The 72089-nt window shown below is 36.5% G+C and overlaps 1 long non-coding RNA gene across 1 annotated transcript; it reads right to left on the bottom strand.

The window, feature by feature from the left end:
• Positions 1-37744: 37744 nt before the first annotated feature.
• Positions 37745-53824, bottom strand: LOC113622995 (uncharacterized). Its single transcript, XR_003433731.1, has 3 exons — positions 53734-53824; positions 40537-40546; positions 37745-37755 (listed from the first exon to the last, which is right to left on the bottom strand). It is a non-coding gene; the product is annotated as an uncharacterized LOC113622995 (long non-coding RNA).
• Positions 53825-72089: the final 18265 nt, after the last annotated feature.

Here is a 72089-nt window from a genome sequence, read left to right as displayed (position 1 = left end):
CTAGGGAAAATGCCACAGTCTTTCTACTCAGAATGGGACACAACTGGCTAGACTGTGGTCATACTGCCTGGATTCAAAATCCAACTCTGCCACCTTAGGTGTGACCATAAGCACAAGCAAATTAAACAAACTTCTGTGCGTCTTTTTCTTCAACGAGACTGATCTATAGGTTTGTTGTGAGGATGGAAAAACAGTGCATAGTAAGAACCCATAAAACTAGTGCCATTGTCCTCCTCCTCTAGCTGTCTTCTTCCTTCAGCTCCCCTTTCTCTACTTTCTGCTCCGCCTCCTTCTCCTTTATCCTCATCTTTCTTCTACTTCACTCTAAGTATTAATTCCTTCAACATATGTTCACTGAATATTCACTCTGTGTCAGATACTATGGCCTGGAATTACACTGATGAACAAAATACTGGCATACCTCATTTTATTTTACTTCAATTTGTTGTGCTTTGCAGCTAATGCATTTTTCACAAATCGAAGGTCTGTGGCAACCCTGCATCAAGCAAGTCTACTGGCACCATTTTTCCAACAGCATTTGTATACTTCACGTCTCTGTGTCACATTTTGGTAACTGCTGCAATATTTCAAACTTTTTCATTATTATTATATTCGCTATGGTGATCTATGATCAGTGACCTTTGATGTTAATATTGCAAAAAGATTAGGACTTGCTGAAGGCTCAAGTTATGGTTAGCAGTTTTTAGCAATAAAGTATTTTTTAATTAAGGTATGTACATTGCTTTGTTAGACATAATGCTACTGCACACTTAGACTACAATACAGGGTAAACATAACTTTTATATGCACTGAGAAACCAAAATATTCATGTGACTTGCTTTACTGGGATATTCACTTTACTGAAGTGGTTTAGAAACAGACCACCGCGATATCTCCAAGATATGCCTGTATACATGATTCCTGATCTCTCTGAGTATACTAAAGCACCAAGTTTTGCACAGCTCAAAAGCTCAAAGCTCTAGTTTAGAAGGAAAATGTTGAATAAAAAATATAAATATCTGACAACAAATTGTGAAAATTTTATTGAAAGAAAATAACACGGGGCAATAAAATAGAATGATGTGAATAATTATTCCAGTGTGGCGGTAGGCAAAGGACTCTCTGAAGAACCAACATATAAGCGGAGTTATAAAAATCCCAAAATTTTGAAAGCACAAATATTATTTAATTTTCCAAAAATTGTCATCCAAAACATATTTATTCCCAATCAATTCAAACATTACTATTTTAAGTGCTTACAAATTATATACTTATCAGGATTTCTGTGCTGAAAACAGAAAAATCTTTGCTTGGAGTCTAAGATTGTTTCTATGGAAAAAAAAGTTAATCAAATAAAGAGTAGTAAATTCCAATTTAAAAAGTCAACAAAATTGAAAAATGGGCAGAAGACCTAAACAGACATTTCTCCAAAGAAGACCTACAGATGGCAAATAGTCACATGAAAATATGCTCATCACCGCTAATTATTAGAGAAACACAAAACTAAAATGAGGTATCACTTCACACTGGTCAGAATGGTCATCATTAAAAAGTCTACAAATAATAAGTGTTGGAGAGGGTGTGGAGAAAATGGAACCCTCTTACACTGTTGGTGGAAATGTAAATTGGTGCAGCCATTATGGAAAACAGTATGTAGGTTCCTCAAAACACTAAAAATAGAGTTAACATATGACCCAGCAATCCCACTCCTGGGCATATATCCAGAAAAAAACTATAATTCAAAAAGATACATGCACCCCTATGTTCACAGCAGCACTATTCACAATAGTCAAGACATGGAAACAACCTAAATGTCCATCAACAGATGAATGGATAAAGAAGATGTAGTGTTTATATATACAACGGAATATTACTCAGCCATAAAAAAGAATGAGATAATGCCATTTGCAGCAACATGGACTGATCTAGAGCTTATCATACTAAGTGAAGTAAGTCAGAAAGAGAAAGACAAGTATCATATGATATCACTTATATGTGGAATCTAAAATAAGACACAAATGAATATATCTACACAACAGAAACAAACAGTCATAGAGAACAGATTTGTGGTTGCCAAGGGGATGAGGGGGTGGGAGGGAAGGATTGGGAGCTTGGGATTAGCAGAAGCAAACTAGTAAATATAGGATGGCTAAACAACAAGGTTCAACTGTACAGCGCAGGGAACTATATTCAATATCCTGTGATAAACCAGAATGGAAAAGAATACAGAAAAGAATATATATATATTGTGTAATTGAGTCACTTTGCTCTACAGCAGAAATTAGCACAACACTATAAATTAACTACACTTCAATAATTTTTTAAAGTCAACCAAAAATTAAAACAGACCTTTAAATGAGTATTACATATTTTAACCAAATTTGAACTAGTCTGTGAAGAAAATACAACCTAAAGCTAAATTAACCAAATCCTTAACCTTAAGGAAAAAAGATATGAGAATCAAAAGGACAACTAATTATAGTTAATCTGTATTACATCTGTCGCATAGATAATGTTGTCTGAAATGTCAGGAAAAGGTTCTTAGCAATTCCTGCTGATATAATATGGGGAGGTTAATTATAATTAGTCTATAAGACCTATAGAAACATCATTGTTAAAACATTCAAAGAGAAGAGTTGGAAGACTATGGTGGTTTGAGAACGAGAGGTGAAACAGAAACCAGTAAAAGAAAACAAGTTTGGACAAAACTAGTGGTCAAAATCAATAAAATAAAAAGCAGAGATGTGAGTCTGATAGTTAAGTCAAGAGGACTGATTTCCTTTTACTTAATCAGATTGTCAAAATGTAGGAGTTGGGAGAAGTAAAGCAATAAGCCATGGTTCAGACTCACAGCTTAGACTAGGAAAAGAAGAGATACTTTAGGACCTAACTCTACTTGGTGGATGTCTCCACTGCCATGTGACTTGAAATATGCAAGTAAATGCCAACGTCATTGGCCTCACCTCACTTGACATTCATGATTACTGGTATATCAAGTTTATGAGATCTCATAAGAGTTAATCTGCTTTTATAAACCTTTTACTTTGATTTTCTAGCAGCTAACAGCATTTCATAGAAAAAAGTGAAATAGTAAAATTTTGATGGGTATGTTACAGCTAACAATGGAACTGAGGCCACTATCCACAGCAAAGAAAAATATAATTAGGTAATTAATGACTGAGGTCACTTATGATTATGTCATTTATGTATTATCATGTGTAGTTTAAACAAGACACATATTAGCTGTAAAAAGAATATATAAAAATATGCAAGATACTTTTTTCCCTACTATAAAAAGAAAAATATATGCAGTTTAGGTATTCTTGGGGAAACAGATATAAAGACAAGAACCAGTTGCTCTAATCAAAGTAGATATTAGCTTCAAAGTAAAAATGGTTAGCTAAGCAACAAATGTGTGAGGTAGATGTACTGAAAATCTCCTTTTCATAAGCTTTTAACATTAGCTTGAATTCAATATTCACATGTGATATGCATTTTTCTACAATACAACTATTATCAGTTTATGATTGCCATACGAAAGAAGTAATTTTGGAGTTTTTTTACCTGTACTTACCACCCCTCTTTGCAGGTACTGATTTTTAAATCATGACATCATTTCTTTGGAAAATTTTTAATTACAATTCATAGCTTTAAACAATTTCTATGCACTCCATGAATATTTCACTATGAAAAATTAAGTTGGTGAGAGTTCACTTTGGATGCTGCCATTTTAAACAATTTATAGGGGATATTTTTTGCTTTTACTAAATGGTATGAGAAACAAAAATTGTAAAATATTTAACAGATCTAAACTTTTTACTTTGGGACCTTATACAAACCATATCAAGTTAGTAGAAGGTAAGATTCTCAGGAAAGAAACAATAAATTCAAGATTATAACATTTCTATGTTGAAATTTAGTCTACAGTGATACTACACACATACTGACTTCTCATGGAGATGAATATCAATAAACTGATTGGCCTGGGAGATAAATATTGATTTTTATCAAGCCCAAGGTCTACACTCATATCAGACAATTATTCTTGATATTTCCTAGGATGCAAAATCAATAAATGAATTGAGCTTTTTATATTCTGAATAGTTTCCCAAGTCTGCAGGAAAGTTAGCTTTTCATGCTGTTATGGAGAAGTGCTGACCAATTTACATCTATATTCTGTGAGTAATTCCTAAAAATATCCAAATGAAATATCTCTCATATTGTTGCTCTAACATTTGACTCATTTTAATAACACTGAATATTATTCCAATTCAGTGCTATTTCTCATATTCATTATCTTTTCCATTTTCTAGATTTCTTTTTATATGTCACTACTATATTCAGGCTTCTTTGACAGGAGTCCAGTACATATAGCCTCTGAAGTTAGACCAACAAAAAGTAAAATTACTTACTGGAGGATGAAATTTTCTGTGCTGATTGTTTGGCAGTAATTAAAATAAGCATAGAGATGTTTGCATGATTTGTTTTTAACTTAAGTGAATAAAGGTCCTGGAATTCTATACATAAGCATGAGATTCCTTTCTGCATTAGTGATATTGCGTCGTCCTCCACATCACCTAAGTTTTACGGCTTTGGTCTAGTCCAAAGGGACTGACAGCAGCACTAGGAATATGCCTACGTTTTAAAGAGGCATCAAGGCATCTGCTTAAAAGTAAATTCAGAGCCCCGATGATGATAGCCTGAATTTCTAAACCAGGAATTTGTTACTATCAACAGCAAGTCAGCATAGATAGTTAACCTAATATGTGTTTTGAACAGTGCTCCAAAATATTATCCTTTTGTTTCCACCCTAAGTCTTGATTCCAAGGAAGGCAATATACTATATAGTATATATAATATATAGTTCTTTCTATCTCAACCTCCTGGAAGAATGTGGTGGTGTAACTGAAGATATATGAAGCGACTACAAATATAGCATATCTTTCTGGAATATCATTTTACCAGATGGTAGATATATTATATATCTATATATACTTGCTAGGGCTGCCATAACAAAATACCACACACTGGATGACTTAACAGAAATTTATTTCCTCATAATTCTGTAAGCTAGAAGTCTGAGATCAAGCTACCAACAGAGGTAGTTCCTTCTAAGCACCCCTCTCCTTGGCTTGGAGATGACCACTATATTCTTCCAATATTTTCACATGATCATCCCTCTGTGTATCTGCCTATGTCCTAATCTCCTCTTCTTATAAGGACATCAAACTCTATCAAATTAAAGTCCACATCAATGACCTCATTTAACCTTAATTACCTCTTTAAAGAACATATCTCCAAATACAGTCACATTCTGAGGAGATTAGAACTTCAACATATGAATTTTGAGAGGGCACAATTCAGCCCATACTAGTAGGTAAGGAAAATAATTTTTTTGTTTAAAATTAATATGTAAATACTATGAATACAAAATTTGCATGATTTAAAGATATACAAGTACTACACTTCTTCAGACCATGCTCCTAGATCTTCAGGGAATAGTATTCTCTGCTCTGGGGGTGTTTCAATGGAAATATTAAAGGAGTACTGGTAGTGATAAAATAATGAGATTTAAAATTAATTCTTTGTTCAAATACTGACTTCACCACTTGCCCATCTCATATTGTGGCAAATTATCTGTGATATCTAAGCCTCAGTTTTTCCTCTTATAAATATGAATAATGATAACAACACCTACTTCATAGAGGTGGTATGATTAAGGGAGATAATATTATAAAAAATAATGAGCACAGTTAGGTAGTTATATAAACATTAAATTTCCGTTCAAAAGTACTTCTATGTCTTTATTCAAAAATAAAATCTTAACATATAATCTTGACCTAAAAGACATTAAGAGGGAAGCTGTATTTGATAACATAGTAAAAACTGTAAGCATATAAGAACATTTAAAGATGCTTGCTTTAAATCTACATCTATCACAGAACTGCACCTCTGGAAGAAACAATACAGATGAGTGATGACTTATACTATTTTCCTAGCTCCCAATCCAATATGCTTTCCAGGAGAGCAAGGTGCTTAGTGAACTGAAATAACTAATTGTACAGATCAAATGTGTTTTTGATGGCTCTCGAATTTCTGAAAAATTATTTGCAAAGATGCTTAATTACTATTTGTGAAACCTATATGCTGTTCTGAGTTCTGAACTCTACCATTTTTCAAGTTTTGTTCCTCTCTTTTTTTTTCTGTTTACTTATACTGCCTGCTTTACTTCAGTATGCACAAATATTCCTGAATCTCAAATTAAAGATTATATAACAGATTCCCTGAACCTTTCTTGGAAAGACATTAATTAAAAATAGGATGTCAGTTTAATATAATTTGTCACTATCCACCCCAAATCCTCCTTGGTGGATTCCAATAAGGAATCTTTCATGCACATTTACACATTTTTTTGTCTGGTCTGCTCACCTAACCTTTAGAGAACTTAATTAAGTACTTTTAAAAGTAACAGCATATACTTCACAGAAGTAGAATTTTCCATTAAGAGTTACCAAAACAAATGGTTAAGAACTTGCATAGTTGTAAAGAAAGACAAAGTAAAGATGTCAGCTAAACGGAGATAAAAGATGAAAAGAAAATTACTGTGTCATCAAAAAGATAATGATGTTTAAAAGAAATTTTAAAAGATGAGACATTTTGTAGGACGTATAAAACAGTTTGACTAGAGCCAATAAAAAACTTTGGTGAAGGAAATGTCACTAATTAGATATTGTTAAAGCTGAAATGAACATTTTATGCTTTTATAGGCTAACAAATAAAAAAAGGGTACTTAAACAAGCAATATCAGATTTTTCCACAGATCAGGGTACAGATTGTATAACATTAACTCTACAGGAATACAACCTAATCATGTGGCGCTATGACACCACGAGGCGATGTGAAAACACATTTTGGAAAAGACCTTGAACTTGTGTGCCACATACAGAAGGAAGCAAATGCATTTTTGAATCCCTGGAAAGGATGAAAAGGAAACTGCTAGGATATATGCCTTTGAAAGTAATCTACAAAGAAACAAAAAAAACAATTCTGTCCCAGCACTCTAACCCAAGATGAGTCTCATTATCGGCTAAAGTTAAAATAATAATTGTCATAAGTATATCACCTTATATTTTCAAAACATAATCTTATACTTCAAACAAGTGTAATAACAAGTAATGGTGAGATACCACTGTCATAATCAGAGTGACAAAGGTGAAAATATTACCAATATCTAGAGTAGCTAAGGGTGTGGAGAATAGATACGGTAAGGCAGAGTTGGTGATAGTGCAAAATATGAACATCTTTGTGACAACATGAGTGAAATGTTAAATGTAAATTTACTTTGACCCAACAGCCTTATTCTGAGGAGTTCATTCTAAGTAGAAATTATATTAAGGATAAAGATATATTTACAGCAGTGTTGTGTCATGTTTCCTGTCTGGGGCCTAGTTTCCAAGCTGTATCTCAGGCAGGGTTTCTTACCCTTGACACTGTTTACATTTTGAGCCAGATAATTCCGTGTTATGGGGCTGTTCCATGAATTGTAGAATGTTTAGAAGCATCCCTGGTCTCTACCCACCAGAAAAGTAGCACTCTTCCAGTTATGACAATGAAAAATGTCTCCAAACATCGCCAAATGTCCTGTAGAGAACAAAATCTGCCCCAGCTGAGAACCACTGTCCTGCTACTTGTAAATATTTTCTCTCATTAATTTCTCTCAACTTATTTAACTCATTTGTAAAATGAGAATGGTAATATCTACCTCAAAGTGCTCATGAGGGAATTCATGTATATGAAGTACCAAGAACAGCATCGTGCTCATTGCACACAATTTTGTAAGCGTACCTCTGTTAATTATTATAGCCCTAATCCCACACCTGGGACATTGAGCTGGTTCTTTGTTGATATACAGAGGACTCTTTTGATTTGCTTCACCAGGTTAACTACATATCAAATCTGAGTATACATATATAATATGAATAGCTATCCTTTGGAGGAAATTGTGGCTGTTTTAAGCACCATGAGAACAGGAACCAGTTGTATGCATTCATTCTCTAGATCTTCAAGACCCCAGCAGGAGACCTGGCATATAGCAGGCACTCAAGAAACAGGTGCTGATGTTTAGATCAACTAATGGAGGAATGATGTGGCACATTGGTAATTTCAAGTGTACTGCCTGAGATTCCAAAAAAGCCTAAAATGGGCTCTAGGTCCATCTATCTTGCTGCAAATGGGAAAGACTTATTATATATCTAATACTATCTAATACTTTTATGACAAAAGATACAGAAATTATATATTAAAAATCATATCCATGCTTGAGAGTTTTACAAGCAAGTGTCTCTGATATCAGTAGTTATGAAAACAACTCCTTAGCCATATTTCTTGCATCACTGAGGAATAAATAAAAATAAAAAATTAATTTGTCTGCTTCTTCAGCCTGCATCCAACTCTCCACTGTTGACATTAGATGCTTAAACTCCAGTGGAGCTACTCAAATATTCCCTCTCTCTCTTTCTCGCTCTCTCTATCCGTGTGTTGTGTATGTGTTGTGTATCCTTACCAAACAGCTCAACAAAGGAAAATGGAAAAGCTGAGAGAAGAAACTTGTGAAATATAATTCTCCCAGCAATAAGGATTTTTATTGTCAATCTAAAAACAGCTGACACTCCCTGAAAGTAGGACCATAAAAATAAAATACAGCACACATCCTCCATTTGCCTACACTTGAAGGAAATGAGAAGTTCTCACAATTGTTATGGCAACTAATGTTACCACATTTGGTAGTTTTCAACAAAGGTAAAAGGGGGAAAAAAGATCTCCTGAGCCTTAGGATACTGCCTTGCTTTTCAAATTGAAACAGTCTGAGAAGCTGTACACTGAAAATACATCTTCATGATGAAAATGCAGTTCATATTCTTCACAGTTCTTATTTGACAATCATTTTCTGCTAATTATAGGACCAGAAAACCAATTCCTTCACTAAAATTGTTGGAGTCATTTTCTTTTCTACTTTCAAAACTCAAATTCTTCAGAGCCAAAACTTTTGATTCCCTCTCCTATTGGTCTCCCCAAACATTCCAAACCTTTACCACTCTTCTCAAGACTTCTACTCCTACCTCTGGAGAAACCTTTCTTCCTACTTCCCTGAAAAATACAGTCAACCAGGCATTAAGTGTCTCAATGTTCCTCTTAAAATGTATCTGTATTAAAGATCTTCCCATATTAGCTATATCTGGTCTCATCCCTTTCTTAGGGACAGTGATTCATCAAGTCTTTTTCCTACCCAAACATACATTCTCTCCTTTCTCAATGGACTCTTTTCTTCAGAATACAAATCTGCTCAAATTTTTCTAATCATAAAAAACGTGTACCCTACAGTACCTCTGGCTCCTGTGGCTACTGTTCTATTTGTGCATCCCTCTGTAGTTACTATATTAAAAGAATAACCTGTGCTCTTTTTCACTGTTTCAGCTCCAACATGGCTCTACCCATTCTAACGTAGCCTTTGATCCTATTCACTAAATCTATTCTTGGGAAGATCAGCAACAAATCCCACATTTCCACAATCTATATTCCTCATGTGAAAAATCCAAAACAATTAATTTGTAATTAGTTTTAGGCTTTCTTCCTCCCCAAGCAAAGCTTTCTGGTTCTGCCCTCTCTTTTCTCTTACCTTTCCTTTAAAGACAGTTTTCTCTTGCCAAATGGGTTTCTTTGGAATTTTATGATGGAGGGTCAGGAAGAAAGAGGCAAGTGTATAAGGATAGAAAGCAAAGAGCTAAAGATGTTGGAAGAAATTAGGGAGGACGATTTTTAAAAACGTGTCCAAAGAGTTGTTATACTGAGGGAAGTAAATGAGATAGAAAGTGAGAAAGTTAAGAAATTTGAATGTGGTTATAAGTTTCCTCCATAATATTAGACAAAAAAAGGGAAAACTAAGTTGTTTAGAAATTACTATAATACTGCCTAAAAATATGCTTTTTATTATGACATTTCTCAGAGAATAGACAATTGTTACACTTAGTTTACGTGACTTATCATTTTACATGGCTAATTAAACCTTCTTGAAGGTCTCTATTTGCTTCACTCCTATAGCTTTCTTGGACCTCGTTTTATATCTCCAGCACCCTTATTAATATCACACATGAACTTCTCTTTCCTATCCAAGAAAGTCTATGATTGGAGACTAACCTCAATTCTTTCCTCTCTCTACCAAAGCCATCCCCACCTTGCACTGAGAAGATACTTATTATGGGCTGAATTGTGTCCCCGCAAAGTTCATATGTTAAGGTCTTAACTCCCAGTACCTCAGAATGTGACTGCATTTGGAGATAAGGTCTTTAAAGAGCTGATTAAGTTAAAATGAGGTCTTCAGGATGCACCTTAATCCAATGTTACTGGTGTCATAAGAAGAAGAAATTAAGACACACAGAGAGACACTAGGACCATGTAACCAGAGGAAAGACCATGGGAGGACACAGCAAGCCAAACAGAGAGGTCTCAGAATGAAACCAAACCTGTTGACAACTTGATCTTGGACTAGCTAGCCTCCAAACTGTGAGAAAATAACATCCGTTGTTTAAGCCACCCAGGCTGTGGCATTTTGTTATAGCAGTCCTAGCAATACAATATTTATTTGTTTTGGTATTAGATCAAATAAAGATTAAGTCCTATTGAAGTCTGGTTCTAATTCTGTATTCTGAAACAGAATCATAGGATATTAAAGCTGGAAATGTCTTAGATATCATTTAGTTGAGTTTTTCATTTTTGTGAGGGTCACCAAATTCCTTTATAAAATTCATGAAGGCCAGAGTCCCTTCCTCAGCAAGGCGAACATGAGAACACATACATAACTTTTGCATATATTTTATTTTATTTCACTAAGAACTGATTTTCTTCACACAGGCAGAATATGTTTTGTTTTTATTTAAAAAAAAACCCTTTGTGAATAAATAATTCTCACCCATTTTTCAGAAAAAAATTAAAAGTCACTTTCTAAAATAAAATAGAAATGAATGGTACTGTGGTAAGAAAAAGAAAACTAATCTAAACTAAATTTACTATTTACTCAATAGTAAATTTCAATGAGAAACCTGATTTAAAAGTTTTAACTTACTTTAACATATCAGTATCTTGGATGTTCAATAGATTTGTGACTCTTGTCATTTGGGGCAAGAGGTAGTGAAAAACTCTAGCTTGCTTTATAAGATGGTATTGCCATATTATACAGAATTAGAATAACCATTACTCTCTTTACCAGTCAAGGATAAGATTGTGTGAAGAAACAAACATTCTCCTAGACCTTTTGGAGAAATTCTAGTCACGTCATTTCCTCCAGTCAATAAGGTCACTTTTGGCAAGTACTGCATCACTGATCCTGCCTATTTCAGCAAAAAAATAAAATAAATCCATATTTCAATGTTAAGGTCATCGTTGCAAACTTAACTTTCAAAAAGTTTTTCACTACTTTGATATAGCCAAAGATTTCATAGCCAATGGATAAAATGACAAGAGTGTCATTCTCAACTCTGGGCTTTAGAAGCACTTTGCCTGGAACTGGAATGTGTGTATAGTTGTCAGCTCACATCCTCCTCTCACAGAATGAAAACTTGGCCAAAAGAGCTCCTTCTCTTCAACAGCATTCACAGGCAATGGAAGGGCCTTAAATCAGAAGATTTGTCTTATTCATTGGAGCAAAGTATCTGCCAAGTGAGCCAATCCATAAATGGATTTCTCCCTGTCAAGTTTTTCTGTGACCGGGCTTTCCTAGTCTCTCAAAAGAAGTGAAACTTCTGCTTTACAGTGTAGTCAACACTTAAAAAGGCGGCAAAATTCTTGGTACTCAAAAAGTTTGTTACGCTGGAATTTGTGACAAAACTTCTTGAAAAGACAATGATTTTAAAACCTGACCCTGAGGAAGTTGGTATGTTTCATAACAGGAAACAAAATTCTTTTCAAGAATGCTAGCTAGGTCTTTGACACCAGTGCATCCTCGTGTCAAAAGCAATGAGAAGTCATAATAATGTGACTTCCCTAAAGCAGGAAATCCAGACGGATAGCCATGCCTGTTTATGTTTTATTGGGACACAATAAACTAAGTTGTCGCTTTTTGTCCTCCCAGCCAAAGGCTTCCTCGGTGAAGAAAATTCTCTCCATTTTGAAAGTATCTATGGTCACTGGCATTTCTAAAAGTGACTCAGATATTAAAACATTACTTTTGATAGCTTTAGTGTGCACATAAATCAGGAAAACCAAGGTTTGGCAGCACAGAAAGATAACAGTAGTGTCATCTAGTTGTGTACTGGAAGGAAAATGACACAGTTGTGAATTCCTCCTACTTCAGGGTATTAGAAGAAATGTCAGCAAGTCTGATGTATGTGATGTCATTTCTTAAAGACATTGTTTCTATTTTCTTCTGTGGCTTCAATCACAAACTAGCTTAACATTTAATATCCAAAGAATAAGAGGGTGCCAAGTGTCTTCAACTTTATGTAACTTCTTGTGCTTAGCAGTTTAGTAAGTGAAATTTTATCTATAGAAGAAAGCCACAAACCTCATTCCGACATCAAAGAATCGCCAGGAAAGTATCATCAGGAAAGAGACAGCACGTGCTCGTTAACAATCTCTTCTCAACCACCATGTAGTATTGGCCATTTTTCCCTCTCTGGATCAGACTCCTGCAGTGTTCAGTGGTAACGGTGTGATAGTGTGGCTTATGCCTATCCAAGTCACGATGCCATTGCCCACACTGTGTGTGATGTCTGCCAGTATGTGCCAATGTGTCTCCTTCCAATCTCAAGGGAAATGATACCTGTACCAACTGGGTTTTTCTGCTGCTGCTGCCACCATATCTTCTGGAGCTTCTCTCCCCCTCACTGCAGAAGCTACTGGCACAGCCAGCAAGCACCAAAAGCAATCCAGGGCAGGGCTCTGTTCTCTGCCAAGGTGAATGAATCCCTTACACCCTTGTTCTAAGTTACATATGTGCTCTCAATACTCAGTATAAGGTGAAGTATATACAGCCTTTCAGCTTTACCTGAACCTCTGGGACTGAGACATAAATACTTGGGGTTGAGATTAGAGAACTATATTCAGTAATACATTACAACATACACAAAATTTGTGCCTCACTCTCCACACATCTGTTCCTCTCCATATAATCTCTCCATATACCTGTCTAGTCCTACGGGCAATACAATTTAGAGCCAATAAGGGGTCATGTTATGTTGTTAACCTGGTTTACAGTTTATTCCCTAGTTGACTCCTTCCACTTACCGCTCACAGCTTTTAGTTTAACACTATCAGAAAAATATTCTATAAGGAGCTAGACTTTACTGAACTTTAGACAAATGCTTCAGCAATCTCCAAAAACTAACATTAAATAACACAGGATTAGTTCACTGTGTCTGCTATTCACATACACGCACACAGAATCACAGAGGTATCTGCTCTCACAATACCTGTAATTGAACTCAGTTCCATATTCTTTAATCACTTTAACCACAATCATTACAGAGACCTACTCTACCTCCTAAGGCAATCTTTCAAGGAATGACACCACATCTACTCAGTCAGGAAATTAAAATCCTAGAGCCCCTTGAACAGTCTTAGTGGCAGTTTGCATACGATTTTTTTTTGAAGTGTAGTAGGTTTCAGCATACAAAGAGATTAAGAGGTCAACTTGGAAAGACTTAAAGCTCCTGGACCCACAGCTTCTATCTGCTAAGTGCCAGAAAACGCAGATCATTCCTCAGTGACTCTAATCAAATTACAGTGCTCCCCACATCCTACACATACACCCACCACCATCGCCTCTACACTGTCATGTGGCACACGGAGATCCCTGCAGGCTGCCCAGGAAGGCACTGTAGGCCTCCATGTATATCATAGGTAACTTCAGGAGAATATTCTGGATAAGCCCCAATAACCTAAAGTGGCTCTTGGAGCAGCAGCAAGTAGTTTTCGAGAGCTTGCACTTCCTGCCAGTGACTTGAGTCAAGGTTTGGAACACCTCCCAAGGGCTTAGAAACCTCTAAGAAAAACCTCCTTGGCATGTGCCAGCTTTGCTTATAATGCATCAATACGCCATGTATCAATCCACTGTGAATTTGGAGGATACATGTTCATTTTCCATCTTGTTAGTCATTAAATATGCCTTCATTTTGGTTACAAGTTTATATGGCTTCCAGGTTCCAGCCCTGAATAAATTATTGGCTTTAGTAACCTTTTTTTTAATTTTTTGGCCATACCACGCGGCATGCGGGATCTTAGTTTCCCCACCAGGGATCGAACCCTCACCCCCTGAAGTGGAAGTGTGGAGTCTTAACCACTGGACCGCCAGGGAAGTCCCTTTATTAACCTATTATTTAGAGCAAATATTTATATCTGTATGTATTACTCAGGGTTCTCACACCTGTACAACAGATATATTTCTAAGACCTAAGGATTAAAATTCATGTTCATCCAGAATAAATGCACACAGTGCGTTATGCTATTTTACAACATGATGGCATGAGGCAAGAAGAAATTTTGACACTTGACATAATTTATTCCATTGTTTTGCATCCAATCTAGTACTATCAAAAAAGGTATGGTTTCATTTTTCCAAAAAATGTCAATTTCCCTGCCTTTATTTTACTTTTTTTAAACTTAAAAAATTAAATTGACAGAAAAGTTGCAGGAACTGCCATATATCCTTCACACAGAAGCCCCATTCAACTTTCATGAACTGTTCCCAATAATATCCTCTGTGAAATGGTCCAGTACAAAATCACACAATGCACCCAACTGTCATGTCTCTTCAATCTCCTTCAGTCCAGCATGGCTGGTGTGGGCTGCTTCCCTAGTCAGTCACCTTCCTCATGAGGGTCCCTGTTGTGTCATGCCCTTCAATCACCTTCTTCCTCTGAAGGAAGACCTGACATGGGACCACCTCTTTGTTCAAGCCCTGATTCCTCCTGGTTCCACAGCTACCCTCCTTACTCCAAACAACCTCATGAATTTGGATTGAACTGTTTGTATTATATTATCTCCCTTTAAAGGGTACTGAGTTCTGATCTGGCTGCCAGTTAAACTAATGGCAAGGCTTCTTGATCCTTTAGGGTTTCTTTTATGCTTTATTTAAAGAGGGTCTATTTTGATTTTGTCCTTGGTTCTAGAATGTGGCCCTTACTTTATTTCCTAGCACTTATTCCTAAAACATGGCCTTCCTGGAGAACCAGCTAAAAGGCTGAGTTATTCATCAAGGCCTCCCTGTCCTACCTGGCCCTGAACACAAACATCCCCAGCACTGCGTGACCTCTGATACCTCCCTTTAGCTATCAGCCTTGCAGCAGGTGCTCTCTGCTAGGCCTCACAGTCTTGCCCTGCACAAGAGGCAGCAGTGTCCCCATAGAGAACCCCATGCAGATTTCTGGAGCGTCCCTCCATAAAGCTCCTCTTCTCCTAACAAATTCCAGCCACTTGAGCCATCCTAACTCTGCTCTCTGCCTATTCAGCTTAGTGGTACTGTGGCTCTGCTAGGCGAACCTGTCCCTGCTCTGCAGTGCCCAAGGCACAGTGAAACTGGGGTGCACTTTGCAGATTCCCCTTCTTTCAAAGATCTGCATAGTCTTTGGTCCAATCCCAGAAAACAGGTGCATTATATATTTTGTTCAGTTTTGTGGTTGTTTACAACAGAAGAGTAATTTTGCCACCAGTTATTCTGTCATGGCTGGAAGAGGAATCAAGTCTGTTTTTAAAGGTAAAATTAATTTAACGTGTGAAAATACAGTCAGATACACTGAACATAAATTAAATTGAAGTGCACGTCTGGAATTTTTTAAAGGGTCTTAGAAAGCAAAATGGATGAGAAAAGTATTTTATTAAATAATTTAGCACAGCTACCTAGTTATGGTTCTTTATAACACTGATCGTCCAGTAGGGCAGAATTTGCTCTCCTGCAAATAAATGTTTAACCCCTTTACTGCACTTTCCTCCATTTTCTCTTTATTTTGTTTACCCCAGAAAGGTCCCTTTCAGTGTTATTACATCCTGTTACCTGAAGAAACTGATTATTTTACAAAGAATTAGCAATCATGGGTTACAGTATGGGGTTGTACTAAAATGCCAGTTTTACTATGAGCCTAGCAAGTGAATTCTCAGATTGAGGTAAATCATATGCCAACCCTAGCAAAATCTACCATTAGAACAGTTCTAAAGCATATGGAAACATAAAGTCACCAACCAATAAACACCTTATTGTATGCCGATTAATTTGAATAAATGATGTTGGGGATGCAATCCCTAGGGACTGTGCCAAGTTGACTGTGATAGCACTGATCCATTTAACACTGCCATCTCCTGGAAGGCATTCACAGTGCGAAGCTTGGTACAAATGGATTATTAGTAACGTATATGCTACTCTAAAATAATATAATCTTTAAAGTCTACTAGATTTTTACTAGAAGTGTGCTTAAGAAAGATAGTACAACTTATGGAGATTGATCACAACATCAGATTGTTATATACCTTATAATACATGCACAATTAACGGTTTTTAAACATCAGTTTAATCCTATGCCATAACTGAAATGAATATTCTTGAGGCCTACCATTAGAAGAGAGTGCTAAGGACTGGAAAAGTGATGCTGGGTGGTTGCCCTAATTTAGCAAGGGGTGAGACATATATGTCCTCTTGCATACATATCCCCTGAGATTTTTCACAATGCAAGAAGAAATTCTCCATCTACAGCTCTGATTGTCCACATACTAGAGAAAACAGAAAACATTAAGGCAGGAAGGTCACTTTTCCCACATAACCAGGACTCTCAACTAATTGCAAGATTTCAGTAGGATGAAAGGGATCAAAATCACTGTTCTTTCAAGAAACACAGATATTACTACAGGCTTTTCACTGAGACCTAGATTGGCAAAGAAATCTTTGTCACTCAGCAGTGTACAATGTAAGCAAAACGCAAAGAAGTCTCCTTAGAGACTTGAGAGGACATCTCAGTTGGGAATTATGTTCAGCAGTATTTAATGAAAATCTGATTAAGGGGACTTACCAAAATACAGAATGATTTTTCTCATGTAACTGAGGTACATAAAAAGGAAATACAGTGTTGATTCAGCTGCTCAAGAAAGTGTTCATGACTTGTAGTAACGATGTTTATAAGAGAATTCCTGTGTGCTATAAAGAGAGGGGTTTTTGTAAGTGAAGGGATATGGTTGCCATTCTGTAATTCATTTAGAGAAGTGTTTAAAAACACATGGAATATTATTCAGGGATAAAAAGAAATAAAGTACTGATCAACGGTTCAAAATGGATTTAAAAAAAAAGAAAAGGGGCTTTCCTGGTGGAGCAGTGGCTGACAGTCTGCCTGCCGATGCAGGGGACACGGGTTCGAGCCCTGGTCTGGAAGGCTCCCACATGCCGCGGAGCAACTAGGCCGTGAGCCACAACTACTGAGCCTGCACATCTGGAGCCTGTGCTCCGCAACGAGAGGCCGCGATAGTGAGAGGCCCGCACACCGCAATGAAGAGGGGCCCCTGCTTGCCGCAACTGGAGAAAGCCCTCGCACAGAAACGAAGACCCAACACAGCCAAAAATAAATAAATAAATTTAAAAATATATATATATTAAAAAAAAGAAAGAAAAAAAGAAACAATTACAAAAACACATGTATTAACAATGGTTATATGATTGTCCTGTGCAAGGTACTTTGACAACAGTGTTATTTCAGGGAATAGATGTGATAGCTCTTCTATAATGTATTTAGAGTAGTATTTTAAAACACATGTAGTAAAGATGTTTATAAGAGTTGTATGTGCAAGATATTTGAGAAGTGTCTTATTTCAGGGAATGAATGTGATAGCTCTTCTGTAATGCATTTAGAGAAGTGTTTAAAACCACATTAAAGTTTCTATAAAGAAAATATTCCTTGCCCTAGGGTCTCTTCTCATACGAAAATATGGCTACTCCACTTCCCAGGATATGTGTTTTCTAAGCTGGAAGAAAGTGGAAGAATAAAGGCCAAAAAAGCAAGCAGACCTGTCCCTTTTAAAGCACTTCCTCAGAAACCTCTTCTCCTAAACACAGAAACTTCTGAATGTATCTCACTGTCAGAATTATATCATGTCAACACCCCTAATGGTAAGGGAAGTTGAAAGATGAGTATTTAATTATATTGGATTCTGTTATTAAGCAATGGGAGAATAGTTATTGGATAGAAAACAAGCAATGTCTGTCCAAAGGTCTTTTAAATTGTTTTGCATTCCATTGGCTGTGTCTGGTTTAATCTTACTTATCTCTGCAAGATCAATTGAGATCTTGAATTTTATTGACTCCCTATATACTCCAAATGAAATCTTGAATTTTACTGACTCCCTATCTACCTCAAGTTCCAAACTGGATATTACTTTGCCTCCTTACTTGGAAGACTAGAAAATAAAGATAAATTAAAAGCTATATATGACACAAAATTTTATATTTAAATAGGTCTCACAATTATTAATAATAATAGTATTATTATTACTATTAGAACACTAATCATTAATGGTTTAATGATTATTAAAAGAATACTGTTGGTTTTTAAAACTACAGACTTTGTACATTAGCTATAAAATCATCGAAGCAAGATAAGCCTTAAAAGAGTGGTTCAAAACTTATAGATACCCATATTGAACAAAGTAAAATCATAGTATCCATTCCACTGTTATAACATGATACAGTGTATGTGAGTACTACCACAGGAATTAAAAACTCCATGACATAAAAGGTTAATGAGATTGTTCTGAGGAGAGCATGCCCAAGACTTTAACTAGACAAGAAACAACTAACTATGGCTGGATCCTCTGAGGAAGCTCCTCTAGTATTGCATCAAATTATTTTTGGAAAGGATTACTGCAAGCGAAAGAGATGAGAAATACTGGTTCCTGAGTTTATGGAAGCCTATATCTCTCAATTCATGTTGACCAATAGCTGTAGACCCTACACTACACGTTGTAGACACTGGATTATTTGCTTACTCCTTTCTCTTACTCCAGTGATTTTAAAGCTACCTGTCTCATGTCTTTTTCTAGTGAAATGTAGGTGTTAAGTGACAGGCAGTAAATTTTAAGCAATTAAAATAAAATAAAATAAACAGTTTGTGACATGATGGCACATGATGGTAAAAGTCTATTCTCAAAGAGCGTCATCTAGCACCACAATTCTATTGATGCATTTCAGCTACAGAGTTTATTCAGGCTAAGGACTGTTTAAGAGTTCTTAAGAAAAACATCTGGAAATTATATAAAAAATTACACTTATCCAATTAAAATACTATTAAATCTGGACAATAAGTACTTACTCACTTGTCTAAATTCTAAAATGAATCCAAACATACCCGGAGGAATTTAGATGGGACAGGTAGCTAAAATGTAAGTCTACTTTGCTTTATTTTTAATTTAATTTCCAAGGGAGTCTGTGGTGAGAAGTATAAAAGTCTTGATTTATTAACCACATATAAAAACTTATGATACATTTATAGATGGGGAAAAAACATTAAAACTGTCTGTGAAAGGATGATACCAATGAGAATCAACTTGATTCTTATTTTGATAGAAAATCTCATTTTGACGGCAAAATCCTGGAAAAGCTCATGATTTTGAAGCACTAGATATCTCTGAAAGCCAGAGTGAAGTGTGAGTTTGAAACCAAGAGGTGTGATTTGTTTCAGAAGTTCGAAACTAGATCCCCTCTCTCTTTCTGAAACTGCTGCTCCCTCACCTAGGAGGAACAGATCAGAGCTACGGACCTAGAGACACAGGGAAAAATTGCAGGCCGACGTATGACCATACTCAAAGCAAAGGAATTCATGGAATCCTCCATTCTGAACAAGAGACACCACTGTGAGGTCCCAATCTACTGACAGCCAAACAAACCCCCAGAAAAAAGAATGGAGGCTTTGTCTATAAAAAATAATCAACCCAAGAGAAAAGACATACACATACTAACATTTAGAGATTCCCCAATGTGAGAGTCTACTTTTCACCCAATAACCCTATATTGCAGCTATATAATGACAAGCCTCAGCCATACATACAAATTTCAAACAACTCTTCAGTGCCTCACTCTTAAAATTAAAATTATCAATTTAGTATCATTAGATATTCAAGGAAAAACTCTAACATGAAATAACAGACTAAAATAAACAAAAGGCAAAAGGAACTTTAAGGAAGAAATAAAAATATAAGCAATTAATGACATCAGAGAGATCATAAAAACATTGAATCAAGAAAATGATATCAGAAGGATATAAGAAAAGAAAATATAAAAGATCAACAAAATAAGAGCTGCTAGAAATTACCACTATCAAAAAAAGAAATTTTAAAAATTTACTAGAAGAGCTTGAAGATAAATTCAAGCTAATCTCCTGGAAAATAAAAAAAGAGAGAGATTTTTGTTTTTAAACAAAAAGATTAAAAAAATGGAAAATAAGAAAGAAATTATAAGAAAAACAGAAGGTCAGTTCAGGAAATCTAACCTCCCTCTCATGGAAGTTCCACAAAGAGAACAGATAAAACAAAGAAAAAAGAATTTTTGAAGAAACAATACAAGAAAATGATTTAGAACTAAGAAAATAAAGTTTCTGAGTGAAAAAATGAGATAAGAAAAAAACAATGAAAAAAGATGCATAAAGCACAGTGCTGTAAAATTTCTAAATAAAAAGGAGATAGAAAAGACACTAAAAGCTTGTAGAGGTAACAAGGTCACATACAAAGACTCAGCCTTCAGAATAAAATCACTCTCGGCAGCAGCAATATTAAAGATTGAAGACATTGGAACAATGCCTTCAAAATTCTAAGGCAAAGTTATTCCTAACCTATAATTAGTTACCTAGCTGAAATATCACATAAAAACAGAAGTCAGAATTATCATGTTTAGCCATGCAAGATATAAAAAATTGCTATCTTTATGTACCTACCCATTCTTTTCTTTTCCTTTTGCAGCTAATGCATTTTGCTTTACAAAAATTTTTCTATATTTCCAGTAGCTCTGAAGCATAAATTCTGCAATGCTCAACAGGCTTTAAGGAATACAAGGGGTAGGGGTAGAGACAGAGTTGATGTCAAAATTCCTATCAGGATAATTTCCCCAAACAAGATTCCTAAGACAAGTAGAAAAATAGAAAAAGGCATATAGGCTCCAGGAAAAAGATGATGCAAACCAGAAATTAGGCAAAGGGAATTCAATGTAAGATGGTAAATGAAATCCAAGGATAATGGTTGTGCAACAAGCCCAGAAAACAACAGTCCAAATTGGAGCAAAAGCCACAAGCTTCCAGGAAGTTTTTCTCAAAACAGGAAACAGTAGGAGGACTGATGTACTTAACAGGGTAAAAGAAGTGTTCTTCATTCTATTGATTAGTATGGGTTGAATGTGTGCCTGAAAAGGAATAAAACAAAGAGATTATTATGTGGCAGACTTTAAGGTGGCCCCCATGATCCCTGCCTCCTGGTATTTATACCTTTGTGTAATTCCCTCCCCTGGAGTTTGGGTGGGACATGTAACCTGCGTCTCACCAAAAGAATATGGCAAAGATGTTGGGATGTCACTCCTGTCATTACATTTTGTAAGATTCTGTCTTGCTAGCTGACTTGCTCTCCCTCTCCTGCTGGCCTTAAAGAAGCAATAGAAAACATATAATAGAAAAACATAAAATAGAAATTAAAAAACAGTGATAGGAAACATTAACTCTAGGGGGAAAAAAGTTGCACAAGACAATAAATGTATAGTACACTATGCAACTTAGCCATGAATAATATTTATCATCATAATAATGTACGTTCTGAACGTTGACTCTACAAAAATTCTGAACTGAAAATGAGGGGAAAAGCATGTATTGGTAGAAAGGAGATTTATTTAAAAACCTAATTCCTCATCTTCGTTGTATAGTAATAACAAAATCAATTTTTGGATTTCCATACACTGTGCCAAGCACAAGATACATTATTGCATACATTGATCAGCAGCTTTATTCACGCTTCTCAGCTTTCTGAGCAGTCCTTCCTCTGGCTCTCTTCCCTACCTTCCCATCCACCATTCCTGACCCTCTCTTACCCACTCCAGTCCTTTTTAACTACTCAGCTCCTGTAACTCCCCTGACCACACCCCTATCTTCCTTTACGAAAAACGCTGTACATGGACATGCTAAGTGAAGCCCTCTGGAGAGAACTAATCTCCCCAGTGAGAAGGAAAGGATTTAGACCACAGGTAACACCAACCCTCCTGGGTTATCTGAAAGAGAAATCAAAACTGCTGCTATTTAGAGCAGAGTACAAAGCAAAGGGCTTTTCCTGAGGTGGAGGTGTACAAAGTTCTACACAGGGCAGTTCAACACAGTTGCAGCTGCTGAAATTCTCCCCCATATTCCAGCCATATCAAAATTAACTCTAAAGACATGATTGGAGGGGGAAGGGAGGAGAGAGCTGAAATCAAAGAATGTCATAGGAACATAGGGAGCAGAGATACATTTTATAAAATATATGAGATATTGATACTTAAAGTGTTTTACTTTCATTCGTTAATCTTATTTTATAAAGTCTGAACATTTTTACCAGTTTTATTTTTTCAAAAACATGCTCAGGCTTCACGGACTGAAATACTAAGCAAAATAAATATTGAAATGCCAGTATTGTCATTGTGCTTAAGGAGTGTAATCAATACATAGCAGGAAGCCAATAGGTACTATCTAAAATTTTATAATAAATAGCCACAGAAACACATTATTTCATATAGAGGCAAATACCAGAAGGATTTGGAAATTACCTCTTTATTCTACAGACTACTGATGTCATAGTTCTATATAATATGGACACATATCATTCTTTTAATATGCATTTTGAAATTATAATTATATGCATTTTGAAATTATAATAATTTATTGACCTAGGAGTCAATAAACAGATTGATGTGCCACTGAAGAAATTCAAACATTTTTAGAAATGAAGTTTGTGATAAAGCAGGCTTTTCAAAGAAGCTAGGAAAGACTTGAGTAAATAACTGGCATACTAGATAGATAATGTTGTGCAGATAACCACAAGCCTCATCTAGAAAACTAAGGCAAGATGATGCCTTATTGTAGAAAATAAAAATCACATATGTTTAGTAAGTGGTGAGTACTGGTTTGGTGATTTTCAAATTTACCATTGCATTTTTAGTGAAGAAAGCCTGCTCACAGCACTAACATAAAAGCTACATATTCCTCACAAAGTATAATCTCTTCTTCCTTGAAAAAAGTAAACTTCTTTAAACCTCTTCTAGCAGTTAGATTCTGAGTCAGCGGTCCAACTTGAAGTCCCATCTCTGCGCACCAGCTTTGGAACTTTGGGGAAACAACATAACCCCTGAAATTCTGCTTCTCTATTTTTTTAAAAAAAGGGAGAATAGCTGCTGATAAAAACAGACTGTCTCATTTAATTCCATGGCAACCCTATGTAGACATGCTTTGAAAATGATAAAGCACCTACATAAGTAATTGATATTAGAGTGATTGTTGCTTAATAGGACAAATTCACATAAAACTCTTAGGAGAAAAAGAATATTTCCAGGACTTGGAAATAGATATATATATATTTTTTCCTACTAAGGGTCAATGTTCCTAATTAGACTTTTTTTATACTTCTATTTAGAAATAACACATTCAGGGACTTCCCTGGTGGTGCAGTGGTTGAGAATCCGCCTGCCAATGCAGCGGACACGGGTTCAAGTCCTGGTCTGGGAAGATCCCATATGCTGCGGAGCAACTAAGCCCGTGCGCCACAACTACTGAGCGTGAGCTCTAGGAGAAGGCTGCACACCGCAACGAAGAGTAGCCCCAGCTCGCCACAACTACAGAAAGCCTGCATGCGGCAACAAAGACCCAATGCAGCCAAAAATAAATAAATAAATAAACAAATTAAAAAATAAAAAGAAAGAAATAACACATTCCAAGAATGAATTACTGTATTTTACTGCTAAGAAGTACCTGAACTCGACTATTAAAAAAATTAAAAATAGGGCTTCCCTGGTGGCGCAGTGGTTGAGAGTCCGCCTGCCGATGCAGGGGACGTAGGTTCGTGCCCCAGTCCGGGAGGATCCCACGTGCCGTGGAGTGGCTAGGCCCGTGGGCCATGGTCGCTGAGCCTGCGCGTCTGGAGCCTGTGCTCCGCAGCAGGAGAGTCCACAACAGTGAGAGGCCCATGTAACACAAAAAAACAAAACAAAACAAAAAAAAATTAAAAATGGCAAAAGATCTAAACAGACACTTCACCAAAGAAGATATACTGATGGCAAATAAGCATATGACAAGATGCTCGACATCATATGTCATTAGGGAATTGCAAATTAAAACAATGTGATACAACTATGCACTTATGATTAGAATGAGGAAAATCCAAAACCCAACACCAAATTCTGGTAAGATGTGAAATAACAGGAATTCTCATTCACTGCTGGTGAGACTGTAAAATGGTACTGCCACTTTGGAAGACAAATTAGCAGTTTCTTACAAAACTAACATACTCTTACCATATGATACAGCCATTTTCCTTATTAGTATTTACTAAAGAGAGCTGAAAATGTGCGTCCACACAAAAACCTGCACGTGAATGTTTACAGCAGTTTGATTCTTAATTATCAAAACTTGTAAACAATCAAGATGCCCTTCAGTAAGTGCATGGATAAACTGTGGTACAGCCAATGAAATATTATTCAGCACTAAAAAGAAATGAGCTATCCAGCTCTGAAAAGACATAGAGAAAACTTAAATGTATATTACTAAGTGAAAGAAGCCAACTGAAAAGGCTATATACTGCATGATTCCAACTATATGACATTCTGGAAAAGGCAAAGCTATGGAGATAGTAAAAGGATCAATAGCTGCCAGGGATTAAGAGGGAGGGAGGGATTAATACATGGAGCACAGAGGATTTTTAGGGCAATGAAGCTACTCTGGGAGAGCGGCCAAGATGGTGGAGTAGAAAGACCTTGACTTCACCTCCTCTCACAAGCACCCTAAAATCACAACTATCTGCAGAAGAACCATCCATAAAAAAGACTGGAACATAGCAGAAAAACTCTTCTACAACTAAAGACATAAAGAAGGAACCGCAGCAAGATAGACAGGAGGGGTGGACTTGCAATATAAGCAAATCCCCTACCCTCAGGTAGGCAACCCACAAACTGAAGAATAATTATATTGCAGAGGTTCTCCCACAGGAGTGAGAGTTTTGAGCCCTACTTTAGGCTCCCCAGCCCAGAGGTCCTGCAGTGGGAAGACGAGCCCCAAAGAATTTGGCTTTGAAGGCCAGCAGGGCTTAATTTCAGGAGCCCCACAGGACTGGGGGAAACAGAGACTTCGCTCTTAAATGGTGCACACAAAATCTCATATGCACCAAGGCTCAAAGAAAAAGCAGTAATTTGTTCCCTATATATTTTTTTTTTGGCCACACCACACGGCATGCAGGTTCCCTGACCAGGGATCAAATTTGTGCCCCCTGCTGTGGAAGCATGGAGTCTTAACCACTGGACCGCCAGGGAAGTCCCGAAAAAGCAGTAATTTGATAGGAGCCTGGGCCAGACCTACCTGCTGGTCTTGGAGAGTCTCCTGGAGAGGGGGGGGGGGGGGGGGGGGGGTGCCTGTGGCTCACGCTGGGGACATAGACCTGTGGTAGCAGACACTGAGGAACGTTCTACCATGTGAACACTGCTGTTAGCAGCTGCCATCTTGGTTTATTAGCACCAAACCTGGCCCCACCCAGCAGCCTGTAGGCACCAGTGCTGGGACACCTCAGGCCAAACAAAAACTGTGTGGGGACACAGCCCCACGCATCAGCAGACAGGCCGCCTAAAGACTTCCTGAGGGCTTCCCTGGTGGCGCAGTGGTTGAGAGTCCACCTGCCGATTCAGGGGACACGGGTTCGTGCCCCGGTCCAGGAGGATCCCACATGCCACAGAGTGGCTAGGCCCATGGGCCATGGCCACTGAGCCTGTGTGTCCGGAGCCTGTGCTCCACAACGGGAGAGGCCACAACAGTGAGAGGCCCACATACCGAAAAAAAAAAAAAAAAAAAAAAAAGACTTCCTGAGTACACAGCAGCCTCTAGACTGCCCCTAGACACAGCTCACCCACCAGAGGTTCAAGACCAATCTCCACCCACCAGTGGGCAGGCACTGGCCCTTCCCTCCAGGAAGCCTGCACTAGCGTCTGGACCAGCCTCACCCACCAGGGGGCAGACACCAGACACCAGAAAACTATAATTCTGCAGCCTGTGGATCCAGCCCACCTACAGCAGGCCAAACCCCACTCTGAAACCAGCTGGGTCCTGGCCCTGTCCACTAACAGGCCAGCACAAGCTTTGGGACACCCTAGACCTCATATCCAACTGTGTCAGAAACCAGCCCCCCCACCACAAATGATTTGGAATGAGCTCTGGGATCCCTGAGCCCCACAGCCAGACTCCAGGAAACAGCTGTGCCTGCCAGTAGTCTGGCACAAACCCCAGGACCTGGCTTCACCCTCCAGTAGGTGGGCAACAGCTCCACGGTCTCAGGGGCTCTGAAACCACCCATCAGTGAGGCAGCACTAACCCTGGGGCCCTCTAGAGTTCTTCAACCAGCTGCCTCGTGGCCAGGCCCCACTAAACAGTAGCCAGCAGCATTTGCACAAGTCAGGACCTGACAACCAACCAGGCTAGGGGCCAACCAAGCTTACCAGACCGCACACATGGTCAGCCCACCACAACAGAAGGATATATGCAGCCCTCTTAGGGGAACCCCTAGAGCACACAGCTTGGGTGATGAAAGTGGAGTACACTGCTGGGACACATAAGAAGTCTCCTATAGAAGGCCACTTCTCCAAGGTTGAGAAACGTAACTGACCTGACCTACCACATACATAAAAATACAAATAGCAACTTAGATAAAATGAGGTGGCAGAGGAGCACGTTCCAGACAAAGGAACAAGATAAAACCCCAGAAAAAGAACTAAGTAAAGATAGGCAATCTATTCAAGAAAGAGTTCTGAGTAATGATTATAGAGATGATCAAAGAACTCGGGAGAAGAATAGATGCAGAGAATGAGAAGTTAGAAGTTTTTAACAAAGAGTTAGAAAATTTAAAGAATAACCAAACAGAGATGAAGAATATAATAAGTGAAATGCAAAATACACTAAAAGGAACAATTCCTATCATTTAGTCAGGAATATCAGACTAAATGATACTGAGAAATGGATCAGTGAGCAGAAAGACAGAGTAGTGGAAATCACTGCCGATGAAAAGAAAAAAGAATGAAAACAAATTAGGACAGTTTAAGAGGTCTCTGAGACAACTTCAAGTGCATTAATATTTGCGTTATAAGGGTCACAGAGGGAGAAGAGAGAGAAAGGAACTGAAAAAATATCTGTAGACAAATATAGTAGTAATTATTATTATATTATTGTAATTATTATATAATAATATATATTATTATTAGCTAAAAACTTTCCTAACCTTGAAAAGGAAACAGTCACCCAAGTCAAGAACATGCTGAGTCCCACAGAGGATGGCCCAAAGAGGAATGCACCAAGACACATTGTAATTAAAGTGACAAAAATTAAAGGTAAAGATAAAATATTAAAAGCAGCAAGGGAAAAGCAACAAATAACATACAAGAGAACTCGCATAAGGCTATCAGCCGATTTTTCACCAGAAACTCTGCAGGCCATAAGGGAATGGCACATTATATTTAAAGTGATGAAAGGGAAAAACCTACAGCGAAGAATACACAGCAAGGCTCTTGTTCAGATTTCATGAAGAAATCAAAAGCATTACAGACAAGCAAAAGCTAAAACAGTTCAGTACCACCAAACCAAGCTTTGCAAAAAATGTTAAAGGAACTTCTCTAAGTGAAAAGGATAAAAGGCCACAATTAGAAACAAGAAAATTATAAAATGATAAATTGCACGGGTAAAGGCAAACATACAGTAAAGGTAGGAAATCATCCACACACAAAGCTAGTAGGGAGGTTGAAAGACAAAAGTAGTAAAATTGTCTATCTCCACAAGAGACAAGAATACACCAAACAATCAGATGTAAAATATGACATCAAAAACAGTAATAATGAGGGGAGGGGAGTACAAGTTCAAGATTTTAAAATGCATTTGAAATTAAGAGTTCAGCAACTTAAAACACTTATATATATATATACGTGTGTGTGTATATATATATATATATATGTGTGTGTATATATGTATATGTGTGTATACATATATATGTGTGTATACATATATATGTATACAAAAACCTCACAGTACTACAAACCAAAGGTAATAGGTATACACACACAAAAAAAAAGGAATCCAAACATAATACTAAAAATAGACGTCAAATCACAAGAGAACTAAAGAAGAAAGGGGGAAAAAAAGACCTACAAAAACAAATCCAAAACAATTAACAAAATGGCAATAAGAACATACATATCAATAATTACTTTAAATGTAAACGGACTGAATACTCCAACCAAAAGATAGAGAGCAGCTGAATGGATACAAAGACAAGACCCCTATATATGTTGCCTACGAGACTCACTTAAGATCTAGAGACACATACATACTGAAAGTGAAGGGACGGAAAAAGTTATTCCATGAAATGGAAATCAAAAGAGAGCTGGAGGAGCAATACTTACATCAGACAAAATAGACTTTAAAATGAAGACTGTTATTAGAGATAAAGAAAGACACTACATAATGATCAAGGGATCAATCCAAGAAGAAGATATAACAACTGTAAATATATATGCACTCAAAATAGGAGCACCTCAATATATAAGAAAATTATTAACAAACATAAAAGGAGAAATGGACATTAACACGATAATAGTGGGAACTTTAACACCCCATTTACATCAATGGATGGATCATCCAGACAAAAAATCAAAAGGGAAACACAGGCCTTAAATAACACATTAGACTAAATGGCCTTAATTGATATTTATAGAGCATTCCATCAGAAAACAGCTGAATACACGTTCTTTTCAAGTGCACATGGAACATTCTCCAAGATAGATCACATGCTAGGCCATAAAACAAGTCTCAGTAAATTTAAGAAAATTGAAATTGTATCAAGCATGTTTTCTGACCACAGTGTTATGAGACTAGAAATCAACTACAAGAAAAAAATTGCAAAAAATAGAAACACATGGAATCTAAACAATATGCTATTAAACAATAAACGGATCATTGAAGAAACTAAAAAGAAAATTAAAAATATCTAGAGACAAATGAACATGAAAACTCCATGATCCAAAACCTATGGGATGCAGCAAAAGCAGTTGTAAAAGGGAAGCTGATAGCGATAAAAGCTTACCTCAGGAAACAAGAAACACCTAAAATAAACAACTTAACCTTATACAAAGAAGAACAAACAAAACCCAAAGTTAGTGGACGGAAAAAAATCATAAACATCAGAGCAGAAATAAATGGAATAGAGATTAAGCTAAAAGTTGGTTCTTTGAAAAGATAAATAAAATAGATAATCCTTTAGCCAAACTCATCAAGAAAGAAAGGGAGAGGGCCCAGATCAATAAAATCAGAAATGAAAACAGAGAAATTACAGTCAACACCAGAAATATACAAAGCATAATAAGAGACTACTACAAACAACTATAAACCCATAAAATGGACAACCTAGAAGAAATGGACAAATTCTTAGAAAGGTATTGATACAATGTTACAAGACTGAACTGGGAAGAAATAGAAAATATGAATAGACCAATTACCATTAACAAAATTGCATCAGTAATTTAAAAACTCCCAACAAAACAAAAGTCCAGGACCAGATGGCTTCACAAGTGAATTCTACCAAATATTTAGAGAAGAGTTAACACCTATCCTTCTGAAACTATTCCAAATAACTTGCACAGGGAGGAACACTCCCAAACTCATTCTATAAGGTAGCATTACTTTGATACCTAAACCAGACAAATATATCACAAAAAAAAGAAAATTACAAGCCAATATCAATGATGAACATAAATGTGAAAATCCTCAAAATACTAGCAAACCAAATACAACAATACATTAAAAAAGATCATATACCGTGATTAAGTGGGATTGATTAAAAGGAGGCAAGTATTTTTTAATATCTGCAAATCAATCAAGGTGATGAACTACCTTAACAAATTGAAGAATAAAAACCATATGAAGATCTCAATAGATGCAGAAAAAGCTTTTGACAAAATTCAACATCCATTTATGATAGAAATTCTCTAGAAAGTGGGCACAGAGAGAACATCCTGAACATAATAAAGGCCATATGTGGCAAACCCATAGCTAACTTCATATTCAATGGTGAAAAGCTGAAAACATTCCCTCTACGATGAGGAAAAAGATAAGGATGTCCACTCTCACCACTTTTATTCAACATAGTTTTGGAAGACCTAGCCATGGCAATCAAAGAAGAAAAAGAAATAAAAGGAATACAAATTGGAAAGGGAGAAGTAAAATTGTCACTGTTTGCAGATAACATACTATACATAGAAAATCCTAAAGATGCCACCAGAAAACTATTAGAGCTCATTGAGGAATTCAGTAAAGTTGCAGAATACAAAATTAATATACAGAAGTATGTTGCATTTCTATACTCTAACAACAAAAGATCAGAAAGGGAAATTAAGGAAACAATTCCCTATACCATCACACCAAAAAGAATAAAATACCTAGGAATAAACCTACCTAAGGAGGCAAAAGACCTGTACTCCAAAAACCGTAACACTGATGAAAGAAATTATAGATGACACAAACAGATGGAAAGATATACCATGTTCTTAGATTGGAAGAATCAATATTGTCAAAATGAACATACTACCAAGGCAATCTACAGATTCAATGCAATCCCTCTCAAATTACCAGTGGCATTTTTCACAGAACTAGAACAAATATTCTTAAAATTTGTATGGAACACATAAGACCTCAAATAGCCAAAACAATCTTGAGAAAGAACAGAGATGAAGGAATCACACTCCTTGACTTCAGACTACAGTACAAAGCTACAGTCATCTAAACAGTATGGTACTGGCACAAAAACAGACACATAGATCAACAGAACAAAATAGAGAGCCTGGAATTAAACCCACACAATTATGGTCAATTAATCTACAACAACGGAGGCAAGAATATACAATGAAGAAAAGATAGTCTCTTCAATAAGTGGTTCTGAGAAAACTGGACAGCTAAATGTAAAAGAATGAAATTAGAACATTCTCTAACACCTTGTACAAAAATAAACACAAAACAGATTAAAGACCTAAATGCAAGACTGGATACCATTAAACTCCTAGAGGAAAATATAGGCAGAACACACTTTGACATAAATCACAGCAATATTTTTTTGGATCTGTCTCCTAAAGGAAATAAAAGCAAATAATAAGCAAATGGGACCTAATTAAACTTAGAAGCTTTTGCACAGCAAAGGAAACCATCAACAAAACAAAAAAAACAGCCTACTGAATGGGAGAAAATGGGTTGGCCAAAAAGTTCGTTCAGGTTTAACCCAAACGAACTTTTTGGCCAACCCAATATATGCAAATGTTATGATCAATAAGGGATTAATATCCACATATATAAATAGCTCATTCTACTCAAGATAAGCAAAACAAACAACCCAATTTAAATATAGGCAGAAGAATTGAATGGACCTTTTCCAAAGAGGAAATGCAGATGGCCAACAGGCACATGAAAAGATGCTCAACGCTGCTAATCACTAGGGAAATGCTTAATCAAAACCACAATGAGATACCTCCTCATATCTGTCAGAATGGCTGTCATCAAAAAGAAAACAACAAATGTTGGTGAGGATGTGGAGAAAAGGGATACTGTTCTTGAGAATGTAATTTGGTGCAGCCACTGTGGAAAACAATATGGAGGTTTCTCAAAAAACTAAAAATAGAACTACCATATGACCCAGCAAATTCATTTTTAGGTACACATCCAAAAAAAAAAGAAAACGCTAATTTAGAGAAGAGCTAACACCCATCCTTCTCAAACTCTTCCAAAAAATTGCAGAGGAAGGAACACTCCCAAACTCATACTATGAGGCCACCATCACCCTGATATCAAAACCAGACAAAGATACTACAAAAAAAGAAAATTACAGACCAATATCACTGATGAATATAGATGCAAAAATCCTCAACAAAATACAAGCAAACAGAATCCAACAACACATTAAAAGATTCATACACCATGATCAAGTGGGATTTATCCCAGGGATGCAAGGATTCTTCAGTATACACAAATTAATCAATATGAAACACCATATTAACAAACTGAAGAAGAAAAACCATAGGATCATCTCAATAGATGCAGAAAAAGCTTTTGACAAAATTCAACACTCATTTATGATAAAAAGTGTCCAGAAAGTGGGCCTAGAGGCAACCTACCTCAACATAATAAAAGTCATATATGACAAACCCACAGCAAACATGATTCTCAATATTGAAAAACTGAAAGCATTTCCTCTAAGATCAGTAACAAGACAAGGATGTCCACTCACCACTACTACTCAACATAGTTTTGGAAGTCCTAGCCATGGCAATCAGAGAAGAAAAAGAAATAAAAGAAGTCCAAATCGGAAAAGAAGAAGTAAAGCTGCCACTGTCTGCAAATGACACGATACTATACACAGAAAATCCTAAAGATGCTACCAGAAAACTACTAAAGCTAATCAATGTATCTGGTAAAGTTGCAGGATACAAAATTAATGCACAGAAATCTCTTGCATTCCTGTACACTAACAACAAAAGATCAGAAAGAGAAATTAAGGAAACAATCCCATTCACCATTGCAACAAAAAGAATAAAATACCTAGGAATAAACCTACCTAGGGAGACAAAAGACCCGTATGAAGAAAACTATAATACACTGATAAAAGAAATTAAAGATGATACAAACAGATGGAGAGATATACCATGCTCTTGGATTGGAAGAATCAATATTATGAAAATAACTATAACTACCCAAAGCAATCTACAGATTCAATGCAATCCCTATCGAATTACCAATGGTATCCTTTATGGAACTAGAAAAAAAATCTTAAACTTTTTATGGAGACACAAAAGACCCCAAATAGCCAAAGCAGTCTTGAGGGAAAAAAATGGAGCTGGATGAATCAGACTCCCTGTCTTCAGACTATACTACAAAGCTACAGTAATCAAGACAATATGGCACTGGCACAGAAACACAGATCAATGGAACAAGTTAGAAAGCCCAGAGGTGAACTCATGCACCTATGGTCAACTAATCTATGACAAAGGAGGCAAGGATATAAAATGGAGAAAAGACAGTCTCTTCAATAAGTGGTGCTGGGAAAACTGGACAGCTACATGTAAAAGAATGAAATTAGAACACTCCCTAACACCATACACAAAAATAAACTCAAAATGGATTAGAGGCCTAAATGTAAGACCGGACACTATAAACCTCTTAGAGGAAAACATCGGAAGAACACTCTTTGACATAAATCATAGCAAAATCTTTTTTGATCCACCTCCTAGAGTAAGGGAAATAAAAACAAAAATAAACAAATGTGACCTAATGAAACTTCAAAGCTTTTGCACAGCAAAGGAAACCATAAACAAGACGAAAAGACAACCCTCAGAATGGGAGAAAATATTTGCAAACGAATCAACAGACAAAGGATTAATCTCCAAAATATATAAACAGCTCATGCAGCTCAATATTAAAAAAACAAACAACCTAATCCAAAAATGGGCAGAAGACTCAAATAGACATTTCTCCAAAGAAGACATACAAATGGCCATGAAGCACATGAAAAGCTGCTCAACACCACTAATTATTAGAGAAATGCAAATCAAAACTACAATGTGGTATCACCTCACACAAATTAGAATGGGCTTCATCAGAAAATCTACAAACAACAAATGCTGGCGAGGGTGTGGAGAACAGTATGGAGGTTCCATAAAAAACTAAAAATAGAATTACTGTATGATGCAGCAATCCCACTACTGGGCATATACCCAGAGAAAACCACAATTCAAAAAGACACACGCACCCCAATATTCATTGCAGCCCTATTTACAATAGCCAGGTCATGGAAGTAACGTAAATGCCCATCGACAGACGAATGCATAAAGAATTAGTGGTACATATATACAATGGAATATTACTCAGCCCTAAAATGGAACGAAATTGGGTCATTTGGTGAAATGTGGATGGGTCTAGAGACTGTCATACAGAGTGAAGTCAGAAATAGAAAAACAAATATCGTATATTAACACATATATGTGGAACCTAGAAAAATGGTACAGATAAACCAGTTTTTAGGGAAGAAATTGAGACACAGATGTAGATAGCAAATGTATGGACACCAAGCATGGGGGGTGGGGGTGGGATGAATTGGGCGATTGGGATTGACATGTATACACTGATGTATATAAAGTTGATGACCAGTAAGAACGTGCTGCATATAAAAAAAAATGTGATCAACTGTGTTCTATTGGAAAGAAGCAAAAATAGACCATATTTAATGTCTAGAAAAAAGATATATATATGTGATCTTTGAAAAAAAGAAATCAACAGAAATTAAAAATTCACCTTTGACCTTACTCAAACCTAGATCCCTCTCCTGAGTTAACTACTGGTTATTATGTAGCTTTTAAAGACCTTTTCTAATGCATTCATATGCTTCTGAATATTTGAAATATTAAACGTTATTTTGTTTTATTGAGGTAGGTCTTTTCATAGGTATGTATACTATATGTATTTTTGGTAATTGTTGAACACAGTTTTACTCTGTCTCAGATTGTATTTTAATCAATGCAAAACGTTGAAATATTATAAGGAACAATGCTTGGAATACCATATACTTTTCTTTGATTTTTTTTAATTGAACTTTTTACATGTAAAAGTGATTCCCAAAGTCACTTAAAAATGTTAGTGCCAGTTTGTACCAGCTTTCTAGCGGACAACTGGGTAATTGCAAGCACTGATGTCCAGACTCTGTAATTCTCAAAATCCTGGTTGTTTTGGGAATGTTTGGACTTAATATATTAAGTTGACGACAAGATAAACTGTTATTCACTGCATATTATTATACAGACACATTACTGACTTTATTACTCTATTATTAATAGTAGAATTGGCATTTTTACAATAAATATTATAGGGATTCATGTTAAGTAATAAGAATTTTCTTCTGGAATCAAGATTTTTGAAGCAAATTATGATGTTATAGAGAGAAGTTATGTAAATCATTATATCCTATCTTAGAATACTGAGGTGCTGAAAGGTGACTGTAAATAGTGTCGTAAATAAAACTGTTCACACACAAAAAAAAGTATATTAGTTGGGACACTTCAAATTTCAAATGACAGAATTCCAAATCAAAATAATTTAAGGAAAGCAAAAGGAGTTGGGAGATTTATACTGTTTGCTAGGAAGAACAGGAGTAAGTCCAGATACTAGATTAGGTCTCCCTCTTTCTCCTTCCTTTGTCCTCAGCCTTAATGTGTCCCCAGATAAGGAAAGCAGAGAAAGAAAAAAAGAAGTGGGGGGGAAACTGGGAAGAGAACAGTTCAATTAATATATTTAATTTGGTTAACGTTGATTAATATACTTAATAGAAAAAATGCTGTTTTAAAAACAGAAGTCCAGGACTAAAATTATATTTTAATTGGCAAATCCAGAAAGAAGTTATTTCTAAGGATAATCTGGAATCTGATAATAAAGATGTAGAGTAGTTCAGCAAATCAGTGACACTAAGTACTTCAGGAACTAGTTTCTTGAAAGCTAAATGTGGCAGACATTGTCTTTGCTTATTAACTATACTTTCTCCTGACAAGGTGAGGTTCATTCGGCATTTGTCTGTTTAAATTTTTTTAATATTTTTTTCCTTTTGAGGCTATAATCATTCTGTAGAGCTTTGACTAATTGGTTTATAAGGCAATCGACCATGGGCTAGATCAAAGTATTAAGAGTAAAGTGTATTAAAAATGTTGTTCATGTAAATAACATAAAAGAAAATGGTTTCATCTTATTTCTGAGATGAAACTTGAAATGAAATGCTAAATAGTTACCATCCATTCCATGGATAATTCAGGTTTTTAAAACCTTTCTTTCCACAACTGGATATCTTAAAGATGCAGCAGTTGGCTCAAATTAATTAACATTCCTTGCCTTATGTAGCAATTCAAAACTCAACATTATAGTAAATATTTAGATTTTAACAAAACCTTCATCTTCTTTAGAGTAGACATTTTCTTTTTTTACAAAAATATATTTATTTATTTATTTATTTGCCTGTGCCGGGTATTAGCTGCAGCACGCGGGATCTTCTTTGCCTCCTGCAGGATCTTTGGTGTGAAATGCAGGATTTTTCTTTCTTTTTTTTTTTAATTAACATCTTTATTGTAGTATAATTGCTTTACAATGGTGTGCTAGTTTCTGCTGTATAACAAAGTGAATCAGCTATACGTATACATATATCCCCATATCTCCTCTCTCTTGCGTCTCCCTCCCACCCTCCCTATCCCACCCCTCTAGGTGGTCACAAAGCACCAAGCTGATCTCCCTGTGCTATGCGGCTGCTTCCCACTAGCTATTTTACATTTGGTAGTGTATATATGTCCATGCCACTCTCTCACTTCGTCCCAGCTTACCCTTCCCCCTCCCTGTGTCCTCAAGTCCATTCTCTACATCTGTGTCTTTATTCCTGTCCTGCCCCTAGGTTCCACAGAACAATTTTTTTTTAATTCCATATATATGTGTTAGCACACGGTATTTTTCTCTTTCTGACTTCACTCTGTACAACAGACTCTAGGTCCATCCACCTCACTATAAATAACTCAATTTTGTTTCTTTTTATGGCTGAGTAATATTCCATTGTACATATGTGCCACATCTTCTTTATCCATTCATCTGTCGATGTACATTTAGGTTGCTTCCATGTCCTGGCTATTGTAAATAGAGGCACACATGATCTTTAGTTGCAGCATGTGGGATCTAGTTCCCTGACCAGAGATTGAACCTGGGCCCCCTGCATTGGAAGCACAGAGTCTTAGCCACTGGACTACAAGGGAAGTCCCTAGAGTAGCCATTTTCATATTGACTTCCCTGGAGTTTTTCTTTAATAAAAATGTCAATTGTAACAGGCTTCTTCTGATAGTGTCTGCTCTGTTCAATTAGATCCCAGTGAACATGACAAGAGGAGTTATAAAGTAAAATTAACCTTATATTCAGTTATTTCCAAAGATTTTAAGAACAGACCTCATAAACATCTCCAAAATCCTAATTCATAACTCAGGAAAACAAACTTGTAGATTTTGTTCCCAGTTCCATTTCCATATTCTACCTCAGGAATAGCATAAACTGAGGTGGCTCAGTGGCATCGCAGTTCCAACTCTACCACCTCTAGTCCACCTCACAAATATCCACCAATCTCTTTCCCTCCTAATTTTCCTGCAGTGAATTAACTATTCACATATTTGTACTATAATCAGGTCTGGTAAACAGCCTGATGGTGTGAGGAGATGGTCGATTTTAGAAAGCTAATGCTTTTCATTGTGTACAGTCTTTTACAGTGCTTTTAGTCACAATGGAATAAGAGAGAAAACCAACTGCAATCACCTAGGAAGCATACACCGGGAGACTGACTTGACATATCTTAGCAATTGATAAACTGAATTCAACAGCTCTTGGGTCTGGAATTATAAATATCATCTGAATAAGGATTTTTCCAATATGGAAGCATATTTTTCTGTAAGCCCTTGCCTTGCCCTTGTTCCCCTAGGTCCCCAGAGGTTTGATTCATTTCTAGACACCTGATTGCCACTGCTAAATGCATTTGGTTCTTATCTGCCCCCTGTTCAACGTCTTTGGTTACCTGGATGAAACTCCAAGATTCTAGCCTGTGCCTGTATTTCTACATTTTGACTTATTCTAATTTTTAACCGGATTTCAACCTAAAGATTTTCCTTGTATCTGTGTTTATCTACTTTCATTCAGTGCATTTGTGCTTCTGGCTTCTATTCCCAGACATATCCCTGCTCTGGTGGCCTCCTGACTAAAATATAACTAGTATTAAAATGTGTTTGCCTTTCTTGAGTACACAACAACTGATGGCAACAGGAAGAATATAGGGAAGAAATCATCCTTCAATTAAACGTTCTCTGTATAGAGTCTAGAATGATACAAACACAGCTAGACCATCAACAGTTGGTTATATAGAGGGGTTAACTATAAAAAACTATTCATTTTTTGACGAGCTAAGATATTTCCATTACTCTGCTTTTTGTAGCATGTACCTTTTTACTGTTTCACTAAATCAAAATTTTAATTTTTCTTAAACCATTTAAAATGAGACAGAATTTGTGAATTTCAGTGATTTGCACACCATTGTCAAATCAAGAATCAATATTCTCTGAAGAAAAAATTTAAATCTAGATAGTTTGAAATTATTTAATATCTTGTCATTATAAAACTGAGGTTTTCAGGGGTGGAGGGAGAAGAATATGTATAGTCAACTTTTTCTGAAGAGTACTGGGGGGTCAATTTATTGATGCCAGTAGCTAAAACATTTCTTTAAATTAGTGTGATTTCCTTTTCGGTAATTTGTACATTACATTATCCACTCACCCAAGTTTACCCATTACAGTACATGGATTATAGCTTCTGGATGTTATTACATGAAATATCTGCTTCAGTGACTACTTAAAATTCAGTGGAATAATAATCAAAAACAATTTCATCCTTCAACATTTTAACATTTCACTGCACTGACAAGAATATACAGCACTGGAAAAAATGAGAATATCATTTATACTTATGTTTTAATCCTATATCTTAATCTATTCTTTTATCTTAAATCAGTTGTTTCTTATAGTTTAAGCTATCTGAGTATGACTGCTTTGTTAGGCAGGATTTTTTCCAAGCTTCCTCTTTCAGTTGCTTTCCAAAGGTGCAAAAATAATCCTGTCACAACAGAGAAGAAGAGCTTATAAAGATACTTTAAAAACCTTATCACCAGGAAACAGTGCACAGTGTATTGTATAATATAGTGTCTTAAAATACATCTGCTTACCTCCTCATCGATGCTGCTACAATATTTACATAACACTGCTAACTAATTCTTCATTATATAGGTTATTTATCCTTTCTCTTAGAGACCGTCTTCCCAGCACATTTAGTATTATTGAATTGAGGCACTGTTTTTATTTCTACCTAGTGTTTAGCTGCAGTGTATCTCTTCTCAGGTCTGGGGCTGCCCTGGCGGGTCAGGATTCATGTTTACTGCTCCTTGGGGTAAGAAATGAAAGTGTTAGAAGAGATCTGCAGCAGGACAGAGTCTGGGCTAGCCATCAAGGCAAGTTGTTTATGTCTTCAGGATGGGTTATTTCAGCACCAAAAATAAAAAATAAAAAAGGAAAAAATAACATAAAGGAGATGTTTGGTTCAAAGGAATAGTTGTTCTGGGAGCAAAAAGTAAAAGTGGAAACTGATATTTTAGAAACTGCTTCAGCAGAAAGACATTTTAGTATAAGATATCTCAAAGGCTAGGGAAAATTATTTGAAGCATTAAATATTTTCAAGACTTCCTGTGTTGAATACATTTTTAAACCCTAGGCTAGGTGTTTTTGTTAACATTTCACATTGAAGTGTTCAAATCAGAAAAAAATCCCATTTCCGTGTGACCAAGGAGCACTCTAAGGCAAATAGCATGTAGTGCACTCTAAGGCAAATAGCAAGGTACACTTGTAGTGTACCTGCTTTCAACCTGAAGGTCAATCCTGATGGACATGGTCTTTGAGTTCCCTCTTTAACACTTCACTCTGTTAAGCGTGGTTTCCCATTCATCTTCTTGCACATGTCTACCATTATAGCACAGTGCCTCAGGCTGAGATCACCTAGCTTCCAACACAGTTGCTTGTCCCACTCCACAAATAAGTCACCTCATCAAGCAGCGACCAACAATGTCTTGGCTCATACCCACATCCTAATCTCTGGAGCTTAAATACACTGCTTCCCAAATGCATTCCTCTTCCAGCAGCTAGGGAAATGAAACATGGAAGTAACTTCAAGCTAGATTTTTCCATGTGATTGCTACCAATTCCCCAAGCAACCCCAAAGGTAGGTATTTACAGTTATAGAGTTGCTGAAGTGCCTTAGATTTGCTAAAAAGAAAAAAAAAATGCAAGTTAACCTTTTTTTTTTCTCAGCTGAAACAATAAACATCTAAAATTTTAGAGCTTCTATAAACCTGTAGATTTTACGTACTAAACCTGGCTGTGTATATATAAAGTGGCCATACACATTTTTTCTCACCAAATACAATAAAATCAGTATCATTGTGTCAAATAAATGCAGTAGTCTATGCAAAACTAAATTCATATTGTCATTTAATGAGAAAATTAGACCTCTTAATGTTAAATTGCTAAATATTAAAGTTATGTGATAATTAAGGCTTTGAATACATCTTATTAGAGGATAAAACCCTCCCTGTTTCTTATAAAAAATAAAAAATAAATATTTACTGACTAACTAGAAGAAACCTGACACTGAACTGTGTGCTTCTGCAAAGTTGCCTCTCAACGATGCTATGAGTTGGATTTTATCATCCCCTAGACTGAGGAGAAAAACAGCTTCATAGACAGCAAGTGACTTCCCAAGGTTACTCAACCCATAAATGAGCTCGGATTCAGTTCTCCTAACTCCAGCTCCACTGCTATTTCCACTGCTTGATGCTGCAACTCTTCATTTGAAAATTTAATCATCAAGAATACTACATCATTAATCTACAAACATATTTTCGTCTGCCCTGTAAAACTTGCTGAGTACAAAATGCTGGCCTCTGTTAAACTGCATAACCTTGAGCAGGGCTAGGGTAAGTTTTGATCTGTTGAAACAGATCTGATTAAAAACCTAAATCAAAATATAGGACTAAGAATTTGAAAAGCAAAAGTACATTTTCAAACTCACGGTAAGTTCTGTTTTCAGCAAGAATGTTTTTAGATGATTTAAAATGGGAATTTTTTCAAATTACAATAAAAATACTTGGTTGTACTTAGTAACTGTACATAAGCATATTTTAAACCACTTTGAGAGGATGAGCATGATTTAAAACTCTTTATACTAATTTCTGCGTGATGTAGAGGACTTAACAACAGATGCATTATGGAGATTTAATGAACTTCAGAAGGATAAAACTTACAACAGAGCACTTTCTTTAATGCTGAACTTTAACTCTCATACAACACTAGTTTAAGAGTACATTAATGAGCTTTTAAAAAATCTAAGTAGATTTAATGTGTTTGGAGTTGGATTTTTGTCTACCCATAGTGCAGAAGAGTAGGTTGTCTCATGAAATTCTGTTGAACTGTAGATAAGATTTCATTTTTATGATCCTGTAAAAAGCAGTACATATTATACTAAGTGTGTTTAGTAAGTGTTAAATAATAATTTTGACTTAGTTCCACAATCTACATGTAACACATTAATTTAACTTCTGGGCCAAAGAATGGTATGCCAAAAGTGCTACTTGACAATGGGACATAACTGAATGACTACTATTTTATTACAAATGAAATTAATGAGAGCTAATATTTCAGGGATGCAGCCATTTCATGTGCAGTGTATTCACCTGTGGAGCTTTAGATTCTTATGCTATTTAAGTCATAATATAAATAAAATATATTTTATCCTTTCTCAATGATCCCCAGTGGACATTTGTTGGCATTTTCTCTATGCTAAGCAACCTACCACTGTTTACAAAGGAAGATCAAGGCAGGATAAAGAAAGAGAGAAAGGGGAAAAAAAGGCAAACTACCGACAGTTTTTTTTTTTTTTAAACATTGGGTTAATCATTTTCGATGTCTATCAATTACTCTAATCAGCAGGTAAATTATTTAATCATCCCCCCCTCTTTATTTTTTCATTCTCATAACATGCTTTATCACTACCTCAGCCAATACAAGTTTCAGGCTTTCTGAACACATTGGTTTTCCACTATTATAAGTTTAAAAATCCTCTTCAGCATTTCTGTATGCTAGCAACTTGGTTCAGGTAGAGACTATACTCCCTGGATAATCCAATACAAATAGCTTATGTGTGTTTAAAGTGATTTATAAATCACAATAGTCTTACCAATACATTTTATACTCCAAGTCCAGAAAAATATTTGGAAAGTTTATATGACTTACATAAGTGCCATTCACTTTACCAGAGTCCTGATTCTAGAACTCTTATCTTCCAATGGGAAGAACGCTGGTAAAAGCATACATAGTGATATCTAGAGAAAAATTAATAAGTAGACTAACTCCTTGGGAACTGTGGGAAGACAAAAAGGAACAAATGTGGAAATGACTTGGAATTAAGAAACGTTCCCAAGGCTGGCTGGCAATTTCCAGGAAACAAATTCCTGAAGAGTTTAAAGGCTACCCTACTCTCATGGAACATTAGTGTCTAAACTTTCTTATCCTTGACTTCTTACCCATATAATGGAAATAGCAGATGTATGTCTAAATCCTCTTCATTGTGCCTCCATTTTTTCTCCCTCCAGACCTTCCTGAGCAACATGGAATTCTATGTAGTTTTTCGATTTCATTACTATCATATAAATATTGTCTCCACATCATCTGTAATTTAATAATTTCATTTCGTTGGGTAATGAACCATATCCAGTTCAATCTTAGAGCTATAATCAAAATCTGCATTATTAAAAAAATACATAAAATATGAAAAAATACAAAAACTTTCTGATCATTTTAATACGGCAAAAGAAATCTAAGGTTATTTCCATAGAGAATACAATTTTTTAATGAAGGAAAATTAGGATGAAGATAGACATTCAGAAATAAATTGAAATTATATATTTTGATGACAAAAATCTCTCTCTCTCTCTCTTATTTTTCCATAATAATCTAGAAGCATACAATTGATTATCATATTTCATAATTCATGGCCACAATAATCACTGGACTGTGAAAAGGACAAAAGGTAGCTGAATTCATCTACAAAAGAGAACATGCACAAAAGAGAGAAGAATAGAGCATAACAAATAACAAGTATTTAAGAGTGGCTAAAAAGTATAAGAATGATTTTTAAAAGGTCAATAATCAGAACGAAATGAGGCTTGTCAAAAATGCTAAAGATACAAACAATAGGGTTTTGAAGTTATGTTCAGAAAAAATGAACGTGTTCTTTCAAAGTAACATTTTTATAACACATGACAAAGAAAAAGCCATACCACTCAACTTTTATTTTATTTCCATCTTCTCTGTCAAGGATAGAAAAAATAATGTTGGTAAGAGGAAATTGAAGCCCAAGAAATGTGAGATTGTAAGAAAGCAATTCTTTTCCTAAATGACTTTACATCTTTGTCCCAAATAAATTATATCCCAAGTTATAAAAGGAACTTTCAAATAAAATTTCTATACCACTGAACTATTTCTTGAGGCATTGTGAATAATCAGAAAGATTAAACCAAAATACTAGATAGGGAAAAAAATTATAATTCCTTTTTAAATTAAAAGTCAAAGGATTCTATAATATATTGAAGAGTTTGAAATTAATTCCATAGAAAGTTTTAGAAATTATTATTAAAATATGGTTTGTGAACAACTGAAAACAAACGATCAGTAGGAATTAACATGGGTTCTCTAAGCATAAATAATGCATATCTTATTTCATTTCTTTATTGACAAATTTAGCCCATTTATGTACCAGGTGATTTCTAGACACATATTCTAATTTAGACAAATTATCCATTGGATACAATCTTGGATGATATATTCATGGACAAGAAAAAGAAATTATTCAATTCCACTATAATTTGCTAATGGCTTGAATGATGGCACTAAAAATATATTGTTCACAACAATCTGGAAGGACATTTTTAGTGGAACACGATTTTGTCCTAGGCTCTGTTCTCATCAAATGTATCTAAGAAAAATATTGCGTAAGATTTGACTGAGCAGAGAAAAGCAGTGGTAGCTGCAGGCCATGAGAATGTACCTCAAAGACCAACTACAGGGAGTATAACTGACCAAAGGCTCCAGCTTCTGTACTGAAATTCATCTGTGTTTGTGCTGAGTCCATTTCTCCCAAGGGCTGCTCCCAATCAACCAGAGTCTGGCAGGGATACTAAAGCAAGCCTGTTCCTAGAAGATGTGGGATTCCTCCGATAGGTGACTTCAGCTCAAGGGATCCCTGATGGCTTTGCTGTACCCTCCTTCTAATCCAGGATTAGATCGCCAATCAGATCTGAGGGAAAACCTACTCGGTTTGGCACCTAGGGCATACACGTGGATCACTGGACTTCATCTTGGCTGCAAGAAAAGTCAGGTTTGGAACTCTAGATTATGAGTTCGACAGTTTGATGCGATTCCAAGCTCTGTTCAATGGAAATAAAAGTAACATCGTAACTGTAACTTCCACAGAATTGAAGGGCATCAGTAAATCTAAATGGGAAAGACGAAAGTGAAGCAAATGAGGGAGAGTTCAGTATCTTTGAAACTGTGTCCATCTAAAAGTAGTTCATGTTTCTCCAAAGGACACAAATTTGTAAGTAAAACAGGGTCACAGAAACAAAGTAAAAATACAGGTACTGCTTTAGAGAAAAACACTTGCCTCCACACCTACACACACCACTGAATTAAAAAAACAAATCTTCCTTTCCTCTATCAGAAAATCTCAAGATTCCCTTCCCTTCCTCTCCTGTGCTGGGTGTAGTGGATGGCTCCATTTTTTGCAGGCTGCCCTTCTGATCTGTATTAGTGTGGCTTACTACCTAGGCTGTAGAGGTCTTTATCGTCTTGTTTTTTTAACCAACCTGGTGGAGTTTGACTTTCTGTTATGTGTGTCTTTAGGAAAGACCAAAAGTTGCTTTATTTTATCATTCACAGATATCCCTAGTGGGCATGACCTGCCAATTTTCCAAATATATATGGATAGCTGTGAATGCAGTTTAAGCTCTCAGGTTGGGAGCAAGAAAACATAGAGAGATACTGAAAGAAGAACTGCTCAGCAGGTATTTGAAAATACTAGATTGGAATTCAGGAGAAACTATGTGTACAGATAAAGACTTAAGAATCATCTGCTTTAAAGTACTAACTGGGGAATGAGAATAGATTTAATGTGGAAAGGAGTATAAACAGTACAATCAAAGGGCCAAGAATGAATCTTCTAAAATGCCAGTACAGCCTGGGTTTGGGGACCTATTTGAGTATCTATAAAGCTCAGCTCTTAGACCTTTCCATAGGTCTCTACTAGCTCCCCATGTTCTTCATATCCTACTTTCTTTGCAGACGCTCCCACAGACTCAGCCTTCTCCACTTGGTAGTTTCCACCACCATTCCAGCCCTTGGAATTCCGTTCACATCAGCTGTAGAATAGCACAATCTCACTAGCTTTCTTGACTTATTTTGAACATAAGAATATAGGCTCTTCACCTTTTCCCTTCAGGGTCTTCCTGGTTACCACTATAGTAAACCACAAACAAACACATAAGTACAAGTGTACACATGCATATATGCACACATGAGGGCTATCAAAAATAAAAAGAACAGAAGATCAATCAAGATGGTGGAGTAAGAGGACACAGAGTCCATCTACCCCCTCCCCCAAATGAACACATCAAAAATACATCCACATGTGGAACAATTCTCACTGAAAACTAACTGGAAACTGGCAGAAGGACTCCAGTTCAACCAAGGCTATAAGAAAGACACACACATAATCAGTCAGGAGGGGAAGAAAAGCACTCGACTGGAACCTGTGCCCCTGGAACGAGACTCAAGAAAAGGAAGAATACACAGGTGGACCCCAGCCCTGAGGAGTGAGCCGTGAGAACCACAGACTGGATGCCATATTCCTGGGGTCCTTCACAGAAGAGACAAGTCCCCTTGGCTGGTTGGAGGACACCTGGGAATAACAGGAGGGTGGTGGGAATCCTGGACTACATTCATGAGCAGCACACACTCTGGCTTGCCCCCAAGGAAGGGAGGAGAGAGGTCTGCTCTAGCAGCTAGCTGCCAGGTTTCCTTTAACCTCACTGCAGGCCCCAGCACAAGCCAAGCAAATGCTCTAGCCCTGCTCACTCCACGTCAGCATAGCACTGCATCTGGGGCAGCCATGATCAGAAAGAAGACTCCACCACGGGACACAGAGGCAGCCCAGGTTTAAGGCAGAGCCTGGGTGGGGTGGCAGCAGCCATTGCTGACACTTATTCAAGCAGCACATCAGAGGCAGCCCAGATCTCTGGCAGCGGCTGCTCCACCACACCTCACCTCTGAATACATTCTTAGAGTCCATGTGGGCCCTGCCAGCTCTGTGCTGTGGCTCCACAACAGGACAGGGTCAGAGGAGGCTGTGGGCAGTGACAAAGAGGACTTGTAACCAAGGTTGCACCTGAGCGGAGCAAGAGTAATAAATGTGGGCATCTGCACAGGCACGGCACTGGAGATAGTTCAGACCTCCGTTTTCAGCTAATGAGAGCAGAAAGTCCACATGGGCCCCACTTATTTCAGCACTCCCCCTTCTGGGGCAATGGTTTCCTGGTATAGGAAGAGGGGAAAAGACACACTTAAAGGGAACAGTGCCAACTCAAGCCTGATCCTCAGGGCTTCTACACTAGAAACTTAGGATCAGACCCCACCCCCAATAGGGCAATGACAGCCACTGAGTGGAGAAGTCCCACCTCACAACAAGCTCCAGCTCTAGGCACTCCATCTCCAGACCCATCAACTACCAGGAGGATAGCCACCAGCAAACGCTGAGGAAAGAAGTGATTTGCATCCATGTCAAATCCAGCTATCTCACCAATGGTACCGGGTACACACAGTCTGCATAGGAATGCTCCTACATAAGAACACCAGTTCAATACAACAAAAACTCACTGTATCACCTAAATACATAAAGGCAGAGGAACTGCTCTCAATTGAAAGAGCAAGAGAAAATCTCTGAAAAATAAATAATGAAATAGAAATAAACAGTTTAACAGAGAGAGAATTCAAGTCATTGGCAATAAAAATGTTAACTGAATTAGGGAAAAGAATAGACCTACACAGTGATAATTTTAACAAGGAACTAGAAAATATAAAAAAGACCCAATTGGAAATGAAGAATTTAATAGCTGAAATAAAAAACACAATAGAAGGAATGAATAGCAGACGAAGTGATACAGAAGAAGGCTTAAGTGATCTGGAAGAGAGAATAATGGAAATTACCAAACCAGGACAGCAAAAGAAAAACAAATTTTAAAAAATGAAAAACAATCTAGATCTCTGTGACACCATTAAATGTGCCAACATTCACATTATAGAGGGTCCAGAAGAAGAAGAGAGAAGGAAAGAGGTGATTGAAATAAATTTGAGGAAATTATGGCTGAAAACTTTGAGGAAGGAAACAGATCTCTGGGTACAAGAATCACAGAGGGTACCATACACGAAGTGGAGAGGGTACCAAACAAGACAAACACAAAGAGAATCACATCAGACATATCATAGGAGATTGGTTCAAGATGACAGAGTAGAAGGACATGCTCTCACTTCCTCTTGTGAGAGCACCGGAATCAAAACTAACTGCTGAACAATCATCAACAGTAAGACATTGGAACTCACTAAAAAACATGCCCCACATCCAAATACAAAGGATAAGCCACCATGAGATGGTAGGAGGGGCACAATCACAATAAAATCAAATCCCATAACCACTGGGTGGGTGACTCAAAAACTGGAGAACAATTGTACAACAGAAGTCCATCCACTGGACTGAAGCTTCTGAGCCTCACATCAGGCTTCCCAACCTGGGGGCGGGGGGGCTCTAGCAATGGGAGGGGGAATTCCCAGAGAATCAGACTTTGAAGCCTAGCGGGATTTGATGGCAGGACATTGGCAGGACTGGAAAAAACAGAGACTCCACTATCGGAGGGCACACACAAAGTAGTGTGCACATCAGGACCAAGAGGGAAGGAGCAGTGATGCCCTAGGAGACGGAACCAGACCTACCTGCTGGTGTGGGAGGGTTGCCTGCAGAGGCGGGGGGTGGCTGTGGCTCACCATGGGGACAAGGACAATGGCAGCAGAAGTTATGGGAAGTACTCCTTGGCATGAGCTCTCCTGGAGTCCAACATTAGCCCCACCAAAGAGCCTGTAGCCTCCAGTGCTGGGTCGCCTCAGGCCAAACAACCAACAGAGAGGGAACCCAGCCCCACCCATCAGCAGACAAGCAGATCAAAGTTTTACTGAGCTCTGCCCACCAGAGCAACACCCAGCTCTACCCACCACCAGCCCCTCCCATCAGGAAGCTTGCACAAGTCTCTTAGATATCCTCATGCACCAGAGGACAGACAGAAAAAGCAAGAAGAACTACAGTCCTGCAGCCTGTGGAACAAAAACCACATTCACAGATAGACAAGATGAAAAGGCAGAGGGCTATGTACCAGATGAAGAAACAAGATAAAACCCCAGAAAAACAACTAAATGAAGTGGAGACAGGAAACCTTCAGGAAAAAGAACTCAGAATAATTATGGTGAAGATGATCCAGGACCTTGGAAAAAGAATGGAAGCAAAGATTGAGAAGATGCAAGAAATGTTCAATGAAGACTTAGAAGAATTAAAGAACAAACATCTAGAGGAACTAAAGAACAAACAAACAAAGATGAACAATACAATAACTGAAATGAAAAATACACTAGAAGGAATCAGTAGGAGAATAACTGAGGCAGAAAAACAGATAAGAGACCTGGAAGACAGAATGGTGGAATTCACTGCCCCAGAACAGAATGAAGAAAAAAGAATGAAAAGAAATGAAGACAACCTAAGAACTATCTGAGACCCATTAAATGCACCAACATTCACATTATAGGGGTCCCAGAAGGAGAAGAGAGACAGAAAGGACCCAAGAAAATATCTGAAGAGACTATGGTGGAAAACTTGCCTAACATGGGAAAGAAAATAGTCACCCAAGTCCAGAAAGCTAAGAGACTCCCAGGTAGGATAAACACAACAAGAAACACATTGAGACACATAGTAATCAAATTGACAACAATTAAAGAAAAATTGTTAGGGACTTCCCTGGTGGCGCAGTGGTTGAGAGTCCGCCTGCCGATGCAGGGGACACGGGTTCGTGCCCCGGTCCGGGAAGATCCCACATGCCGCAGAGCGGCTGGGCCCGTGAGCCATGGCCGCTGAGCCTGCATGTCCAGAGCCTGTGCTCCGCAATGGGAGAGGCCACAACAGTGAGAGGCCCGCGTACCAAAAAAAAAAAAAAAGTTAAAAAAAAAAAAAGAAAAATTGTTAAAAACAAAAAGAGAAAAATGAAAAATAACATACAAGGGAACTCCCATAAGGTTAACAGCTAATTTCTCAGCAGAAACTCTACAACCCAGAAGGGAGTGGCACGGTATATTTAAAACGATGAAAGGGAAGAACCTACAATGAAGATTACTCTACCCATCAAGGATCTCATTCATATTCGATGAAGAAACCAAAAGCTTTACAGACAAGCAAAAGCTAAGAGAATTCAGCACCACCAAACCAGCTCTACAACAAATTCTAAAGGAACTTCTCTAAGTGGGAAACACAACAGAAGAAAAGGACCTACAAAAGCAATCCCCAAACAATTAAGAATATGGTAATAGGAACATACATATCAAAAATTACCTTATGTGTGAACTGATTAAATGCTCCAACCAAAAGACACAGGCTCGCTGAATGTATACAAAAACAAAACCCATATATATGCTGTCTACAAGAGATCCACTTCAGACCTAAGGAAACATACAGACTGAAAGTGAGGAGATGGAAAAAGATATTCCATGTAAATGTAAATCAAAAGAAAGCTGGAGAGGCAATACTCATGTATCAGATAAAAGAGACTTTAAAATAAAGAATGTTACAAAAGACAAGGAAGGACACTACACAATGATCAAGGGATCAATCCAAGAAGAAGATATAACAATCGTAAATATTTATGCACCCAACACAGGAGCACCTCAATAAATAAAGCAAATGCTAACAGCCATAAAAGGGGAAATAAACAGTAACAGAATAATACTAGGGGACTTTAACAACCCACTTTCATCAATGGGCAGATCATACAAAATGAAAATAAATAAGGACACACAAACTTTAAATGATACAATAGACCAGATAGTTTTACTTGATATTTATAAGACATTCCATCTGAAAACAGAAGATTACACTTTCTTCTCAAGTGCACATGGAATATTCTCCAGGATAGATCACAACTTGGCTCACAAATCAAGCCTCGGTAAATTTAAGGAAATTGAAATCATATCAAGCATCTTTTCTGACCACAATGCTATGAGATTAGAAATCAATTACAGGGAAAAAAAGTAAAAAACACAAACACATGGAGGTTAAACAATACGTTACTAAATAACCAAGAAGTCACTGAAGAAATCAAAGGGGAAATCAAAAAATACCTAGAGACAAATGACAATGAAAACACGATGACCCAAAACCTATGGGATGCAGCAAAACCAGTCTAAGAGGGAAGTTTGTAGCAATACAATCCTACCTCAAGAAACAAGAAAAATCTCAAAAAAACAATCTACCTTACACCTGACAGAACTAGAGAAAGAAGAACTAACAAAACCCAAACTTAGTAGAAGGAAAGAAAACATAAAGATCAAAGCAGAAATAAATGAAATACAAACAAAGAAAACAATAGCAAAGATCAATAAAACTAAAAGCTGGTTCTTTGAGAAGACAAACAAAATTGATACCATCAAGAAAAAGAGGGAGAGGACTAAAATCAATAAAATTAGAAATGAAAAAGAAGTTACAACAGACACCACAGAAATACAAAGAATCATAAGAGACTACTGCAAACAACTCTATGCCAATAAAATGGACAACCTGGAAAAAATGGACAAATTCTTAGAAAGGTATAACCTTCAATGACTGAACCGGGAGGAAATAGAAAGTATGAACAGACCAATCACAAGTAATGAAATGGAAACTGTAATTAAAAATCTTCCAACAAACAAAAGTCCAGGACCAGATGACTTCACAGGGGAATTATATCAAACATTTAGAAAACAGCTAACACCGATCCTTCTCAAACTCTTCCAAAAAATTGCAGAGGAAGGAACGCTCATTCTACAAGGCCACCATCACCCTGATACCAAAACAAGACAAAGATACTACAAAAAAAGAAAATTACAGACCAATATCACTGATGAATATAGATGCAAAAATCTTCAACAAAATACTAGCAAAAAGAATCCAACAACACATTAAAAGATTCATACACCATGATCAAGTGGGATTTATCCCAGGGATGCAAGGATTCTTCAGTATACACAAATCAATCAATATGAAACACCATATTAACAAATTGAAGAAGAAAAACCATATGATCGTCTCAATAGATGCAAAAAAGCTTTTGACAAAATTCAACACTCATTTATGATAAAAAGTCTCCAGAAAGTGGGCCTAGAGGCAACCTACCTCAACATAATAAAGGTCATATATGACAAACCCACAGCAAACATGATTCTCAATGTTGAAAAACTGAAAGCATTTCCTCTAAGATCAGGAACAAGACAAGGTTGTCCAATCTCGCCACTATTATTCAACAGTTTTGGAAGTCTTAGCCACAGCAATCAGAGAAAAAAAAGAAATAAAAGGAGTCCAAATTGGAAAAGAAGAAGTAAAGCTGTCACCGTTTGCAAATGTCATAATACTATACTTAGAAAATCCTAAAGATGCCACCAGAAAACTACTAGAGCTAATCAGTGAATCTGATAAAGTTGCAGGATACAAAATTAATGCACAGAAATCTCTTGAATTCCTATACACTAACAACAGAAGATCAGAAAGAGAAATTAAGGAAACAATCCCATTCACCACTGCAACAGAAGAAAAAAAATACCTAGGAATAAACCCATCTAAGGAGGCAAACGACCTGTACTCAGTAAACTATAAGACACTGATGAAAGAAATCAAAGATGACACAAACAGATGGAGAGATATACCATGTTCTTGGATTGGAAGAAGCAATATTGTGAAAATGACTATACTACCCAAAGCAATTTACAGATTCAGTGCAATCCCTATCAAATTACCAATGGCATTTTTTACAGAAATAGAAAAAAAAAATTGAAAATCTGTATGGAGACACAAAAGACTCCGAATAGTCAAAGCAATTCTGAGAAAGAAAAACGGAGCTGGAGGAATCAGGCTCCCTGACTTCAGACTATACTACAAAGCTACAGTAATCATGTCAATATGTTACTGACACAAAAACAGAAATATAGCTCAATGGAACAGGATAGAAAGCCCAGAGCTAAACCCACGCACCTATGGTCAACTAATCTATGACAAAGGAGGCAAGCATATACAACGGAGAAAAGACAGTCTCTTCAATAAGTGGTGCTGGGAAAACTGGACAGCTACATGTAAAAGAATGAAATTAGAACACTCCATAACACCATACACAAAAATAAACTCAAAATGGATTTGAGACCTAAATGTAAGACCGGACACTATTATACACTTAGAGGAAAACATAGGAAGAACACTCTTTAACATAAATCACAGCAAGGTCTTTTTTGATCCACCTCCTAGAATAATAGAAATAAAAACAAAAATAAACAAATGGGACCTAATTAAACTTCAAAGCTTTTGCACAGCAAAGGAAACCATAAACAAGACGAAAAGACAACCCTCAGAATGGGAGAAAATATTTGCAAACGAATCAATGGACAAAGGATTGATCTCTAAAATATATAAACAGCTAATACAGCTCAATATTAAAAAAACAAACAACCCATTCAAAAAATGGGCAGAAGATCTAAATAGACATTTCTCCAAAGAAGACATACGGATGGCCAAGAGGCACATTAAAGGCTGCTCAACATCACTAATTATTAGAGAAATGCATATAAAACTACAATGAGGTATCACCTCACACTGGTTAGAATGGGCATCATCAGAAATTCTACAAACAACAAATGTTCAAGAGGGTGTGGAGAGAAGGGAACCCTCTTGCACTGTTAGTGGGATTATAAGGTGATACAGCCACTATGGAGAACAGTATGGAGGTTCCTTAAAAAACTAAAAATAGAGTTACCATATGACCCAGCAATCTGACTACTGGGCATATATCCAGAGAAAACCATAATTCAAAAAGACACATGCACTCCAATGTTCATTTCAGCACTCTACAATATCCAGGTCATGGAAGCAACCTAAATGCCCATCGACAGACGAATGGATAAAGAATTTGTGGTACATATATACAATGGAATATTACTCAGCCATAAAAAGGAATGAAATTGGGTCATTTGTAGAGACGTGGATGGACCTGGAGACTGTCATACAGAGTGAAGTCAGAAAGAGAAAACAAATATCGTATATTAACGCATATATGTGGAATCTATAAATATGGTACAGATGAACTGGTTTGCAAGGCAGAAATAGAGACACAGATGTAGAGAACAAACATATGGACACAAAGGGGGGAAAGCAGGAGGTGGGTGGTGGTGGTGGGATGAATTGGGAGATTGGGATTGACATATATACCCTAATATGTATAAAATAGATAACTAATAAGAATCTGCTGTATTAAAAAAATTAAATTAAATGGAAAGACATATCATAATCAAAATTACAAAAGTTAAAGACAATTCTAAAGGCAGCAAGAGAAAGAAAAAAAGAACAACTTTAGTCATATACAAGGGTATCCCCATAAGTCTATCAGGTGAGAAACTTTGCAGGTCAGAAGGGAGTGGCATGATATATTCAAAGTGCTGAAAGTGAAAAGCCTGTAACCTGGGACACTCTACCCAGAAAGGTTATCCTTTAGAACAAAGGTAGTGATAAAGAACTTCTCAAACAAGCTGAAAATAAGAGGCATCAATACTAAACCTGCTATAAAAGAAATGTTAAAGGATCTTCACTAAATGTTAAAGAAGAATATATAGAAAAGGGAAAATCCCACTAGGAAAGGCAAATATATAGTAAGGAGTGAGGATCAGTCATTTAAATATTCTGGAACAAATATCAAAAGCAAAAAACTGTAAAAACAACTATAACTACAATAAAAATTAGGGAATAAACATGAAGGTGTACAATCTGACTTTGAAAACACAAAATGTGGGGGAAGGGAACTAAAAACATAGATCTTTTAGAATGTGTTTGAACTTAAATGTCTACCAGTTTAAAACAAGTAGACATAGTTATAGGTCAACATATATGAATCTCATAGTAATGCCAAATCAAAAACCTATAATAGATATACAAAAACTAAGAAGAAAGGAACATTAGCATACTACTAAAGAAAATCATCAAACCACAAGGGAAGAAACAAAGAGAAGAATAAATGAACAGAGAAGAACTACAAAAACAACTGGAAAACAAGTAATAATAAGCAATAAGTGTGTAGCTGTCAATAATTACTTTAAACATCAATGGATGAAATGCTTCAATCAAAAGACATAGGGTGGGGCTTCCCTGGTGGCGCAGTGGTTGAGAGTCCGCCTGCCGATGCAGGGGACACCGGTTCGTGCCCCGGTCCAGGAGGGTCCCACATGCCGTGGAGCGGCTGAGCCCATGAGTCATGGCCACTGAGCCTGCGCATCCGGAGCCTGTGCTCCATAACGGGAGAGGCCACAACAGTGAGAGGCCCGCACACCGCAAAAAAAAATGACATAGGGTGGCAGACTGGATAAAAAGAAAAAGAAAAAGACCCTTCTACATGTTGCCTACAGAGACTCACTTCAGAAAGACACAAGAGACTGAAAGTGAGGGGATGGAAAAACATATTTCATACAAACGAAACTACAAGAAAGTGGAGGTAGTAATATTCATATCTGGCAAAGTAGACTTTAATGCAAAGGCTATAACAAAAGACGAAGAAGGGCATTATATAATGAAAAAGGGATCAACACAAGAGTGTACTACACTCATTAAAATAGGTGCACCCAATATGGGAACACCTAAATATATAAAGCAAATACTAACAGACATAAAGGGAGACACTGACAATAATAAAATAATGTTAGGAAATTTTAACACCCGACTTACATCAATAGATCATTCAGACAGAAAATCAATAAGGCAACTGTGGTCTTAAATGACACAACAGACCGCTGGACTTAACACATATCTATAGGACACTACATCCCAAAACAGCAGAATACACATTCTTTTCATGTACACATGGAACATTCTCCAGGATAGATCACATCTAGGCCACAAAAGATGACTCAACAAATTTAAGAAGACAGAAATTATATCAAGCATTTTTTCCAGCAACAATGGTATGAAACTAGAAATCAATTACAGAAAGAAAAATGGGAAAAGAACAAACATGTGGCGATTAAACAGCATGTTACTAAAACCTCAATGGATCACTGAAGAAATCAGAGGATATCAGAAAATACCTCGAGATTAATGAAAATGGAAACATAATTTTGCAAAATCTATGGGATACAGAAAAAGTTTAAGTTCCTAAGAGGGAAGTTTACAGCAATACAGGCCTTTCTCAAAAAACAAGAAAAATCTAAAATAAATAACCTAACCTACCTCCTAAAGAAAAAGAACAAACAAAGCCCAAAGTCAGCAGAAGAAAGGAAATAAGAAAGATCAGAGAGGAAATAAATAACATAGAGATGAAAATACAGTAGAATAAATGAATGAAAACAAGAGCTGGTTTTTTTGAAAAGGTAAGTAAAACTGATAAACCTTTAGACAGATTCACCAAGAAGAAAAGAGACAGGATCTAAATAAACAAAATAAGAAATGAAAGAGAAGAAATAACAACCAATGCCACAGAGATACAAAAAATCATAAGAGAATGCCATGAACAGTTATATGCCAACAAACTGGGCAACCTAGAAGAAATGCACAAATTTCTAGAAACATAAACCTGCCAAGACTGAATCAAGGAGAAACAGACAATTTGCACAGACCAATCACTAGTAACAAAATTGAATTTGTGATTTAAAAAAAAAAATTCCCAGCAAAGTTCAAACTCAGATGACAGGAGAATGCTGCCGAACATATAAACAACAGCTAATACCTATCTTTTATCAAACTATTCCAAAAATTGAAGAGGATGGAACACTCCTGAATTCATCCTACAAGGCCACCATTACCCTGATACCAAAACCAAAGACAACAATAAGAAAAATTACAGGTCAGTATCTTTGATGAATACAGATGCAAAATTCCTCAACAAAACATTAGCAAACCCAATCTAACAATATATAAAAAGGATCATACACCATGATCAAGTTGGATTTATTCCAGGTACTCAAAGATGGTTCAATATTTGCAAATCAATCAATGTGATCCACCACATTAACAAAAGAAAGGATAAAAATCACATGATCATTTCAATAGACTCAGAAAAAGCATTTGACAAAATTCAACATCCATTCATGATTAAAACTCTCAACAAAGCAGGAACAGAGGTAACATAACTCAACATAATAAAGACCATTTATGACAAACCCACAACTAACATCATACTCAACAGTGAAAAGCTGAAAGCCTTTTCTTTAAATTCAAGAACAAGAAAAAGGATGCCACTCTTGCCACTTCTACTCAACACAGTATTGGAAGTCTTACCAATAGCAATCAGACAAGAGAAAGAAATAAAAGGCATCCAAATTGGAAGGGAAGTGGTAAAACTGTCACTATTTGCAGATGACATGGTACCTTATATAGAAAACCCTAAAGTACCTGTGCAAAAACTATTAGAACTAATAAATGAATTCCAGAGAGTTGCAGGATAAAAGATTAATACACAGAAATGTGTTGCTTTTCTACATGCTAATAATAAACTATCAGAAAGAGAATGTAAAAAAAAAAAACTTCATCCAAAAGAATAAAATAACTAGGAATAAACTTAACCAAGGAGGTGAAAGACCTGTAGTCTAAAAACTATAAAACATTGATGAAGGAAACTGAAGATGATACAAATAAATGGAAAGATAACCCCATACTCTTGGATTGGAAGAATTAATATTGTTAAAATGGCCATACTACCCAAAGCACTCTACAGATTTAATGCAGTCCCTATCAAAATACCCAAGACATTTTTCACAGAACTAGAACAAATAATCCTAAAACTCATATGGAGCCACAAAGATACCAAATTGTCAAAGCAATCTTGAGAAAACAAAACAAAGCTGGAGGTATCATCTTCCCAGAATTCAGAGTATACTACAAAGCTACAGTAATCAAAACAGTAAGGTACTGGCACAAAAACAAACACATAGATCAACAGAACAGACAGCCCAGAAATAAATCCACACACTGATGTTCAATTAATCATCAACAAAAAAGGCAAGAATATACAATGGAGAAAAGACAGTCTCTTTGATAAGTGGTGCTGGGAAAACTGGCCAGCTACATGTAAAGGATTGAGACTAAAACATTCTCTAACACCATATACAAAAATATACTCAAAGTGGATTAAAGACACAAATGTAAGTTCTAAAACCATAAAACCCCTAGAAGAGAACTTAAGCAGAACTCTTTGACATAAATAATAGCATTATTTTTTTGGTCCATCTCCTAAGGCAAAAGAAATAAAAGCAAAAATAAAAAATGGGACCTAATTAAACTTAAAAACTTTTGCACAGCAAAGGAAACCAATGACAAGACAAAAAGACAACCTACAAATTGGGAGAAAATATTTGCAAACAATATGACTGCCAAGGGTTAATATCCAGAATATATAAACAGCTTATACAACTTAACATCAAAAAAACAAACAACCCAATCAAAAACTGAGCAAAATACCTAAATAGACATTTTTCCAGAGAAGACATGCAGATGGCTAACAGGCACATGAAAATATGCTCGATATCACTAATTATTAGAGAAATGCAAATCAAAACTACAATGAGCTATCACCTCACACCTATTAGAATGGCTACCATCAAAAAGTCTACAATAATAAATGTTGGTGAGGATGTGGAGAAAGGGGTACACTTGCACACTGTTGGTGGGAATGTAAATTGTTGCAGCCACTATGGAAAACATTACAGAGGTTCCTCAAAAACTGAAAACAGAACTACCATATGATCCAGCAATTCCACTCTTGGTTATGTATCTGAAAAAAAACTGAAAACACTAATTTGAAAAAATACATTCACCCCAATATTCTTAGCAGCACTATTTACAATAGCCAAGATATGGAAGCAACCTACTGTACATCAACAGATGAATGGATAAAGAAGATGTGGTATGTATGTGTACACACACACACACCCACGCACACACAATGGAATATTACTCTGCCATAAAAAAGAATGAAATTTTGTCATTTTCAGCAATGTGGATGGATCTAGAAAACATTATGCTTAGTGAAATAAGTCAGACAGAGAAAGACACATACTGTATGACATCACTTTCATGTGGAATCTAAAAAATAAAATAAATGAAAGTATACAGCAACACAGAAACAGACTTGCATATCTTTTCTCACATGTCACTTTCACCATGAGGCCTTCTATGGCCGTCCCATTTATATCCAAACCTCCATAATGCATACATCCTTTTCAATATTCATTTTTCCTTAGCAGTTGATACTAATATTCTATGTATTTAAAATATTTATTATCTGGCTCTCCACTGTAATATTAATTCTAGAAGGACAGATGCAAAGAATAAGAGTATTTTGGGGAAAACAAAGTACTTGCAAGCAGAGGAATAGCAAAGCAAACATTTTTCCCAAGCTCTGTTATCCCAGAAGAAATGTGCCTAGGCTGGGTGTGGCTAGACTGCATGCCCTATAGCAGATGTACAGAAGAGTAGAACACTTACCCCTGTAGTACTCTACACATTTATAGTGACAGGGAGAGAAAACAGCTTTGTATGCAGCAGTGGAAACTTCTGGTCGAGAAAGTAGACTTCTGGGGCTTCCCTGGTGGCACAGTGGTTGAGAGTCCGCCTGCCGATGCAGGGGACACGGGTTTGTGCCCCGGTCGGGGAAGATCCCACACGCCGCGTAGTGGCTGGGCCCGTAAGCCATGGCCACTGAGCCTGCGCATCCGGAGCCTGTGCTCCGCAACGGGAGAGGCCACAACAGTAAGAGGCCCGCATACCGCAAAAAAAAAAAAAAAAAGTAAGTAGACTTCTAACTTTCTCTTAAAACCTACATGGAGTTATTGAAGATTTTAAGGGAAAAGGCATGCTCAGACTTGCCTTTTAGATAGTATGCTTTATTACAGCGTGGAGAAGTTGGTCAGAGTAGCTAATGTTAGCAGTTCTTCTTGCCACTCTCTCAACCTTTTGAGAAATTGGCGAAGACCCTGGCTAGGTTAAGGAATTTGGCTGGTCAAGATGTCAGTAAACCTTACTCAGTTCAGGAAGACACTTGGCTCCATTAGCTGTAAGGAATATGCTTGAGTATTGCCCAATGCAGTCATTATGTGCAAGGCAGAAAGAACAGGAATTACAATATAATTTCTTTTACTTTATTCCAATTTTTAAAATTATAGTAGACAAATCAGGAAAAACTCGTTTTCACATTGTAAATCTAAGGAGACTAATCAAAAATGTTTGCCAGCTGTTATTGCTTTTTACAAGATTGTAATAAAATATAATTCCTCTCTACAAGGGCTCTAAAAGTATCAAAACACAGTAAAACCTTTTATGGAGTAAAATTTTAAAAGAATCTTGGCTTTCTTGAATCTTCTCATTTCTAGATCAGCACTATTCATTAGAGCTATAATGTGAGACACAAGTACACATGTAATTTAAATTTTTGTGCATAAAAAATTAAAAAGCAGATGAAATTAGGTTAATAATACATTTATGTACCCTAATATATCTAAAATGATACCATTTCAACATGTAATCAGTATAAATAATTATTAAATATGGTATCTTGCACTTTTTTTCATGATAGACTTCAAAATCTGGTGTGTACTTTACACTTATATCACATCTCAGAGCAGCCACACTTCAAGTACTCAACAGCCTCATTTGGCTGGTGGTTGCCATATTGGACAATGCAGTTCTATATCATTTTTGAGAGAAAACACTGGTAAAATGAGGACAGAGAAGAAATGTTTACTGATTACCTTACTGTCAAGCAGACTGTACCAGTTAATTTTACATTGATTTAAAATGTAATCCCCACAAAACATGTGAGGTAGCTCTTAATATCCTCATATTTCAGATGAAAAAGACTGCCACTCAAGGTTTAACAAACTTCTCAAAAAGTCATCTAGCTAATAAGTCAATCTGGCCCCAAGATACCCTCTTTCCACACTTTTTTGCTTGCTCAAAGCAGGCATCTTTACTGAATTTTCATTATTAATAAATGCTTAAGCTATAGTAAATATTACCAAATGCCTGAATTGTTAACCATTAAGGTAGGGAAAGAGGAAACTGTATTCATTTTCCTTATTATTTCAAAGGACATGCATACAATACCATTACATCACTAAAAACTGTAATTTGGGATCCACTAATTTGCATATTTCAAGACATGTTTTTCACATAAGTAATAAATTTGGAATCACTAAAATGATATCTAAACCTGGTGCTTGTCAGCTTCTGTCATTTATCAAGTCTTTTTTTTTTTTCCACAAACTTTGAATTTCTTGGTCTTGGTTATGAAGGACATGTGAATATGACAGTGTCAAGGTCTGACATGACTGAAGAAAATGTTTGTTCTGATTTGCTGTGCATGAAAAATATTAATCCCACAACATGTAGGCCTACATTTACAAGCCATTGCAAATTGATGCTCTGCATATTTTGGTCACAGCTAATTCTGACAGATGAATGTGAAATTGGCCATGCAGCATTAGCAGGATGAAAAAAAGTAATTGTACTTATTTTGCTGTTTGAATTTGATACCTACTACTAGTTGAGAATTGTTTTATTTTGATAACCTGCTAATGATTAAAATTTTTTAAGAGTTTATAAAATGTTTTACACTCTGTGTGATTGAAAGACAAGAAAATAATTTCTTTCAAAAGTATAAAATTCCAAATACTAGTGTTGTAAAAGAATAGATTATAAAAATGAAGCTATTTTTGAAGTAGAGATTGATTTAGTCCTACAGAAAAAATGGCACATGCATCATAATAGATAGGTAAAGATAATTTCATAAAAATAGTCTATCTAACATGGAAAATTTTTTATAGTTTTATCTAGCTATATGATTTCAGCAAAACTGAAATACAGTATATATATGTGTGTGTGTGTGTATGTGTGTGTGTGTATATATATTTGATAGGAAGTTAAAATAAATAAAAACCAATATGAAAAATCTTATTTTTTGTTAACTCAGTAAATTACTAACTAATGAATAATTCATATACTCTTACTGATAAACTGGAAGTTCACTTTTTCTTGAAAACACTACTGATTTTTTTTACTTTGGTTTCTTTTTAAAATTTTGATTATTTAAATTTTTTGATGTACTGAGATGATGTTATCTGTAAACAGCATGGCTCACTGATAAGAATCCAGGATTCAATCTGAAGACCTGGACTTGAGATGGTTTTTGGTTGCATACCAGTTTTGTCATGAAAATAAGACAATACAGAATTTGACATAACTATAAATGTTTGAGTTGTATAAAATCTGTGATTTTTATAAATCAAATATTAGCTGAATCTCAGGAAAGAAAAGAACAAGAAATGAAAACATTAACTTCAGTATAACCATACTTTGTTAAACTTAAGCTAGTTAATATAAAGCAATTAAATAAGAACAATGATAGTGTTTCTAGAAATTTTTAAATTACAGTTATGGATGATTCATAGTAGCTTCCATCTCAATGTTCAATTAATTTCTAAATTTTATTTTGGTTAACAATTATAAGAAAATCCTGATTCACATAGAAAATTAGTTTCTAAATGTAACAGCTTTGAATGGCCTGCCTTGCAATCTCATGACACACTTGATCATGAGTAATCCGTAAATATGAAAGAGGATTCATAGGAAATTACTTCAAAGTTGAATTATTACAAGGTATAATATAATAGTACTTAAGAGCATGAGTTGAATTATTACAAGGTATAATATAATAATACTTAAGAGCATAATGTTTGAAGTCTGAAAGGCCAGGGACTAGAGTTCTGCCTCCCTTATTTAATTACTGTTTTCACCTTGACCTCTTTAAACCTTTTTCTTGAGATGTAAATTAGAAATAGTAATCATGTCTACCTGATAGGATGTTAAGTAAGATGATATTTACAAATCAATTAGCTTAAAGCATGGCATATAATTAAAGCTGTGTTAATTTTTAAAGAGTGTAGATAAATGGGCTGAAACAAATTTAAGTCTTTATAATGAAATACTCAGTTGTCATTTTTAAAGTTCAGATAACGTGCTAATTTTTGTTAAATTTTCCCTCAAAATTTCAAAACAAATTTCTTCTCTCTGTGTCAAGTGACTTACAAAGTAATAATTGCTCTATATTCACATACAGCACAAAAACAAGCAAATGGGGAGCTCTAAAACATTTTTTCTCTTGTCCAGTTGAATTGTAAAGATTTCGTGTTATGTCAGCCTGTAAGCTAATTAGTCAGGTAACTTGTATGCACATTCTTGTATTCTCTCAGCTTTATTTTCAGACAATGTACTAATTGTATTTTCCTAGCTCCCTACTAATCTAATTGCTGCAATATAATAGAATGTCATTTAATAAGTGCATTTTCAGCATAAGATTCAAATTGTGTTTGCATACATTTTTGATAGCATTAAGCTGTTTCATTTATTCTGAAAGAATTTGAAAGCCTTATTTTTATGTTCACTTTGTTTTGTTTCAAATGATGTTGTAACTTGGCAGAGACTGTGGAACTCTTTTCAGAATTCACTGCATAAACACACTGAGGATTTGAGTAATTTTAATTGCCACAAAAATGATCCCAAACAAAAATAACTTCTCTTTAACTTTCTTGTCATATTTTCTATGACAAGAAGTTTCTATGTCTTTAAATTTGTAGTGATTTTATAGAAGAATTTCTGGCATGATGTTTTCCTTTTCTGTTTTTGTTAAGGTGGATGACATCAGTTGAATAATCTTAATATAAGATTCATCTTATATTTCATCTTAAACCAGATCAATCTCATCACCAGATTCTTTCCAAATTTTTCATTTTTTACCAATAATTTTAGTTTCAAGAGTAACTTTAATACATTTGAAAAAATAATAGTTATAAATGTAAAAGTTATACAAGAATGCAAAGCTTATAATAACACTATTATGAACAGTTACAGAAGAAACAAAAATTTAAAATAAGTGCTAAAACTATTTGAATACTATTTGTATTAGGGTTCTCCAGAAAACTGGAATCAGTAGGATAATTTATAGGTACAGATAGAGATAGATTATAAGGAACTAGTTCCTGTGATTATGGAGACTGACAAGTCCAAATATCTGTAGGGTGAGTTGGCAAGCTTGAGACCAAGGAGAGCTAATAGTGTAGGTTCCATTCTGAAGACAGGCTGGCTAAACACCCTGGAAGAGCTGATGTTTCAGTTTGAGTCAGGCTTTCAACTGATTGAATGAGACCCACTCACATTATAGAGGGTATTCTGCTTTACTCAGTCTGCCCATTTAAGTGTAATCTCATCCAAAAACACCCTCACAGAAACACCCAGGAGAATGCCTGACTAAATATCTGTGCACCCTGTGGCCCAGTCAAGTTAATCATAAAATTAATCATCACACCATGTTATACACATAATTTGTTATAACATTATTTGCCACTGCAAAAAAAATACCACCCTGTGATTCGAGTCTGCACCAGCAGGTATGCCTGAGCCTTGCCTGGCATTTAACTGAGTGCAAAAACATGCAAACATGCTATAACAGTATTCTCCCTTTCACAGCTTACAATTCTTGGCATGCAGGGGTCTGAATCTTTTTGGTACCGTTGTAGCATTAAATTATATTGCAATGATTCAATGAAAAGTTTTAAATATATGCATAGAGATAACATAACAAGCTTTTTCTAATATGTAAAAAATGAGTTAACCTGGCAAAACAAGTTAACTGATGGTCTCTGATGTTTTAAATTCAACATATAATACCCTTGATATTTTGTGCTGCTTTATTTTGTAAAGTTATATTCTATTTAATTTTCACTAACTTATGCAGAATTTGAGCCTTCTTTGTACTAGTCCCTAGCAGCCACTTTTTGCTCATATATATGGGTCACAGATCGTTGCTTGAGAAAGTAGCACTTTGAACATCAACCCTCTAAAATTCATTGTAAAATATCCATGAAACCTTCTGGAAATAAGAATTTTTCATATAATAATAAGTAACAAACATATTCTAGATTCTGGTAGGAATTTAAACAATCCTCCATTGATAGTTTGTGATTAAAAATCAGTGCCTGTCTGGAATCATATCCTTTCTACTTATTTTCTGTTTTCCCTCCAGTAGTTGGGTTTCTGAGTATATCTGATAAAATCATTGTGCCAATTCAACAGTCATACAGGAGCCCTCTCTGCCCATTAACTTTTTGGCTTCAGACCCTATATTGGTAAAGCAAACTACCTCAGGGCATATGTACATTCTGCAGTTTTAGTGTCCTTCAAAAGCACATCAAACAGAAGCATTTTTTTGGTCTCAGGCTCTTCCAGAAAATTTAGAACACAAATCATATCTCTTGTCTGCCCACCATATTTTTGGCCTTTGATTCCTTCCTGCAACCTGAGTAAACCAAGAAGGTCTCATCGTATTTTACTTAGAAAGAAATCAGTTTGACATCTAAACCCAGACAAGGGTTCTTAATCCCTGGGTACCCTTCATATGTATGCAAAATTTTATACGTATGTGCATGTATACATATTTTCCTGGGTAGAGAGTCTGTAGCATTCATTGAGTCTTAACTATGTTCTTCATTCCAAATAGGTAAAGCCATTGAACCATTAGGAAGAACCTAAATTTCACCAATTTCCTTCTGTATTAGTGTTCTCCAGACTTCCTCAGAGAAACAGAACACACACATACAGAGAATGAGTGAGAGATTTTAAGCAATTGGCTCATGTGATTATGGGGGCTAGCAAGTCTGAGATTCACAGGTTAGGCAGTCAGGCTGGAAATTCTGGCAATAAAAGACCTTGCAATCTTGAGTTCAAAGGTAATCTAGAAGCAAAATTTCTTTTTCTTCAGGGGATCTCAGTCTTTTCTCTTAAGGCCTTCAACTGACTGGATAAGGTCCAGTCACATAATGAAGAGTGATCTGCTTTACTCAAAGTCTACTGATATATATATTAATCACATCTTTAAAAATGCCCTCACAGCAACATCTAGACAGATATTTGATCAAAAATTGGGTACCATGACCCAGCTAAGTTGACATATAAAATTAACATTCTATGCCCAAGGGCACCTTCCCGGGTACTCTCTTTCGATAGTAGTACCCTGACTCACAATAAACATTCAATAAATATTAGCTTTATATTTGTACATTTTAGCCTACTCTTTGGCTTCAGATCTGAGAGGGAACTCTTACCATAGCTAAGCTAAAAGTAGAATGCATTACAATCTCTTTAGCCTTACTGTCCTCCAAAATCTTGCCTGAATCTCTTCATCTCTGTGCAAGAAGGAATATCATGTATGCTGTAAAACTAGTTTCCCAAGATCCACAGGTAATTTCAGTAAGACCAACTAGTCTAGTTAAAAGATAACTTGACAGGAAAAAGAATGTCTATAATGGAAATGCAACAGTATAAGGAGAAAACAAATGATAGTATTTAGAAGTAAATCTTTGACTCTGGCTTCCAAATTACTAATGGATTTTCTTCCTGAAATAGGAAAATGTCATAGACTCTTGAAGACCCAGTGTTCCAAAAATTTATACTGCTCAAATTTAAACTGAGAATCACTGCTGTTTATCAATTTCATCTTTGATTTATTGTTCATTCCCTATGAAAACAATTCTTAGGATCAGGAGGGAAGTTAGAGAGGAGACAGATTGTAGTCAAAGGCATTTTTCCTTAAGATGAAAATATACTGTCTTTGGAGGATCTGCCCCCCACTATGGAAAACACCTGCTATAATAACTGTTATAGATAGGGGTACATCATTTTCCTCAGAGATGATATGCAGACAAAAGTCTGAGATCACTTCTGCAGAAGAATCATGAAATTGTTTATAGCCGGAAAGGGTCTCAAAATTCATGATGCTTCAATATCATTTAATAAAGAAATCATGGCAGCCCAAACAGCTTCAGAGCCTTGTCACAGTCACTCAGCTCTAAGAGCTATTTCAAACCTTTTCCATGCTTTCCAAACTTCTTCAGGCCTCTCTCCTCTCCCCTTCCTTTCCTCCTGAAAGATCATCTTATAGCCTTCAAATTAAGCTACTATCTTTATTCCACCTCAATTCAGTTCTTTCTTGATACTCAAATATTTATATTCCTTTACCCCTCAGGAAAAAATACACTTCTTTGGGCTTCCCTGGTGGCGCAGTGGTTCAGAGTCCGCCTGCCGATGCAGGGGACACGGGTTTGTGCCCCTGTCTGGGAGGATCCCACATGCCGCACAGCGGCTGGGCCTGTGGGCCATGGCCGCTGAGCCTGCGCGTACGGAGCCTGTGCTCCGCAACGGGAGAGGCCACAGCAGTGAGAGGCCCACGTACCGCAAAAAAAAAAAAAAAAAAAAAAAAAATACACCTCTTTCCTTCTCAAAGCTAACCCCAATCTTTGTCTTTCCTTCTCCTCTCCCCTTCTAGGACCTGAGTACTTCAACACGTGATCTGAAGACAGCAGCATCCAAAACATCGTTTACTTATTTAAAGTTCTCTTTTCTTGTCTCCACCTTGATATTATTGAATCAGAATTCAATAATATCAAGGTCTGGAATGAGGTCTGGAATCTGCATTTTTAGAAAAATTCTCCAGGTACTTTTTACACATACCAAAGTTTTAGAAACACAGCTCTTGACAATATCCATCAATAATTGCCTCTTTTTATATCAAATTCAGAAGCTTCCTTTTAAGTGGCTCTGAAATTCGACTCCCATTCCTCAATATCACCTATAAAGTTCACTCAGAGGTCAGTTATAATCCCCTTAATGGGCACTAAAATAGCCTTTTCCCAGTCCCTATTCTTCCTGACCTCTCTTCAGCGTGAAAGAATGTCATATCATAAAACATTGAACTTCTAAAATTACAGTAAGGCACACCTGATGAAAGGAAAGAAAATGACAACATAAGCAGATTTATGTGCTATTCCAGTCAATGAACCTCTGCTCCAAAACAGGCATGGGATGGGATACTTGAACCTGCTATCATCTCAATAGGTCTCTCGTAGTGTGAGCTACTGAAAACTCTTTTACATTCAACATGGTCCCTTCATGAAATTCAACTATGTCTTATGGCACTGGAAAGGAAAGAAGGAAGAAAGGATTTATTCCAATTTAGGGGGAAAAACTTATGTTAAATTTTTATAGAAAAATTGTGTGTCAATATTTAATATGGTACCTTTATAATAGCTTTTATAAAATAGTTTTTTTATGCCATTTTCAACTTATGTCATGAATTGAGAATCTAACCCTTGAGTAAGATGAAAATTCACTGTATAATTAATTATACCCTTTATTAAACTGTTTAATTCCTTAGCCTCAACAATGTATTCTCATCTGGGTTTTCTCTTATTCTTACTGTTCCTTCTTGGATCTCCCTAACTGGTTCCTTTCTCTAAACATGAAGGCACTTTTTAGCCCCCTCCTTCCTCCTCCTGCTTTTACTTTTTCTCTGGCTTCTTCCACTAATGAGTCCCACTGTAGAAGAAGATTATCGTTTAGTCTCTGAATTAAGTCCAGCCAAGGGCAAAAATCTTCTAGTAACACCAACTCCATCATTTAAGCAGATCTGAAATTGAGTACTACTTCCTAATGATGGAACCTAGTGATCCAGTCAAAAATGTCAAGATCCTGTGCTGCTCCCCCAAGCTTCCTTGTTACCTTTCAGATCCATTATTTTGGTACCTGGGGACAAAACGCTAATGCCTGTGTCACTTGGAAGTCACAGGAAGTCTCTGTCCCCTCCTATGCTGACTCTGTTGACAAGTTTAAGTTTCTGCCTTGACTCTCACTCAGTGGGCTGACTTGTTGGCCTGTGCTCTCTATTAGACATTGTCAGCTACTCTACTTTTAAGTTCTACCAAATTGAGGAACTGATAAAGTGGCTGATGAGATAGACCAAAGCCTGGAGAAAAAGTTTCCGTGGATCCCAGTGTAGTGGCAATGGGAGCTGAGAGTAAAAGAAATTGGAGGGACGGGGAAACTTAAGGGACACTTATTTTGCAACATTTTAGCCTTTCATAACTATCATCCAATATTAGATTGAACCTTAATAGTAACTTTTAGAATTTATATGCTCTGACTTTTATTCAGAAAAGCACACACGTTTCTGTGTTTGAAAATGTCAAAGAATCACTATGAAATGAGTTCTAATCGTATCCTTGCCATTAGTGAAGTGTGAATTCAGCAGCATTCAGAGGAAATGGCTTTAGGAACATAAAAGTTAATCTATCATGCTAAAAGATCATTGAAAACACTATTTCATAAGCCAAATTGATGGCAGCTATATTAACCAAAATATATTTGCAAAGGAAATTTTTAAGAAGTATATCTTTATTTCCATTAGATGAAAGTATGTGCATGTCTCCACTCATACACAAGCAGATAAAATTATAGAATATTTTATAGTTGGAAAGAACTTAATTATGAACTTAATTATGTTATTTAGTCTGCGTTTACTAGGCCTTAGTACCTTCATTTTAATAGGCGAAGGTACTAAGGCCTAGTAAACGCAGACTAAATAACATGTCTAACATCTAGTTACTGTCATAACCAACTCTAGAGATCTTCTCCAATGCTATTTAATTTATGCAACAACTATCTATGGAATACCTTCTCTGAGTACTGAAGCAATGATAAATGGAAGGATCTTGTTCCCAAAAAGTCCACAGTACAAAGAGAAAATCATACATGCAAATAACATAACTCAAATATCAACTGCTCCAGCTTTGGGTTACCATACTTCCTTAATATTTAAAATGAACTCATTTAAGCTCCTATCATATATATGTTGGAAATCATTGCCTTCTTTCTCATCTATTGACTTCTCTGAAGGTTCATGTTTCTCCTACTGAACTTCTGCTCCAATTTCCTGTTTTTATGACGTTGGGTGGATCATCGGAGGATGTACCTAATGGCTGACCTGTGATCTAGACCTGGACAATCAGAGGTCCCCTTACTCCCTCCCCTGTGCCAGAATGTGTGTTCTGCTTGCCTTCCCCAGGCTAGAAGCTGCCCAAGGACACACACTTGAGATAGTTATGTAGTGTTAAGACCATCTGGATGGTGTATGTGACTGAACCCAGTTAAGGCCTGTATATAAACTTAAGATTCTTGTGGGAGAGTACGGAAAATCTATTCATCTTGTGGCCACCCAAGACAAGCCTCGAAAGTAAGTTCCATTACTTATTAAACCTGCCCCCTACCAATCTGAAGTGGTCTGCCTCTTTCTTTGGTCTCTCCCTTCCCTCTGAGTAAGGGGACCAGTATCAGATATACCTGGGAAGCTCCTGAGGAGGTTGCAAAGCAACAGTTAAATTTTCATACTTACGTTTCATCTTTTGTGACCAAATCACTCTAATAGGGGAATACAGATCATTTATCTCAGATTTCCCAAAGCACCCATAAATGCAAGACCTTAATATTTAACTTAGTTTCCTAAAGAGATGGGTATAGTGAATGGGTATTAAATCAGAACTGTAACTCTTAGGATTTTCGGTAGTAATCAATAAAAGAAAAAAATATCAAACAGTCTTAAACTATTCATTCATTCAATAAACAGTTTAGTTATGGGTCCAGGCATTGGGGAATTAGTAATTAAAAAATAGTCAAATATCCCTGCTCTCAGGGAGATGAATTTTTCTTGGGGGAGACAGATAATAGGCAAGTAAATAAATAAATATGTATGTGCAGTGATCACACTAGAGAGAAGATTACGGAAAGAAAGGGCACAAGATACAGTTCATCTTTTAGTTAGGGGAGTCAATGAAGAACTCACTGAAAAGGTGGAATTTAATGAGAAATATGAAAGAACTGAGGAAGTGAGCCATGTGGAATGTGAAACACGGGGGTTCTAGGCAGAAGAAACAGCAAGTGCAGAGGTGCCAAACTTGGCATGTTGGAAGCAAAGCAAGGAGGCCAGTGTGTTTTGGACAGAGTGACAGACAAAAAAAGTAGTATATAATGTCTGAAAGATAACTCTCTCCATATGAGCAGAGCTTCTTAGGCAAATATAAGGACTTGAGGTTTTATTCATAGTGGAAGTTTATGTCAGGAGATTGGTATGGTCTGACTGTTAACTGAACAGAGTATAGGATGGCAAGAGTGGAAGCAGACAGGCATTTGAGAAGCTACAGCTATAATCCCGGAGAGAGATGATGTGGGTTTAGATCAGGGCAGTAGTGATGGAAATAATAAGAAGTGGTGAAATTCTGGATATATTTTGATTGAAAAGCTGACAAAATTTGTTAATGGATTAGACGTGGGTAAGAGAAAGAGGAGAACTGGGAGGATAGAGGTGCATTTAATAAAATTAGCAAGATCACAGGAGAAGTATATTTGGAAGAGGGAGAATCAAGAGCTTGGTTCAGGGCTTCCCTGGTGGCGCAGTGGTTGAGAGTCCGCCTGCCGATGCAGGGGACACAGGTTTGTGCCCCGGTCAGGGAAGATCCCACATGCCACGGAGCGGCTGGGCCCGTGAGCCATGGCTGCTGAGCCTGCGCGTCCGGAGCCTGTGCTCCACAACGTGAGAGGCCCGCATACCGCAAAAAAAAAAAAAAAAGAGTTTGGTTTAATTTAACAGTTGAGATTCTTTGGGTCATTTTACTAGAAAGACCAGATGTTTGGCAGCCTTCACGACCAATGTACAGGTCATTTGATCTTAATGACTCACTCAGTCATCAAAGACTTACCTTTTCCCTTCCATTTTCCATCTCTATTATTCCCACTCAGAGTCTTCCCACGGATGGCTGCCCATGTGGTCAAAGGATAACTACCATCAGAAACTGATGCTATATGTCTTCACATGCAGTAGGACAGCCAGGGCAGTTCTCGCAACCATAAGACAAAAAGTCTTGAGACTATACTGCATGGATCTTTCCTAAACTAACCCACATACCTCAGAAAGTGTCAGGAAAAGTGTTGACTAGATTACTTTCAAATTAATCACTGTGTAAATGGTATTATGGGATAACCTTATTATTTAGACCAATTTGCTATAACTTTTGGAAGAGGACGAAAGGTTAATCCCATCTAAACCAAATGATTGCTACATAATCAGGGAAGAGTGGGCACAATGCCCATTATAAATGCATAGAAGAGCAAATGACTTAAATACTGGATGCAACTATTCTTACAAGCCCTTTGGCAATTCCCATCCTTGGGAAATCTCAATGGTTGTTTTTGTTTGTTTGTTTGTTTTGTTTTTAAATTGAGGTTCCCCTACAGAAAAGGAGTTCCATGTTACACAGCTTCCTTTCCCTGGAAATCTTTCTCATATTTCCTCTTCACACTATTTCTCAGGGCTCGCTAAATCCCTCTCCCCAAGTGCTGCCACCAGAATATTCAAAATCCCTATCACTTGTCACTTTATTGTGCAGAGAAATTAGCTTCAAGCCAGTTTTGCATACATACAAATTCATTTAAGTGACCTGTTAAATGAAAGACTGTTCACTCCAGGAGAACCTAAAGAGGTTTTGAAATTTTGGTATTTTTCCTTTAAACACATATAGTGAGAGGGAACTATCTGGATCTTTTCTAACAGATATGAATTGCCTTTAGAAAACAGAAGTATCAGGACAGCCAGGATTACATGTGTTCACCAGAGAATTTATTTTGTTTATTGTTTCACACAGATGTTTTCCCCTCTTTTACAATAATTATTCAGTGAATCAAGAACTCAAATTAAGCTATGTACAAAGTGCTATAACAGCTAAGTAGTACAGGCATCTAACTCTGCCCAGCATGGTGATAAGAACAGGTATTAAGTACCTGATAGACAATATTGAAGCTACTAACAGTTTCCAAGAGACATAATTATATTCTAGAAAG

This window comes from Aethalodelphis obliquidens, unplaced genomic scaffold (assembly GCF_003676395.1).
Source record: "Aethalodelphis obliquidens isolate GAN/ISIS:26980383/991018 unplaced genomic scaffold, ASM367639v1 scaffold10, whole genome shotgun sequence".
NCBI classification, from domain to species: domain Eukaryota; kingdom Metazoa; phylum Chordata; class Mammalia; order Artiodactyla; family Delphinidae; genus Aethalodelphis; species Aethalodelphis obliquidens.
Note: the sequence above shows the minus strand (reverse complement) of the source record. Positions and strands in the feature narration are given on the sequence as shown.